Source organism: Pleurodeles waltl, chromosome 11 (genome assembly GCF_031143425.1).
Source record: "Pleurodeles waltl isolate 20211129_DDA chromosome 11, aPleWal1.hap1.20221129, whole genome shotgun sequence".
Classification (NCBI taxonomy): domain Eukaryota; kingdom Metazoa; phylum Chordata; class Amphibia; order Caudata; family Salamandridae; genus Pleurodeles; species Pleurodeles waltl.
Window position 1 is genome coordinate 552,309,753 of NC_090450.1, and position 72,089 is coordinate 552,381,841.

Consider the following 72,089-nt stretch of genomic DNA (forward strand, 5'->3'; position numbering starts at 1 on the left):
ATTTTACCTGGGTAGCCAACGCCTTAATGTTGGGCGCCGAAATTCCAGGCACCTAGAAAGGTGCTGTGATCATTCCTATTTTCAAAAAAGGTCTCAAATCAGATCCTGTAAACTATCTTTCCATAGAACAAATTGAGTCTAATCAGAACATATTCAGTAAACTGGTCTTGGATCGTCTGCTCATCTTGATCCATGACAATGAGATCCTGTCACAGTTTCAGGCTGGATTCCATTCTAAAACTAGTAGTGTTGACCAGGTCTCTAGGCTCTAACTAATTAGGTGGAAAGAGGTTGTTTTAAATAGGGATAGCCTATACATCACCTTTGTTGACTTCAAGACTACATCTGAGATGGTCCCCAGAAATAAACTCTGGTCTACCCTTAGCAATTTAGAGTTACCTGGCCCCCTCTACAATATCACAGTAAGATTACATTGCAACAACTTTGCCAAAAGTCGTTGGGCGGGGGCACAGGGAGAGACCAGTCATCGCTTTGAGGTCAACATGGGAGTTTGGTAAGGTTGTGTACTTCCCTGTTGGAAATGGCTTTTTTGTGGGGTTATCCTGAAACACTTTTGCCTTCTTCCTCCTCCTATTTTTTCAGATCTGTTTCTGCTGGTTTATTGTCTCGGCCCACTTTACCACTGCAGATCAGTGCTAAAGTGCAAGTGCTCCCTGAGTAAATTGTATTGGAGATTAGTTTATCCATGATTGGCATATTTGATTAACCACTAAGTCCCTAGTAAACTGCACTAGAGGTGTCCAGGGCCTGTAAATCAAATGCTACTAGTAGGCCTGCAGCACTGATTGTGCCACCCACATGAGTAACCCTGTAAATATGTCTCGGACCTGCCACTGCAGTGTCTGTCTGTGCAGTTTTGCACTGCCAATTCAACCTGGCAAGTGTATCCACTTTGCAAGCCCAAACCTTCCCTTTTTGTACATGTAAGGTAGACCCTAGGTAGCCCCATCAGCAGGGTGCATTGTATGTTAAAGGTATGACATGTATAGATGTATTTTGTATATCCTGACAGTGAAATACTGCCAAATTCGGTTTTCACTGTTGCAAGGCCTATCTTTCTCATAGGTTAACATGGGTACTGCCTTTAAATATCTTTAAAGTGCAGTTTCCCATTGGAAGCAGATACAGCTATGGAGTTTGGGGTCCCTGAACTCACAATTTAAAAATACACCTTTTGGTAAAGTTGTTTTTTAGGGTGTCAGTTTGAAAATGCCACTCTTAGAAAGTGGGCATTTTCATGCTTAACCATTCTGTGCCTCTGGCTGCATGTGTATTCCACATCTGGGTCAGACTGACAATTGGGCTGGTGTGAATTCCCTCTAGACAGTGACACAAAGGGAGCTGGGGTATAGGTTGCATATCCTGATGAGCCTCCTGGGGTAGAGTGGGTAGGGAGGAGCTGAGACTTAACTTACACCAGAAAGGGCTGTGCCTGCCCTCACACAAGGTAGTCTCCAACCCCCTGCTGTGTGTTTGGGGCCAGGCCAGGGCAAGGCAGGATCTTGTGAACAACAGAGACTTTCCTTTGAAGTTTGCCTACTTCAAAGGCAGAAAGGGGTAAAAGTAGTGGACCCAAAACCCCAGACATTCAGGACACTTCTGGATCAAGATGAACCTCTGCCAAGAAGAAGAGGTGAAGAGCTGGAGAAGGGGTACTGCCCCGTTGCTGTATATGTTTTTCTGGGTTGGCCTGCAGTTGCTGCTTCTGTCTCAAAGAGGGCAAAGGCTGGACTTTGCTGCATATCTTGATTGTGAAGTTTCTCCAAGGGCTTGGAGTAGAGCTTGCCTCCTGTTGGAAGTCTCAGGGATATCAAAGACTTCAGTTTCATCTGCCTACAGCACTGGGAACTGTGTGTTTTGTAGTGTTGCAGATGAAAAACCACTGTGATGCCGTCAACGACGCTGCTGACTGCACCGTGACCTGACGACGCCACACGGAGCCATGCCCCACCTCGCACTGCAAACCTGGTCTCACCTCCGCCACCACCTGATGCCATCACCGAGCCGCTGCTGGCACTATGACCTGTGGGCCTTGCACTCTGCATCGCCTTGCTGACACCACAGCCTTGGCCTCCCCGACGACGCCACTCCACGCTGACACCATCGCCACTGCCTGCACCATGGCCTGTGGACACCACTTGTGAGGAACACAATGCACTGTCCTGTCCCACACCAGAGACCCAGCCCACCGACGCCAGTGCCATCAACTCCACCATCGTCAACAGACACCCCTGTCTGCACCATGACCCGTGGGTGCCGCACAGAGCCCACCCCACAGCATACCGCCGCCTTGGGCCTAGTGACGGCAGCACTTCAGCAATGAGGAAGCCACTGCATGCATCGTGACCTGGAGACACCGCACGTCACACTGCCCCACTTCACACCGCAGCCCTGGTCTCACCAACGCTGCAGGACACCGTCACCGAGCAGCAGCCTGCAACGTGACCTGTGGGCTCCACACGTTGCACCACCCTGCTTCGCACCACAGCCCCAACGCCATCAACACCAGCGCTCTTGACTTCGTCATCATCCCAGAATTCGATCTGCAATGCGAGTGACTTCAAGGGCCCGATGACCCCCGCACCGACGTCCAGAACCAATGCCAGCAAGGCCACGCTATGGATCTCATTGTGAGGATCACGATGCCCTGCATTGCCAAGGTTTTCTTTGTGAGTCTTCCTGACACTGTAGCTGGTCAGCAATATTGTTGGATTTGTTGTTCATGACGCTGTGATAACCCCAGACGGAGCTGCTCCCGCCGCCCGCCAAGCTGGAACCGCCAGAAGACCGTACCGCGGTCAAAAGACCGCAGCGGTCATTCTGGGTTTCCCACTGGGCTGGCGGGCGACCGCCAAAAGGCCGCCCGCCAGCCCAGCGGGAAACACCCTTCCCACGAGGGAGCCGGCTCAGAATGGAGCCGGCGGAGTGGGAAGGTGCGACGGGTGCAGTTGCACCCGTCCCGAATTTCAGTGTCTGCAAAGCAGACACTGAAATTCTTTGTGGGGCCCTCTTACGGGGGCCCCTGCAGTGCCCATGCCATTGGCATGGGCACTGCAGGGGCCCCCAGGGGCCCCACGACACCCCATACCGCCATCCTGTTCCTGGCGGGTGAACCGCCAGGAACAGGATGGCGGTATGGGCTGTCAGAATCCCCATGGCGGCGCAGCAAGCTGCGCCGCCATGGCGGATTCCCATGGGCAGCGGAAAGTCGGCGGTACACCACCGGCTTTCCGTTTCTGGCCGCGGCTGTGCCGCCGCGGTCAGAATGCCCGGCGGAGCACCGCCAGCCTGTTGGCGGTGCTACCGCCGACCCCGGCCCTGGCGGTATTTACCGCCAGGGTCAGAATGACCCCCTGTATGTTTTAGTTAATTCTTGCAAATTCATATCTTTATAACTGTATGTTGTTTTTTTCTTGTTTTGGCCTTGTTTTACACAAATAAATACTGGTTATTTTTCTAAAACTGGTGTGGTGTCCTTTACTGTATGTTATGTGCAAATGCTTTACACGTTGCTTCTGAGATAAGCCTGACTGCATATGCCAAGCTACCAAGGGGGTGAGCAGGGGTTATCTGAGCTGGGTATCTCCCTTATCTTGACTAGAGTGAGGGTCCCTACTTGGACAGAGTGTAAACAGACTGCCAACTAGAGACCCCATTTCTAACATTCCCCACATTGTTTCTCCTCTTTATCAATAGCTGTGTTAACTACCTTATGGACTACAACAACTCCCCGGTTCTCAGGGGTACAAACATCCATGCATTATTTTTTGCAGACAACATGCTGTTAATTTCTAAAACCCCAAAATATATTGAGTCCTCTTGAGGTTCAACCTATTATATTCCACCTCTGGCCTAACCATCAATGTCAATAAGACAAAGTGTATGGTAATACAGCCACATAGAGTATTCAGAGGGGTTATAAAAATGGAGGAGTCAGAGCTGGAAATAATCAATAACCTTGATTATCTTGGAATCTGGTTATCAAGCACTAACTCCTGTGCTAGCCAAGTTTTGAAAAGCATCCTTACCTTAAATCATAAGGCAGCTACTATCCTAAGATCTGTCATTAAGACCTCTTTCCATCCTTTCTCCCCAATGTTAGAAGTTTGGAGAGCAAAAGCTGTAGCAACAGCTGTCTACGCCACAGAACTTTGGGGATATTCCAAAAAAGATGCATTGGGGGTAGACGAAAACAAGTTTCTGAGGGTGGCTCTTACATTGCCTGAAAGTTCCCCCTTGATCTTTAAGCATGACCTAGGTATCTAGTCCATTTCCTCTTTAGTGCGCCTTTCACCTATTCTGTATTGGCTGTGAGTTTGGTCTACCCCCAAGCAGGCACACTATAGAGAGGGTCTCAGGACATATTGAAAAGTCAATGTAGAGGAACAGTTCTACCATTGTTGGAAACTTAAAGCAGATTCTCTATTTTCTGGGCTTCTTTAAATACTGGCTACATCCTTCTTCTGTCACCTCAATCATCTGCCAAAAAATTGAAGCACCACTATTGGGAATGGGAGGAGATGAAGATGATGAGCCACCAAGGTACGGGACATTTAAATGATGTTTATTACAGTTTAAGCCCTTTTCTGCTTTTGAGGCTTTCATGGACAAAATTGATCCACCATTCACGAAAGCCCTTTATATAAGGTTTAGGCTGGGCACTCTTTCATGGCCTCATTTACAGATAAATAGAGGGCTAAAATAGGAGGTAGTAACCTTTGTCCAGCATGCAAAGGGTATAATGAAACTGATGATCACTTGCTGATCTTCTGCCCTAACTATTCTAAATAGCGTAGGCGTTGGAGCGTCCCTTTGTGTCCCTTATTACGAGTTTGCCAGTACAGAGTTGCTTTGAGAATTTGTAGGGCTGATACCATCCTATTTGTTGTCTTTTTGATTTCAAAGTTTCTAGAGAGCATCTGGCCAATTTGGCTCAAAATTCTCCCATCCCCTTGCTCCTAACAGTCAAGTTCGATTCTGATTTGTTCATTCCCTAGATTGAGCTCGCCAGATGTTACCTGAAAACAGTGGCGGCAGGTACCCCAAATATTTGGCAACCAACCACTGACCAGCATGCTTTTAAGGTCAATGCCAAAGCTGTCAGTCATGGCATGTTATGAATAGTGTTTATAGCGAACCACAACTGAGAGTATTTTTTTGTAATAATGAAGAGCCAGGGCCAAAATATTTTTTAAAGATTGGACTAAGTAACTGCTTTCAGCTGGAAGAACAGATCTGTTGAATGTGATATGAGACTAATTCATTCCCGACGTTCACCTTTAAGCAACATTGTGTGCTCCTGGGAACACCAGAGTGAACATGCCCTGCAGTTTGTAGAAAGGATCCTTTCAACTCCTTAAAACCGGACTTAGGGCCAGATGTAGGTAGCCGTTTGCATGGTGCAAACTGCGAAAATTGCAGTTTGCGCCATGCAAACAGCCTAACGCGATGCTCATTCCCAAAATGCGAGTCGGTACCGACTCGCAATTTGGGAATGCAACTCGCAAATAGGAAGGGGTGTTCACTTCCTATTTGCAACTCACATCGCAATTCCGAATTGCTTAGTGACCGCGAATGCGGTCGCAAAGCAACTCGCAGTTAAAACCAGTGTCACACTGGTGGTAACTCATTCGCAAAAGGGAAGGGGTCCCCATGGGACCCCTTCTCCTTTGTGATTGTCAACAAAAATATTTTTTCAGAGCAGGCAGTGGTCCTCTGGACCACTGCCTACTCTGAAAAAAACGAAACCATATGGTTTCGGTATTTTTTTCATTTTGCAACTTGTTTTCCTTTAAGGAAAACGGGCTGCAAAATGGAAAAAAAAAACTTCTTTATTTAAAAAGCAGTCACAGACATGGAGGTCTGCTGACTTCAGCAGGCCACCATCCCTGTGAGTGCAGGGACTCGCTATGGGGTCGCAAAATGCGACCCACCTCATTAATATTGACGAGGTGGGTCTTTGCGACCCCATAGCGAGTCGCTGACGGTGTCTGAGACACCGTTCTGCATCCGAGATTGCGACTCGGAAATTGCGAGTCGGACCTACCTACATCTGACCCTTATTTATTATGGACAATGGCATTGGTTACTTAGGGAATGTGCTTTTTCCAATGTCCAAGGGTCTGCAGTTTTGTGTCCCTTTCCTGCACCAGTTAATATATGCCTGAGGACGAAAGGATTTTAAACAATAAATTAATTTTTACAGTTTGCATCGATGATGATGTGGTGTGTTGTGCAACGAGAGAGAGTCTCCACTACAGTGACGAGGGTTGACTTCATTCTAAGCGCACAACCAAATGCTGCAGTGTGTGTACTACCATCCTTTGGTGATTGTAAACATGCTTTTTGTTGTTCGGTGTCGGTGTTGGAGACTCAATAATGTGCATGAGCGCCCGCTGGTTTGTTGTATTGGACAAGCCAATCAATCTAAGGGCACAAAACCATATTATGTACTTGCGTGTATTTATTCAGGATAGATGCACTGTTTCATTAGGCTTTTTTCTGCCTAGGACGTTTGAAAAGACTGCGTTTCTGAACTGATTCTCTCGCATATGGGCTCATCAGGTCTCCGATGTAAATTCTATGCCTACTCCCTCTTGGTGGAGTAAGATAGCAGTGCGTATGCCAGTCGCTGTCCCATGCACATCCACACTAGCAACAAAGCGTTTATGTTATTCTACAGCATAACACTTCCTATGTGTGCAAAACGCACATGAACCAAACAGAAGCAGAAGAGTATGCATGCAATGCTAGTATGAAGGGCTCTTGCAGAGAAATGTCTGAGTTGGCATGCAATATGCAGACATATGCATCGGCCAAGGTTCTTCAGACTCGTGACACCACTTCATATCCCCGTGCTACTGCTCCCTCACCGGACAAAAATAGCAGTGCTTACAAAACAGCCGGAAGAAAAGCGTGTCCTAAGGAATCGAAAATATCCCAGACATCCTTGTGGAAAATCTCGGACATTTTTCCCCATCCAACACCCCTGATTGAGAATGAATCTCTCATACCCTGATCTTGGAGGGGCCTCTCATTAGACGAAAGGGTGCATTTACTGCTGTTAGATGCATAACCCCCGCACTTGGATCACTCCAGTCCCATTACCCATATACCCAGGAAATTTGTCCCTTAGCACATTTGCCTCAAATAATCAAACTTTACTGCAAGTCATTGCCCCCCAGGTGTATGATCAGAATTTCCGGTTGCTTCTGGGCAATTGTTTGCAAATCGTGGAGTGTCGCTGAGAGCTGTCTCCATCTCATGCCTGGGTAACCCCACGATTTGATACATGTAGCCTTTGGGCCACCTCTTCTTTTGCTGCCAATGTAGTTCCACCATGATTGCATTCTACTAATAAATGAGTGCCCAACCACCCACACACCGTTCTGGGCTGAGATCCTGTCAAAAGCAGCGAAGAAAAACTGTTGTCAATTGTCAAAGGAGTTGGACGAGCCTGGCTCATAGAAAATGTGGCCATATATAGCTTTTGAAAGTGTTGGAGTGCCTCCTGCCTACTGCTTTGATGGCATCCTCCTGCAACCCATGCTTTGCCGCTGTTGTAGCTGTCCCTATCCTAAATTAATGTGATCCAAATGCTGCTGGTGTGAGTCTCCTGTAAGATTTCCTCATGACTGCAGAGAATTGGTACTTGCTCAGTAATTCGCCATTACTGTGAATGAAGAAAAGGCCCGGCCTGTTAGGACACACTGTCATGTACTACTTCAAACAGCATACTGGTCAGTACCTTGTGTCCTCTATGCAACTGAGTTGAACCCATGTGCCCTTGTCTCGCTGGTCTGTCTTAGATCTCCTGAGAAATAGCTGACCTCCTGCACCCTCCAGCTGGATGTCTGCTGCTTGTAAGCAAGGTGTCCCTGCCTCTCTTTTCACTGGTGCCACCAGTTTGCGTATTCTAAAAGCCCCAAAAAATGCTACTATGAAGGCTGCCCTGAATAGCGAGTACCTGTATGAGTTGTCCGCTACCGCTTTTAGGGCATTAATTAGCTGTACCAGCTTTTTGAAGTCTATGGGGTGCCTTTTATCCTGTCTCTTCCCCACAACACACTTCCAACCCTTCATGGCAGCTCTGATGTAGTGAGAGGCTGTGGGGTCCTCACCTGTCTGTATCTTCGAGAAATGCACCACCGCTGCTAGGTGGGCTTGTGCCCAGGACCTTTTTTTCTTCTGCTGATAAGCTTATTTGATGGAGCGTTCTACTGCCTGCGTCATGGCCTCGGGATCCCCCAAAGACCTCAAACCTCCTATCTACATCATAACTTGATGTATTTGCTGTAGTGCCTGTAGGTCTAAGGTGTGAGTGCATTATCTACTAGTAATGACAGGTCCACTCCGCCAGCTCCCAAAGCTCTTTTGGAAAAGGTGTCATGGTCCGCTGGGCCTCTGAGGCTAGCGTCCTGAATTTGTCCATCTAGGAACGAGGGAGTGCATCTGCCAGTGAGTTCTTTATGCCTTGGACGTATCATGCCCTAACATCAAGGTTTCCCTCAAGCTGCAGACTGACCAAATGCCTCATGAGTCTCAATGTGTCCAGGCATGATGCTGTTCCCCTGTTAATGGCCATAACTACCCCCTGATTATCAGACCACAGTGTTTTATTCATGTAACGTAGACTTTTGCTCCACACTGTCAGGGCAACTACTATGAGGAATAGCTAAAGAAATGTGATATTGCATGTAATCCCCAACTCATGCCACCTGTCTGGCCATCTCCCAGTGCGCCACTCCTTGCCCAGTATCGCCCCAAACTCGCAGCTGCCTGCAGCATCTATGAATAGGGCTATCTCTTTGGCCGTGACCCATACTTCTCTCCAGATAAGGAGACCATTGAAATGTGCCAGAAAGGCGTCCCACATGGCTCCAGCCCCTAGCCTGAGGTGAAGGTGTTCCTCATGCATGCCTGCTGTCAATCTGCTCAAACGCCTTGCAAATACCCTTCCAGCTGGTATGATCCTTGCTGCAAAGTTCAGTTTGGTAATCATACTCTGCAGCTCTCTAAGGGTTGCCTTGTATTTTCTGTATAGGGCCCTGATTTCTTTCCTGAGTTCTGAGACCTTGCCTTCCGGTAATCTGGATGTCCCCGCTATTGAGTCTAATTCAATGCCCAGGAACACTAGGGATGTGGCCAGACCCACGCTAGATCTTAAAAAGTCCTCAGGGAGCTTGCTCATTCCCCTGTCTCTGCTTTACCTACTAATAAGAAATCGTCCAGGTAGTGCATCTTTCCCCCCTGAGGGTGTCGCCTGTGCAGTGCCCATTCCAAGAACGTGCTGAAATGTTCAAAATATATGCAAGATATGGAACAGCCCATTGGCATGGCCTTGTCAACGTATACTTCCCCCTTGAGTTGAAAAACAAGCATGTGGAAGCTGCCTGGATGCACCAGTAGGAGGTGAAAAGTCAACTCAATGTCTGGTTTAGTCATTAATGCTTCCTTGCATGTTGCCTTTATCATGTCAATGGTGTCCTCTACCATGGCATACCCCACTGAACATGATTCCAGAGGAATGCCATCATTAACTGACGCCCCATTGGGAATGATAGGTAGTGTATGAGTGTGCCTTGGCCTGCCTCTTTTTTAGGGGCTATGACTAAGGGAGAGATCATTAAGCCCTTGTGGGGGTAAAGGAAGTGGGCCCTCTATGCACCCCAGTTTTCTTTCCTTCTCTATTTTTTGCTGAACCACCCCTGGGTGTTCCTCTGCAGACTTAAGGTTCCTGTCTCCCCACTCCCACCACTTGCTCTGTAAATGGTATCACAAAACCTTCTTCAAAACCTTGAACCAGTAACCTTTAATCCTCCTTATTGTAGTAACCGTTGCCTTACCTCCTGAGCATTCGTGTATTAATGGGGGATTTGGCTAGCCAAAAACCTTCCCACTTCTTGCGCTCCCCCCATAGTGCCCCTCTCCTGCTAATGTTTTTTCTTTCTCTCCTACTGATCTGATCAGTGCTTACTCCTTTTGCAACTTGCATCTGGGTTATCACCACCACAGGTGGAACAGATGTGTCTAAACTTGCATCCCGCACCCCAATTGCAAAAACTTGTCCTGCTTTTTCCAATAGTATACCTTCCAAATGGGCTGCTCAGCTTTTCCAGGCCACTTTCGAAGTAATGCGGATTCGAGGCTACAGCACACTTTATAACCACCTGTTTAGATCCCACTCACTGTGAACCCCCTGTCCTCTTATTGAGGGGTTTGACTAACTCTCAGACTCCATTGGTCCTGCGCCTCGCCTCACCTGGTGTGCTTTGCCACCTTCGGGCCAATGTCCGAGGGGGAGCACTACCTTTGATGTGGCCGCCATCCCGCCACCAACCGTTCAGACCAGTCCTTGCGGGTCCAAGACTGCCGTTATGGTGCTGGCCCTCTATGCCCCCTTCGGGGATGGCCTTTGCAAAAGCAAAGGTGCACTGGTGCAGAGAGCGGGCATGCGGCCTCTTCCAGGTAACTGGCCTCTGCTAATGGTCCAGGGTGCTGGGCCTTAAAGCACATGCTGTGTTAATGACTGTGACGGAGCCAAGGCTTTTAGTTCTATTGAGGGTAATCTGCTGTGCTCCTTGTCCGAAGGAGGACAGTAAGTTCTTGCAGGGACTGTCTGTCAAAGAGCAACGCCGGAGCTGGGAAAGTGCTGAACGGGGAACTTGTGCAGCTTCATTTCATACTGTCTGTCCTTAGGTCAAGGGAGAGGCAGCCAGATGCTTGTGAGCGCACCACAGGTTACTTCTGCTCCTGATGTGCATTTGGTGGAACCACGACGTGCGGGACAAAGAAGTGAGGGGAGGGGAAGAGTGTGCTGTCAGTGGAAAATACTTTAAAAAACATAAAGATGTAATTACCCACTCCTCTGGCTCGCCTCATCTCGTCCTCTGCTTTCGTTGCATCCCACAGCACTCTGCAGCAGTTGAATTCTCCACATAATCCAGATGCAGCTCTCATGCTGCTGATATAATTTAGCAGCAGAAGAGCAGTGCCATGATTGGCTACAGCAGGCTTCCTCAATCATCTTGCGGGCACTGGGGGCATGTGATCTCTCCACCTGGTGGTCTAAGAGAGCTGGGTGGAGAGGTTTAAAGTGCGCATGTCAAGCTAGCAGTCACAAGACAGGAAGCCAAGATGGCATGGACACTCTAAACTGGTGGAGTGAGCACCGCTACCCTGCTGCAAGTCAGCAGCATTGGCCTCGCCGCCAATCACCAACTTGGGCTGAGGAAAGGGAAAAATAAAATGGCAATAAATTCAATTATTACCATTTTATTTATCAGATTTGCAGCCCTGGCAGCAGGGGAACCAACACTCCTCTGCCCTAATGGATGGACCGCTGAAGCATGAATACAAGCCTTATGAGAGACATATTGACAATAGTAATACCAACTGAAGTATTTTTCTTAAATGTATAGCACAGCTCTGTTAGCATGGACGTTTTTTTATTGCGTGCCATTACAAGCTGTGATTGCTCACCAGATTGTGTATCAATCCCAAGTGCCATTTGGAAGGATGTATTTTTGTATTTCCATTGGATTGTTTTATTAATATCTTCATTATGGTTCACTGATATTTATGTGAGCTGCTATGTACTTTTGATGTGTGTTTCTTACTAATAATATATTTATTTCTGGGGTTAAGCATTGTATTATTTATTTGTAACTATTATGGTTTATGAACAAAATAAAGTATTTAAAGAAAGAAAGAAAAGAACCATTCCTCTGTGAGTGACCTGATCACTGAATCATTCATTATCTGAGCACTGCCAAGCCAGGATGTGGAAGCACCACGGCGGGGCTTACTGAGCAAGTGTGTTGGGTCCACAGCTTATCTGTCCCATCCCATCTCAGACTCAGCCATCCCAATTACATAAACTAAAGAATTGATGGCCAGCCATAGCAGAGAGTTGGATGAAACAAGGCAAAGATGATGGTGATGACTGATTGATAAAGCTTACACCTGGGAGTCGTGGGACTAGTCAGAGGCGGCACAGTTGGTGGGTCAGTGGGGCACTCACTCTCACTGTCATGTGATGAGGTCACATTAGCGAAGGACCCACAAAGTGACAATGGTACCATAAATGAGAAGGCCAGGACTGGGTGGGCTTGCAAACAGAATTGTTTGAACAGCCTATGTGGCATCACCTATGATAAGAACACGAAGATGCACAGTACCCACCAATTAGTGAACGTGGTGGCCACAACTAGGATAAATTTGAACCTGGGACCATTGGAAGTGAAATAAAATTCCACACATCCCAAACGATTGGCACACAAGGAAAGTAAAGCAAAGAAGTGAAATGTCAGGTATTACATTTGGGGATGAAGTAGTAGCCAAGGGCTGCATCATGAATAACATGCACTTATGCAATAATTGGACAGCACACATTCCTTTTCACAGACACAGCTGCATTTTCTGTCACGTATTTGCCTAATCACCATGAAATAGTTTTCTTGCAATATTCTCTTGGGGTCACAGTATCAAGGAATGTACACTATGTGATTGCAAATGTATGCTCATCTGCCCTAATGTCAACAGAGGGTATGTGAAAATAAATGTCAGAATCATAGCTGCACCAATGCTAACGGAGGTACGCACACTAATTGCTACACAGTGCACATTGTTCAAAACACAGCCCTAGGCTTTAAATCTAAGACTCCGCATTTGAAACCACAAGCCTGATACCCCACGTTTCTTCTTTTCGATGCCAGACAATTATTTTGCAAACTGACCTATGTACTAATAGAGCAGTTCACAAAATGTGGGTTTGGAGTTGGTCACAGTCCGCTCTATATAATTATTACTGCAAATTGCAAATTATTCTAATTGGTGACAATCACTGAGTTGGAGGCCTGCTAAGACCAGCAGACCACCATGTCTGTGATTGTTTCTAAATAAATAAATAAAAAATTTAAAGCCGCCCGACTTCGTCAAAGGAAGAGGTCTATTCTTAAAAAAAAAATTATTTAAAAAAAAATCCGTGATTATTAAGACTGGTTCATTGGACCACCTTCTCCTCCCCATGAAACGTTTACACCCGTTCACAAAGGGGAAGGGATTCAAAGGGGACCACTTTTCTTTTAAAAATAAGTTACCAACAGGACTTAGGAGTCAGTAACTTTTCAGTGGTTTGCAACAGGACTTCAGGTTGCAAGCCATTGATACATATTAGTCCTGATTGGGTATTTGGAACTAGCGGCCAAAACATGCCTTTCAAAATACTGAATCAATATTAATTTCCAAAGTTTTACTGACTTCTAAAATGGGTTTAGAAATAGGCTTAATAAATTGAAAATATATTTTTTGCAAACTCCGAATCAGATTGCTTCCAACCACAATAAGCATTTGCAATGCAATGGGTCCCGCGTTTGCTCGAATTAGAGCTGTTATTATTGTAAATTCCTAACTGTACTTTTCTTTCCACTTAAATCGAAAATGAAAAGTAAAGCAGTTGACAAAAGGAAAAACAAGTTCACTTACAGTCAAACGTATTGGCAGAAGTGCAATTATCCATGTAACACCGTCGATGTCCAAGGAGGTAACCAAATGGGCCCAAGGAGGGGCAAATGTAAAACATTTACCAATGCTAACAGCGGATTTTTGAAAGGCAAGCCCACGAACAAGTGATAGTGATGGGTGTGCGGTGGGCATGGTTAAAAGCCCACCAATAGATTATAACAAGTCAGAGCGCTTGCACGCTTAACCTAAAAATGTTTCTTACATCTGTTCCTATGTAACTTTGCCAGCATTCCAAGAACTCTTCCCAGTGAATCACTAACTCACAGCCTTCAACAGTTAGGCAAGTTTTACAAATAAACAGAATGACAGCCAAAAAAAGGTGAATCTGGAATTTTTTATTTGCAAGCGTTTCCCAATTAATATTCACGTTTCATAAAATGCATGGAAATTGCAAAATGGGGACTTGTTAATACTCCCAAAAGAAGTCTACATCCTTCAATAGCAAATGTCCAAACTGCAGATGGCATTTTTAAACCTGGAATTATTTTTATGTGCAGCTATGCAAGCAGCTTCTTTGGTAAATGTTACCTGCCATCTTCAACTTGGTTTTGTTGTGTAGCCATTTTAGCTATATGCACGTTATTTTAAGACACTAGGCCATGCCGCTGTGAACTCTAACCTAGATATATTTAATTCAGCTTTATTTTACTATTGTTACAATAGCCACTTTTACGGTGTTGTTTTATTTTCCTGTTTATCTAACTGTTTTGCCTAGCCAGCACTATGTTCTCAAACAAGACATTCTTGATCACTCTGTGCTTCTTCCAAGGCTACAGCAAGATAGGTTGCCGATGAACGTGGTATAATTTTAGTCCTCAATATTCATAGAAGACACTTATCTTCACACAGGGACATTTTCTTAGAACATCAGCTGTTTTATTATAACAACACTTTCTTGTCCCTTGCACGTCAGAGGGAGATTCCAGCCAGAGAACCACAAATGTATGCTGATTGCCAAATCCTTCGCTACAGTTGTTTTGTAGACTTCAGGCCTTTGCTCAGGTATGGGGGATGATGTATTCCCACGGGATGCTGAAGAGCAGAATTAGAGCCTAACACACTGTGCTGTATCATAGCCTAGGTAGGAATTAGTTTATTGACTATAGTGAGAATATGGTAGCATCTTTCCTATGCTTCACTCTCCTTGTCAGAATGTTAATTTTGTCATGCTGTTTCATCCTGTTTTTTGCAGCTCACGCTTTGCTTTTTAGGATGCAGTTGCTTCATTAAAATCATTATTGAAACATATACTGCTTCCGTGAGTCATTGTGTTTATGAGACTAATGTAATTGAGAGAAACGGATGAGACCTGAGTGACCACGGCTTCCCTGAGAAACCAATTATGTCATGCATTCGGGTAGAGGTGAGGCACTGCTAGTTAGCCGGAGCAAAACCCAGATTTGAGCGACAGGTGTCACCTGCAGTAGGTAAGACTTAGGCCCTCATTACAACCCTGGCGGTCGGTGTTAAAGCGGCGGTAACACCGCCAACAGGCCGGCGGTAAAAAAAAAAGGGATTTCGACCACGGCGGAAACCGCCAATATAGCCAGCCACTTTAACACTCCGACCGCCATGGTGGCAGCAACAAACACTGCGGCTGTCACCGCCAATAGACAGGCGGAGGACAATGTACTGCCCACCCTATTATGAGAGGCCAATCTGCCAGCTATTCCGGGGCGGTACCAACGACATCAAAACCATGGCGGAAACATTACAGCAAAGGGGAACCACTCACCTTTTGTCACTCAACGAAGAACCAGGATGCCATGGAGCCCGAATTGCAGATCCTCCCCATGTTGGTGTATCTTCTCATACACCAGGAAGTAGAAAGAAGTCGGCGGCGGCGACGACGGTGAGTACTGCACCTAGCACACAGGGGAGGGGGGAGGGAAAAGAGAGTGACACAAACACACGGCATGCAACACCCCCACCCGCCACCCTCACCCACAACAACATATACATTAACACATCCAACAACATTACTGATACACCCCGTCACCCCCTGGAAGAACGCAAGGACAAAAGGAAATGAGTCTAACCAGTGTTATATTGGAACATTCAGATATAGCAATATAATTTTAAATAATCAGTCTATACAAACTTTTACATTACATACACAAGGCCATACACTGTCCCTTGTAAATGTCCGTGGACCAGTGGTCCCAAAAAGCATGGGCGAAGCCCACACATGACACCTGCCTCAAAACGGAGAGAACACTGCAGGGGCATCAGGTGGAAAAAACACAGGTACATCAAGGGGAGGTGGAGGGGGGCACCTCAGCCAGAAGATGATACGACGCCACTGCCCCTTGAGGGGGCTCCATGCCCACTGCCTGGTCCTGGGGAGTGCAAAGCCACAGTCTCTCAAGTGGGTGGGTTGCCCACTGCCTGGTCCTGGGAGTGCAAAGCCACAGTCTCTCAAGTGGGTAGGTTGCCACTGCCTGGTCCTGGGGAGTGCAAAGCCACAGTCTCTCAAGTCTCTCAAGTGGGTGGTTTGCCCACTGCTGGGTCCTGGGGAGTTCAAAGCCACAGTCTCTCAAGTGGGTTTTTTGTCCACTGCCTGGTCCTGGGGAGTGCAAAGCCACAGTCTCTGAAGTCTCTCAAGTGGGTGGTCTGCCCACTGCTTGGTCCTGGGGAGTTCAAAGCCACAGTCTCTCAAGTGGGTGGCGTCTTCCACTGGTTCTGGAGGGGGCATTGTGCCCAGAGAGCTTGATCCTGCCAAGGACAGAGGGAGTAGATGCATCTCTCCACTGGTTCTGGAGGGGGCATTGTGCCCAGAGTGCTGGATCCTGCCAAGGATAGGGGGAGTGGATGCATCTCTCCACTGGTTCTGGAGGAGGCGTTGTGCCCAGTGATGCAGCACTTGGGGTGTGGCAGTTAACATCCTCTCACCTGGGTGTCTGAGCCACGAGATGTACATGAAACAGGTAGCATGATACTCCATGGAGGCAGAGCCACACTCCATCCTGCGGTGACTCAGGCTGCAAACTGCTGGTAGTGCCAGTGCTGGTTTTGGTGCCTCAAGTGGCGTGTCCAGGGTCAAGGATGTCACCAGCAGCCTCGGACAGCTGCCCACTCGGGAAGTTGCTGACGTCCGATATAGTGGCACCGGTTGGGCACGTGGCGGTGCAGATGGTGGTGCAGGTGGCGATGGCGGTGGCTGTGACGGTGGCTGCGGCAGAGATGCTGCCGGTGCTGCCCATGGTGCAGGTGTCTGTAGTGGTGGAGGGAGACACCAGACCATCTCTGGCAGCCTCGGACGGCTGATCCTTGGGGAGAATGCTGCAGACTGACGCAGTGGCAGCGGCAGTGCAGGTGGCGGTGCAGGTGGCGGTGCAGGTGGTGGTCATTACGACAGTGGTGACCGTGGTACAGGTCGCTGCCATCTCTGAAGAAATGGTGGTCACCAGCCCCTCACCAGGAGGCATCGTGCCCTGATGTGATTTGCCCTTTGTCTTATGTCCCTTCCTCACCTTGGCAGTCGCTGCTGGGACCTTGGCACTGTCATCTTTGTTTTTGGATGAGGCCTTGTTGGGTGGGTGGTGCGACTTTCCCCTGCTGGATGCCGGCCCCTTCTTGACCTTGGCAGGAGGCGGAATCAGGTGGTCCTTCACATCTGGAGGTGGCACACTGGCAGCTCTGATGGGTGCCCCCTTCGATCCACCCAGACTTGCAGGGATCACAGCAGACGCAGATTTGGTGGTTGATGTGCTGGACTGGGACCTAGACATCCTGGCCCTAGGGGAAGGACAGGGGGAGGTGTAGGGAAGAGGTTAATGTTAGCTAGGAAAAGTTTTGTAGACACACTGGGACGGGAAGATGGAGGGTGTGTGGGAGTGGAGGAAGAGGTAGTGGTTGAAGGAGGTGTACGTCTGCTAAGTTTGGGTGAAGGTGCATGGGCTGGAGGCTGTTGTGAGGTGGATGGCTGTTGAGTGGGTGTGTGCCTGCATTTGTGTACTTTGGGAGGAGGGCTCAAAGACACACTGGGAGAGGACACTGGGGACGTGTGAATGGTTGTAGGGGTTGTGATTACTCAGGAGTGGTGTGTTGTGATGGGGTGATGGAGAAAGTGGCTGATGATGTAGTGCACGCAGGTGTGACTGGAGATGAGACTGGGAGGGAGGTGGAGGACGTGGAGGATGTGGAGGAGGGGGACACAGTGGAGGAAGTGGATGTTGGTATGTGTGCATAGGTATGGTGCTTGTGTGAGTGCTTGTGTGATGATGTGTGGTGCTTATGTTTTCCTGAGCCACTTTTGTGTGTTATGTGTGCATGCTGGTCTGAAGGTGTGATTGGGATAGGCTGTGGTAGAAGGAATTGGGTCGGGGTAGTGGAAGTTGGAGGGGGGAGGGTTGACACAGGGACAATGGCTGCATTCAGTGCTGAGGCCAGAGCCTGAAATGCTCTCTGTTGGGCCGCCATGCCAGAATGAATGCCCTCCAGGTATGCATTTGTTTGCTGCAAATGCCTCTCGACACCCTGGATGGCAGTCAGAATGGTTGACTGCCCAACAGTGAGGGATCTCAGGAGGTCAATAGCCTCCTCACTAAGGGCTGACAGGGGCAAAGGAGATGCCCACCCTCCTAAGTGAGCGGGCACGGGAAACACGCCAAGGGGCTGCTGGGAGGGCAGTGTTGGTCGGGGGTGGCAGCTGTACCTGTTGTTGGGGTGGGCACAGAGGTGTCCGCCACCACCAGGGAGCTTCCATCAGAGGAGGAGTCGCTGTTACTGGTATCCCCTCTTGTCCCTGTCGTGGAGCTCCCCTCGCTCTCCGTCCCACTGGTGCCTCAAGCCTCTTTGGATTCACCCTCATGGGCCATGTTGGATGCAGCTCCCTCGGTCGCTGGTGCCCCAGCTCCTCCGCCAGATGATGCTAATGCACACAAGGACAGGGTGACAAAACAAGAAGGGGGGGTGACAGAGGACACACATGGTCAATGCCAGCAACACCACTACCGTTGGCGGACACAACACACACTGAGCTGCCCTATGCACTAGGCCTTGCCCAACCAGACACTATGCTAGTCACCGGCCCGTGGAGTACAATGGCTAACGCCAGCACATGCACACCTGACACCCACAGGACCCTGCACACTAGTAGCTGCAAAATTGTACCATTGGGATGGGGGTGCTTCAGAGCCTGCAAACAAGGGACCTACCCTGGCATGATCGCCCTGGCCTAGGGGCACCCACAGCCCACACCCCCCACCCAGCTAGTTCCTAAACCGCACAGAGTCAGCTTTCTGAAACTGTACCCACTCCCTTGTGGCTGCTGTGATACCCTCAAGCGTCCATTCAACTCCGGATAGGCCACCGCCAGGATGCTGAACATCAGGGGGGTCATGGCGCGACGGGCACCCCTTCCACGTTGGGAGGCCAGCCCCAGCTGTGCATCCGCCGTCTTCTTGCTCCAGCGGCGCAGGTCCTCCCAGCTCTTGTGGCAGTGGGTGCTCCGTCTGTGATAGACCCTCAGGGTCCGCACCTCCTAGAGGGTAAACAGAGCAAACAAATTTAATTACTCACCCGTCGGGACCGTCATACTCATTGCCCCCCAGTTCCCACCCATGCCTTGATGCACATACACTGACCACCTCACATGCAGCACTCAGGCCACCCCCCAACATGTGGCTTTACATCCACACCACTCCAAGCAGGCATTGCCCACGCATCATGCTCAGAGTGTACTCACCTGTTTGTCTGGAGGACCGTAGAGTAGCGTGTACTGGGTAGGACCCCATCCACCTGTTTGTCCAACTCCTCTGTAGTGAAGGCAGGGGCCCTTTCCCCAGACACTGTAGCCATTGTCGCTTCCAGACTCAGGTCACAGCAGCACTTGGAGTGTAGGTCCTCTCCTGTTGATGGTCAGGTATCAAGTGAGTGAAGAGATAGAAAATGGCAGTCACGTCCGCGGCAGTGTGTACCGTCACCGCAGGCATACATCGCCATTGGCTCCTCGGACCCATAGGGCCCAATGATAACCAATGTGGAGTTGCGCAGCGGTCTTCAACCGCCTACCGCGATGCTACGGAATGCCAGCACAGTTACCTCATTTCCCCTGGTCCCACCTCACAAGTCAGGCAGCCGCCATTTCAGGGGAGCACATGGCATGGCACATAACTGCGTCACAGCACATATTGGCACATATACGGACTCACAATTTCACACATGGATTCTGTAACATTAGTTCAGACACAGTTGTGCTATCTATGTGGTAAATGACCTTCTGCTCACGTTCTCCTTCATAGGCTACAACCGCTGAGGCAGTATATGAGATGGCGGCATCCTCCTGTGTACAGACCCCTGGTGGACCTGTCGACAATGGAAGACAGACACATCATAATCACATACAGACTTGATCGTGCCACAATCCAAGAACTGTGTGCCCAATTGGAGCCAGACCTGATGTCAGCTATCCGCCAACCCACAGGTATACCCCCTCTTGTGCAGGTCCTGTCAGTGCTCCATTTCCTGGCAAGTGGTTCCTTCCAAACTAAAGTGGCATGGCATCAGGGATGTCTCAGCCAATGTTCTCAAACGTGTTGAGCAGGGTGTTGTCTGCCCTGCTGAAACACATGCGCAGCTACATCATGTTTCCCCAGGTGGAGGATTTGGCCACAGTGAAAGCTGACTTCTATGCCCTATGACATATCTTCAACATCATTGGTGCCATTGATGGGACACATGTGGCATTTGTCCCCTCACAGAAATAGAAATAGAAAAGCTACCATTCGATGAATGTGCAGATGGTGTGTTTGTCGGACCAGTACATCTCCCATGTGAATGCCAAATATCCTGGCTCTGTGCATGACGCCTATATCGTGAGGAATAGCAGCATCCCTTATATGATGGGCCAACTCCAGGGGTACCTGGTGAGGCTAATAGGTGAGCCCAAGGTCCCCACACAGTATGAGTAGGTGTCTGGGTATGGGGTAGTCCGTAAGGGTTAGTGTGTGTCTAACAGGTATCCCTCGATATTTGCAGGTGACTCTGGTTACCCCAACCTCTCATGGCTACTGACCACAGTGAGGAATGCCAGGACAAGGGCAGAGGAACGCTACAATGAGGCACATGGGTGAACTAGGCGTATTATTGAAAGGACATTCGGCCTCCTGAAGGCCAGATTCCAGTGCCTCCATCTGACAGGTGGCTCCCTGTACTACTCACCCAAGAAGGTATGCCAGATCATCGTGGCATGCTGTATGCTGCACAACCTGGCATTGAGACGCCAGGTGCCTTTTCTGCAGGAGGATGAGCCTGGTGATGGTCTTGTGGCAGCGGTGGAGCCTGTGGAAACTGAGGAAGAGGAGGCAGAGGAAGAAGATGTTGACAACAGAACAAACATCATCCTGCAGTACTTCCTGTGACAAACAGGTAAGACACTGTAACTCCTCTTCACATATCAGTTTACTTTAGGACATTGTACATGGCAGCCTCTTAACCTCTGTCTGTGGACACTGACTGTTTCCTTTGGATTTACTTTTTTCAGATCTTTGTACCCCATTCTGCCTTCTGCTATGTGTACTGCTGCCCAACAACTGTCATACATCGGTATGAGTAAATGAACATATATATCTTGCAATTTTTTGCTAATGTTGTTGTAATACATTTGTGAATTATCAGACTGACTCCAGATTGGTATTTGATAAAAGGGTGTTTATTTAGGTGCTAATGGGTATAGGGGTATGTGCAAGGGGCTGGGGTGATGGTGGAGGAAGGTCCATGGTAGAGTCCAGTCTCTTGGTCTCACAGGTGCATTGTCCTACGGGGCATAGGAAGGGGAGCAACGGCAGTTCAAGGTGGACAGGGTGACATAGTGGAACAGAAGGGTGACAATCAGGAGAGTCCTATTTCCTGGCGGAGGTCTTGGCAATGTTCTCTGTTGTCTGCCTGGATCGCAGGGACCGTTTGCGGGGTGGTTCTCCTTCTGCAGGGGGTGGGGTGCTGGTGCCCTGTTGCTCTGTGGTGGCGCCTCCTTTCCTCTAGCGCCGGCAGAGGTGGAAGGCTGTTCCTCGGTTGGCTGGTGTCAGGGGCCCTTTGTTGAGCCATTGCCTCCCTCATGGTCTTGCCCATATCAGCCAGCACCCCTGCTATGGTGACCAGGATGGTGTCGATTTTTGTGAGGTCATCCCTGATCCCCATGTACTGTCTCTTCTGCAGCAGCTTGTCCCCTGAAACTTAGCCGGTACTGTGCACATGGTCTCCTGGGAATGGTGGTATGCTCCCATGATGTTGGAGAGTGCCTCGTGGAGAGTGGGTTCACTGGGCCTGTCCCCCCCATCGCACAGCAGTCCTCCCAGCTTCCCTGTTGTCCTGTGCCTCTGTCCCCTGAACTGTGTGCCCACTGCCACTGACCCCAGGTCCCTGATTGTCCTGGGTTAGTGGGGTTGCCTGGGGTCCCTGTAGTAGTGGACACACTGCTGATTGACGTATCCTGGACACAGTGGCATGGGCCCCCTGGGTGGGTGCTGTGCTGATGTTTCCTGAGGGGGGAGGCTCTGTGGTGGTTTGGGACTGTGGCAGGGGAACCGACTGTCCAGTGGTCCCTGATGGGCCAGGCTGGTCATCCTGATCCAGGCGTGCAGAGCTGCTGTCATCACTGTGGGCCTCTTCTGTGGGGGGACTGGGTGTAGCTGGCACTTCCTGTCCAGTGACATTGGGTAGGGGTCCTGTTGGGATGCAAATGCATTGTTATTGTATCGGTATGTGCCATCTTGTGCAATGGGTGTGTTTCCATAATGGAATTGTGCTTTCCCTGTCGCATTGGCCTTGTGTGATTGCTGATTGTGTGGGTGTGGGTGAGTCTCTCTAGTGTGCATGCTGTGATGATGGGTGCCCATGCAGGTCTGTGATGGTTGTCCATGCATTGGTGTTGCATGCAGGGCTTGGTACTGGGATGGGTGGGTTGTGCTAGTGGGGCAAATGTGAGGTGGTTGAGTGATGGGGTGAGGGTAGGGTTGGGAGATAGTGAGGGCATGCAGGTAGGGTGGGGCGGAATATAGTAGTAAAGATTTGACTTACCAGAGTCCAGTCCTCCTGCTACTCCTGCCAGGCCCTCAGGATGCATGATCGCCAAGACTTGCACCTCCCATGTTGTTAGTTGTAGGGGAGGAGGTGGGGGTCCACCGCCAGTCCTCTGTGCTGCTATCTGGTGTCTTGATACCACGGAACGCACCTTCCCCCGTAGGTCGTTTCACCTTTTCCTGATGTCATCCCTGGTTCTTGGATGCTGTCCCACAGCGTTGACCCTGTCCACGATCCTCTACCATAGCTCCATCTTCCTTGCAGTGGAGGTCTGCTGCACCTGTGATCCAAATAGCTGTGGCTCTACCCAGATGATTTCATCCACCATGACCCTTAGTTCCTCCTCGGAAAACCTGGGGTGTCTTTGAGGTGCCATGATGTGGTGTGAGTGATATGTGTGAGGTGATGTGTGGGGTGCTGTGTTGTGATGTATTATGTGATGTGCGTGGATGGAGTTTGAGTGATGGTGTTCTGTGCCTCTGGATGAAGGTGTGCTCTTTGCTTTTCTCTCTCTGCTTGTTCTAATTTGTTCGTTAAAAGAGTTCTGGGTAATGTGGGTGTGTATTTTATAGTGGTATGAGTGTGAGGGTGTGGTGTGTATATGTTCGGGCTGGACTGTTCCCATGAGGAACAGGGTCAAGACTGATTTGCATATGGCTGGGTCCAAACTGGGGTGGCATGGTGAGCAAAGGAACGATGGATTAAACCCAGATCTGTGACTGGGGGTGAGTGTTTGCATTGTTCAGTACTCCGTCCATCATCCTTTTGTGTTGCTAAAGTTGCCCTAGGTGGGAAGGGTATGCCCAGACGTAGGTCCCTTGCTCACTGTGCCACTGGATTCAAGCTAGCCTGGCTGATGAAGGGTGAAACCCTGAACCCGGTCGCAGGATGCTTGTTTCAGATCCAGTGAAGACCTGGCTTGGCAGATTGGGCTGGACTATTCCCATGAGGAACAGGGTTAAGACTGATTTGCATATGGCTGGGTCCAAACTGGGGCGGCATGGTGAGCAAAAGAACGCTGGATTAAACACAGATCTGTGACTGGGGGTGAGTGTTTGCATTGTTCAGCACTCTGTCCATCATCCTTTTGTGTTGCTCAAGTTGCCTTAAGTGGGAAGGGTATGCCCAGATGTGGGTCCCTTGCTCACTGTGCTGCTGGATTCAAGCTAGCCTGGCTGATGAACGGTGAAACCCTGAAACCAGTCCCAGGATGCTTGTTTCCAGTCCAGTGAGGACCTGGCTTGGCAGTTCGGGCTGGACTGTTCCCATGAGGAACAGGGTCAAGACTGATTTGCATATGGCTGGGTCCAAACTGGGGTGGCATGGTGAGCAAAAGAACAATGTATTAAACCCAGATCTGTGACTGGGGGTGAGTGTTTGCACTGTTCAGCACTCCGTCCATCATCCTTTTGTGTTGCTAAAGTTGACAGTTGCCCTAAGTGGGAAGGGTATGCCCAGACGTGGGTCCCTTGCTCACTGTGCCACTGGATTCAAGCTAGCCTGGCTGATGAAGGGTGAAACCCTGAAACCGGTCCCAGGATGCTTGTTTCCGGTCCAGTGAGGACCTGGCTTGGCAGTTCGGGCTGGACTGTTCTCATGAGGAACAGGGTCAAGACTGATTTGCATATGGCTGGGTCCAAACTGGGGAGGCATGGTGAGCAAAAGAACGATGGATTAAACCCAGATCTGTGACTGGGGGTGAGTGTTTGCATTGTTCAGCACTCCGTCCATCATCCTTTTATGTTGCTCAAGTTGCCTTAAGTGGGAAGGGTATGCCCAGACGTGGGTCCCTTGCTCACTGTGCTGCTGGATTCAAGCTAGCCTGGCTGATGAAGGGTGAAACCCTGAAACCGGTCCCAGGATGCTTGTTTCCAGTCCAGTGAGGACCTGGCTTGGCAGTTCGGGCTGGACTGTTCCCATGAGGAACAGGGTCAAGACTGATTTGCATATGGCTGGGTCCAAACTGGGGTGGCATGGTGAGCAAAAGAATGATGGATTAAACCCAGATCTGTGACTGGGGTTGAGTGTTTGCATTGCTCAGCACTCCGTCCATCATCCTTTTGTGTTACGTGTGTATATGTGTGCCAGGTGTGTGTAGTTTGAATTGTCCAATGTGGTGTAGTTTTGTAAGTGTGTGTGTATTTTGAGCGCGGCGGTGTGTACCGCCAATGGTTTACCGCGGTTGAAAGATCGCCATGTAGATTTGTGGGTCGTGATACTGTGGGCGTATTCCTGTTGGCGTGGACGTGTGGGTTTTTCTATCGTCAGTTTATCACTGACCTTTGGTGTGGCAGACTTGTGTGGGTGTCTGTATTGTGGTGGTATTCTCTGTGTGGGTCATAATACCTGTAGCGGAATACCGCCGCGGTCATGGTATGTTGGCGGCCGTTGGCACGGCGGTAAGCAGGATTTACCGTCTGGGTTGTAATGAGGGCCTTAGTCTCCCACACTGCAGGCGATTCTGCTGCTCAAAATCCAGTAGTCTCATTAGAATAATGAGAGCCTACAGAACAGTTTCTCTAGTATTCACACCAAAAAAGGCCTTACAAGTCTAAAGCCTTCATTCAGAAAAATGAAAACCTGGAAAGAAAATGCAAAACTAATCTTCTAATTGAATGCACCTTGTTATTTTACAAAAATGTAAAACATTACCTTCACCTTGAACTAACAACCCACCATTTGTGGTAGGAGGCAAGCTTTTGTTTAACCTACTCAATGCACTAATCAGGTCAAAGCAACCTGTTAGTCCTAGCCTGGATTTTGATTCAGTAACAAGGGTGATGCGTCAGGGTTGGAGCGAAAGTAGGGGTTGGAGGAGAGGCTAGAAGACAGGTTGATTAAGTTAGTCCCTTTACCACCCTCCATAATGACCTTGTACACTTGAAGTTGCCACTACAAGGGTGCCCCCTGCAGAATAGTGTGTTCATGGCAGCTTTAATAGCTTCTTTGAGGGAGGTAGGTGCTTCCTCTGTGTCCTCGGTGAGCTTGGGAGCTTCAAGAACCCACTGCAGCATTTCCAGAACAACTGCATATGTATCTCTCACAAGATGCTGCAAATATAGCAATGAAAATACTTTTCACGTACTCTGGAAACGGTCATAGTTAGTTTAACTGCTTAGTTGTGCCGAAGTGTCAACAGGCAAGACAGGGCAATTGGCCTACACCCAGAGAAGCACGTGAGCATTTACCGATGGAAACTGATGTCAACAACTTTTTATATTGTATAATTTTACTTCTTTTTACAATCATTTTCACAGATCTGGTACTTTTTCTAGGTATACCTCGTTCCATTCTACAATTATGCTCAAACCTAATCAATACTCCTCGTTAGAAGAAAGATACATTAATAATGTTCTATAGCCAAAAATAAGGGAGTAATCTGATCTCTGAGCAGAGCACTGGTGTTTTATATAATAGAATGTGAGCAAAGCTACTTTCATAGGCCAGTGGTGTGACTTGGTCTGTCCATCTGCATGGGTACCTCCTGCAACGGGCTGTGTAAGTGGCAGTATGTGGTGGAAGTAGTGTTTTTAAAGGTTCGTGGAGGAAGGAATCTTGAATGTACCCCTACATAATCACCCCCTACAGCTGAAATTGATTACATGACAGTTAGAAATGGGGTTTCTGGTTGGATAGGGTATGCACCTAAGCCAGGCAGAACCCACCAACTCACTCAGTCAGGGCGAGGAAGTTACACACCCAAGATAACCCCTGCTCACCCCGTTGGTAGCTTGGTACAAGCAGTCAGGCCTATCCCAGAGACAATGTGTAAAGTGTTTGCACAACACGCACAACACATGTGATGTACTATACCCACCACAAAGGAAACACAACACCAAGTTATAAAAACATAAACTTCATAGTATACATTATTAGACCAAAATGTAACATCTGGCCCTTATGGGGGCAGGGAAACCCAAAAGGACAAAAAAGGACAAAGCTCAGAGCTCCCGCTTCTCTCGCAGCGACTGGGGTGAGAGGAGACTCATCCTCGCCTCCCCCGCCTCCTGCTCTCTGCGTAGCCCTGGGATCCCGAGGGACCTCCGATGAGGTTTCTCTCCCTCCTAGGACCGCCGACTTTCATTTGCCTCACCCTAGCTCGTGCATGAGTGTTTTTTTCCTCTTTGTGGGCTGCAGCGGTGATTGGGCCAGAGTTGGGGCTGGCTGATGTCCCCGGGGCACTCCTTGCAGCATGCTTCACCCCGGGGGCACCGTTAGGAGTGTGCTTGCTCCATTCTACACTTTGTGGTGCCCCAGAGACACGAAACACGATTTCCAACCGCCCGGGTCGTGGCAGTGATTTTCTTCATTCAGCAATGCAGGAACGAGCTTCCCAAGGCACGAGGTTGATAAAAAGAAATCGCTCTCCAGGTGCTTTAGCAAATAAAGGAAGGTGCTCACAAGGAGCTTTAGGCCAACTAAGTGGAGTGGTCACGATGCACTGCAAGCAGGCAATTGCAGGGGCCACAGCACCCAGCCCCTGGGTACACAAAAGTGGAGCACAGTACGGCAGGACCCAGCAACAGGCCAGCACAAAGGGGATGCAGACAGTGGCCGTTCCTCCTAGTATCCTAGCAGCTCCCAGGTCAGCACAGCAGCAGCAGTCCAAGATGGTTCATGGTGAGTCCTTCCAGCAGCATTTGTACTGAGTTCCAAGTATGTTAAAAGTATCTTAAGTTTCTCTGTTATGTGGGGAAAATCCCCTGTACTCATACTCAGTTTTGCACAGTGTTAACAAAGAGGGGGAGAGGAGGTTCCAACCAGTTACAAATGGTTCCAGGAGTGTCCCCTCATTCCTCCAGCACAGGCACCAATCATCAGTTGGGGGTAAACAAGGCCTTTGTGTGAGGCCAAGGCACAGCCTTTACAAATGCAGGTGTGCCCCTCCTCCCCGTCTCTCAGCCCAGGAAGACCATTCAAAATGTAGATGCACATTTGTGATACCTCCACCCTTCCTGTGAACAGGCTGTCTGAAAAGTATGCAGAAAGCCCAACTGTCACTCTGCCCAGTGTACAGGCTGCTTGAAAAGTATGCAGAAAGCCCAACTGTCACCCTGCCTAGATGTGGGTTGGAGTCAAGCTGCAAAACACCAGAGTCATAAAACCAGAGAAATGCACACTTTCTAGAAGTGGTCTTTCTAGAATGATAATAAAAAATCCACCTACACCAGTAAGCAGCATTTCTCACTACCATTACAACCATACCAAACATGCCTATGCTACCTCTGATAAATCAGACAATACCTCCTAGTCATAAGGCAGGGCATTTTCAATCGAATCCTATGAGCAAGGCAGCCCTCACAGCAGTGAGAAACCAAACAGGCTGTTACCAGGAGAGGTCATGCAACAAGGCACATGTCCTGCCTTCTACATACATAGCACCCTATCCATAGGACTAGCTAGGGCCTACCTTAGGGGTGACTTTCATGTAGTAAAAGGGGAGGTCTGGGCCTGGCAAGTAAATTTAGATGCCAGGTCCCTGTGGCAGTAAACTGCGCACGCAGGCCCTGCACCAGCAGGCCTAAGACAGGTTTGAACGGCTACTAGTGTGGATGGCGCAAGCAGCGCTGCAGGCCCTCTAGTAGCATTTAATAATTTACAGGCCCTGGGTATAGAGATACAACTGTACAAGGGACATACAGGTCAATTAAATAGGTCAATTAGGTGTAATCATTCCAACTTTAGAAAGGAGAGCACTTGCACTTTAGCACTGATCAGCAGTGATAAAGTGTTCAGAGTCCTCCAGCCAACAACAAGAGGTCAGAACAAATAGGAGGAAGGAGTCAAAAAGTTTAAGGATGACCCAGCAAAAAGTGCAGAGTCCAACAATGACCAATCCGGAACAAGTCATATTCTTAATTTGCGCAATGCAATTTTCATGCTTCAAGTACGGGAGTGACTGGACCTGCAAATCAGCAAAGTGAATCAACAGCACACTTTATTCCAAGTTTGTCCTACAGAGGAGATCAAAGGGCCAGGGTAATAGTAGGGTTCTGTGGAAAACCATATCCCATACAGAATCCAGCAAGTGTGCTAGGGCTGCCTCATGCTAGGGAAGGACTTGTGCTAGAACGCTTCAAAGATTGTTTTTTACTTCCCAGGCTACCCTTGGGGGTATTTAAGTTCTCACTACCATCAAGAAAAGACAGGAAGTGAAAGCAACCAACAAACTGTAGCACTTACTTTTCCTAAGAAACAAATGTGATCTTCTCTATTGTGTTGCATATGGAACCCCAGTTTAAGGGTACCAATGCTAACTGAATGCATTTTGCTATTTCTAAAGAGAGAATTGGTGAATACAACCTCATAAGTGGCCTTGGGGATGAGTTTTGGCAAGGTTGATACTTCAACCACTTGTGGAGGAGAGTGAAGAAAGCAAGCTGTTTCAACGGTGCGGACTTCAATTTGCCAGATGGTGGTGTTGTATCAAGTATGAGAGAATATGACTTATACCAGGTGAAAGACCACTCTTGCTGCCTAGGTTGCTTGTTTGCATTGAAGCTGTTGTTTTTCACCTTTCTTCACCAAGAAACAATCATTATTGCCAAAAGGAGCACCAAATCTCAGACACAGGTAAGAAACTTGAGCACAACATAATGATTATCTGTGCTTGATCAGTGTAGGTGGTTCCACATGACTGGCACCAGCACTCATTTTGGGGATTTATTTTACATCATTAGGCTTTGACCCAGAGAATCATGGAAAAAGACAGGAAAAGGAACAAGAAGGGGACAGACAACAATAGAGAAATGGAAAACTCCCAAATAGAAAACAACCTGTAAGAATAGGATATAGAGACAGGCAATATAGGATGGGGGTGGTACGAGGCAAGAGTTGGAATCAAAACTAGTCAGCTTTGTTGTTTGAAAATCATGGCCTTAAGCATCTCTGGTGGCAGGCTCTTAAGAAGATCTTTGGGTTCCTCCACTTATTTTTTAATTTTTATCATTTTTATTATTTTTAGAAATTATGCACTGATGGTCTTGTGAGTAGGTGTTAGTATTTAAATATAAACAACACAAACCCAGTTGAGAACCAATGGAATTATTGGACCTGGCCCGTTTGCAGGGTTATCCTGTAAGGTTTTGCCTACTTCTTCCTATTTTTCTGACCAGTGCTTATTGGATTTAGGACTTTGGCCACTTTAACCACTGCCAACCAGTGCTAAAGTCCATGTGATGTCTGTCTAAATTGTGTTGGTGTTTGGTTTATCCATGATTGGCATATCTGATTTGCTAATGAGTCCCTAGTAAAGTGCACTATGTGTGCCCAGGACCTGTAAATCAAATGTAACCAGTGGGCCTGCAGCACTAATTGTGCCACCAACATGAGTAGCCCTGTAAACATGTATCAGACCTGCCACTTCAATGTCTGTGTGTGCAGGTTTACACTGTAATGTGAACCTGGCAAATGCACCCACTTGCCAGGCTTAAACCTTCCGCTTTACTACATGTAAGTCAACCGTAAAGTAGGACCAAGGCAGCCCCATGGGCAGAGTGTTGTGTATGTAAAAGGTAGGACATGTACTGGTGAGTTCTATATGTCATGATAGTGAAAGACTGCTAAGTTTATTTTTCACTATTGCAAGGACTATCTCTCCCATTGGGTACCATGGGGATAGCCATCAAATAGCTTTTAAGTGTAATTTCCCTTTGGGAGCAGGTAATAGATATGGAGTTATAGGTCTCTGAACTCATAATTTAAAAACACATTTTTGTAAAGTTGGTTTTTGAGTTGTAAGTTTGAAAATGCCACTTGTAGAAAGTGGGCATTTTCTTGCTTAACCATATGTGCATCTGCCTGACTGGGTACTACACTTCTAGGACAGGATGGCAGTTGAGCTGTTTGTGAATTCACTATAGACACCCTCACAAAGGGAACTCAGGTGTGCCCTGCATTTCCTAATGAGTATTCCTGAGCTAGAGTGGTAGAAGAAGCTAACAATTGCATCTTAATAGGGCTGTGTCTGTCTGCACTCAAAGTAGTCTCCAACCCCATGGAGTGTGTCTGGGGCCAGGGCAGGGAAAGGCAGGGTCTTGTGCACTACAAAGACTCTCTTTGAAGTTTGCCTACTTCAAAGGCAAAAATGGTTATTAGTACTGGACCTGTGACCCCACAAAGTGAAACCACTTCTGGACTGAGGATATTCTGCCAGGAAGAAGAGCTAGATGCTGTAGGAGGGACTGCCACTCTGCCTGTTGCTTTGTTGTGCTGGCCTGCTGCTGTGAAAGGACTGGACTTTGCTTTCTACATCCTACTTTCAAAGGTTCTCCAAGGGCTTGGACTGAGCTTGCCTCCGTTAAGAAGTCTCAGGGACATCAAAGACTTCATCTGCCACCACCTGGGCTCCCTTGCTGAGAGTCCTTTCTTGCCAAGTGGTGCCTGTTAGAAATGGGGTTTTTGGTTGGCAGTTAGGTTGCCCTCTGTCCAAGCAAGAACCCTCACTCTAGTCAGGGTAAGTCACACACAATCCAAAATCAGCCTGTGCTCACCCTCCGGTAGCTTGGCACGAGCAGTCAGGCTTAACTTAGAAGGCAATGTGTAAAGCATTTGTGCAATAAATCATACAACACCATAGTATAACACCACAAAAATACACCACACAGTGTTTAGAAAAATATAGAATATTTATCTGGGTAATTGTAGGTCAAAACGATCAAAGTTGCAATACGAATTTGTAAAGATATCACTGAAAAGTGATATTAAGAGTCTTTAAGTCTTTAAAAAGCAATAAAGTGTCTTTCAAGCACAGAGTACCTGGTTTCTGGTGGGAAATCTCCTCAGAGGGCCACAGGAGAAGAGATGCGTGGAAAAAGGGGTGTGTGCGTCGATTTCTCCTCAGCACACACAGACTTGCGTCGTTCTTTTCCACGCGGGGAAGTCGGGCGTCGTTTTCCGGCGCGCAGACAGTCTCTTTTTGTGGATCGCGGGGATTACCAGATGCCCCGGGTCTGTGCGTGGATTCTCCTGCTTATTTTCCGGCTGCGCGTCGTTCTGCGGGGCTGCGCGTCGAAGTTTCGATCTCACGGTAGGCGTCGCGTCGATTTCTCTTTGGAAGTCGGGCGGCGTTGTCCTTGCGAGGCCGTGCGTCGAAATTTTGGTCTCACGGCAGGCGTCGCGTCGATTTCTCCTTGGAAGTCGGGCGGCGTTGTCCTTGCGAGGCCGTGCGTCAAAGTTTCGCACTCACGGTAGGCGTCGCGTCGATTTCTCCTTGGAAGTCGGGCGGCTTTGTCCTTGCGAGGTTGTGCGTCGAAGTCTCGATCGTCCCGAGGGCGTCGCGTTGATCAGCGTCGGTGGGCGGCGTTTTTCTCGCCGCGAAACAAGCTGTGCGTCGAAATTTTCAGCGCACGGAGCGTCCACGTGAAAGGAAGAAGTCTTTTTGGTCCTGAGACTTCAAGGAACAGGAGGCAAGCTCTATCCAAGCCCTTGGAGAGCACTTTCACAGCCAGACAAGAGTTCAGCAAGGCAGCAGGGCAACAGCAAGACAGCAGTCCTTTGGAGAAAGCAGACAGGTGAGTCCTTTGAGCAGCCAGGCAGTTCTTCTTGGCAGGATGTAGTTTCTGGTTCAGGTTTCTTCTCCAGCAAGTGTCTGATGAGGTAGGGCAGAGGCCCTGTTTTATACTAAGTTGTGCCTTTGAAGTGGGGGTGATTTCAAAGAGTCTCTAAGAAATGCAACAAGTTCCCTTTCAGCTCAATCCTGTCTGCCAGAGTCCCAGTAGGGGGTGTGGCAGTCCTTTGTGTGAGGGCAGGCCCTCCACCCTCCCAGCCCAGGAAGACCCATTCAAAATGCAGATGTATGCAAGTGAGGCTGAGTACCCTGTGTTTGGGGTGTGTCTGAGTGAATGCACAAGGAGCTGTCAACTAAACCTAGCCAGACGTGGATTGAAGGGCACAACAAGTTTTTAGTGCAAAGAAATGCTCACTTTCTAAAAGTGGCATTTCTAGAATAGTAATATTAAATCCGACTTCACCAGTCAGCAGGACTTTAGATTACCATTCTGGCCATACTAAATATGACCTTCCTGCTCCTTTCAGATCAGCAGCTGCCACTTCAACAGTGTATGAGGGCAGCCCCAATGTTAGCCTATGAAGGGAGCAGGCCTCACAGTAGTGTAAAAACGAATTTAGGAGTTTTACACTACCAGGACATATAACTACACAGGTACATGTCCTGCCTTTTACCTACACAGCACCCTGCTCTAGGGGTTACCTAGGGCACACATTAGGGATGACTTATATGTAGAAAAAGGGGAGTTCTAGGCTTGGCAAGTACTTTTAAATGCCAAGTCGAAGTGGCAGTGAAACTGCACACACAGGCCTTGCAATGGCAGGCCTGAGACAAGGTTAAGGGGCTACTGAGGTGGGTGGCACAACCAGTGCTGCAGGCCCACTAGTAGCATTTAATCTACATGCCCTAGGCACATGTAGTGCACTCTAATAGGGACTTACAGGTAAATTAAATAGTCAATCCTGGATAAACCAATGAATAGTACAATTTACACAGAGAGCATATGCACTTTAGCACTGGTTAGCAGTGGTAAAGTGCTCAGAGGTCAAAAGCCAACAACAACAGGTCAGAAAAAATAGGAGGAAGGAGGCAAAAAGTTTGGGGATGTCCCTGTCAAAAAGCCAGGTCCAACATGACCCCCCACCAGCCTAAAGCCAGGGGAGAACAATCACTATCCTGATGTACTTCCCTGTTTGAGGCGACAGAACAAGGACCCAGGCCCACAACAGCAGGGGCATGCTCCAGTTCTTCGCCTTCCTGACTCCCATTGGGTCCCTCTGTCCATACTCTCAGGGCCCACTAAGCCCATCCATGGGGAACCTTTATCCTTTCCTGCGGATCCCATCTGTGCAGCACCTAACCTTACTTTGCTCACAGATGTATCCCAGGAGCAGGATAGTACCCCCATGACCAACATAGTGGTGTTGCCCACTCTACCCCTGGGGTGTGACACTTGTCCCCTCCCCAGGGATAACTCTGTCCACCCGGACAGCAAGCCACAGTGATTACTGACAGCTGCCAGGGATGAGAGCCAGGCCCCAGGCCTCTCAAAGCTCTCCAACCACTGTGGCTGTGGAGAGTGGGGGGCGGTAGCCCCAGGTGCTGGGCACCCTTTAACCACTCTCCCTTCCACCAGGTCAGGGATGACAGCCTGAACCTGGTCCTCCCCTCTGGGGCTTTGTACCCTCCCTCCTGGAGCGGTACCCCCAGAGTCCAACATGGCCAGGGGGCTTACAGAAGTCGCCCTGTACCATTCCTCCACCAGGGCAGGGCTGTTAACCTGCCACTGGCCCTCCAACCTGGGGTCTGTACCTTCAGGTTGGACTAGGGCCCGGGGTGAGGCTTCCCTCCCCCTGCCCTCCCTTCTGGGGTCCAGCACCCTCCAACTAGGAGTGGCCTCCTCAGAAGACAACATGGTAGGGGCACTGTTATCAGTAGCCCCTCCCTCCAGGTCCGGGGGGACACCCTGAACCTGGTCTTCCAGCCCAGGGTCTGTACCCTCAGACTGGATCACCGCCTGGCAAACCAGGACTTCCTGGGAGGCACACCTACCCCCCACCAGGTCAGAGTTTAACCTCTGCACCTGCCCATTCAACTCAGAGTCACCACCCTGAAGTTGAACAATTGCCTGGCACGCCAGGACTTCCTGGAGGGCACACTGACCCTCCACCAGGTCAGAGCTTAACCTCTGCACCTGACCATTCAACTCAGAGTCACCACCCTGAAGTTGAACAATTGCCTGGCACACCAGGACTTCCTGGAGGGCACACTGACCCTCCACCAGGTCAGAGTTTAACCTCTGCACCTGACCATTCAACTCAGAGTCACCACCCTGAAGTTGAACAATTGCCTGGCGCACCAGGACTTTCTGGGAGGCACACCTACCTCCCACCAGGTCAGAGTTTAACCTCTGCGCCTGGTTCCCCAACCCAGGGTCACCACCCTGAGGTTGGGCAATTGCCTGGCACGCCAGGACTTTCTGGGGGGCACACCTACCCCCCACCAGGTCAGAGTTTAACCTCTGAACCTGGTCATCCAACCCAGAGTCAACACCCTGAGGTTGGACAATTGCCTGGCACAGCAGGGCTTCTTGGGAGGCACACCTACCTCCCACCAGGTCAGAGTTTAACCTCTGAACCTGGGTATCCAACCCAGAGTCAGCACTCTGAGGTTGAACAATTGCCTGGCACGCCAGGACTTTCTGGAGGGCACACTGACCCTCCAACAGGTCAGAGTTTAACCTCTGAACTGGGCCATTCAACTCAGAGTTACCACCCTGAAGTAGAACAATCGCCTGGCACGCCAGGACTTCCTGGAGGGCACACTGACCCTCCACCAGGTCAGAGTTTAACCTCTGAACCTGGTTCTCCAACCTAGGGTCACCATCCTGAGGTTGGACAACTGCCTGGTACACCAGGGCTTTCTGGGGGGCACACCTACCCCCCACCAGGTCAGAGGTTAACCTCTGAACCTGGATATCCAACCCAGAGTCACCACCCTGAGGTTGAACCATTGCCTGGCAGGCCAGGACTTTCAGGGAGGCACACCTACCTCCCACCAGGTCAGAGTTTAACCTCTGAGCCTGGTTCTCCAACCCAGGGTCACCACCCTGAGGTTGAACCATTGCCTGGTATACCAGGACTTTCTGGGGGGCACACCTACCCCCCACCAGGTCAGAGTTTGACCTCTGAACCGGGTTAGCCAACCCAGAGTCACCACCCTGAGGTTGGGCAATTGCCTGGCACTCCAGGACTTTCGGGGAGGCACACCTACCTCCCACCAGGTCAGAGTTTAACCTCTGAACCTGGCCATCCAACCCAGAGTCGACACCCTGAGGTTGGACAACTGCCCGGCACGCCAGGACTTTCTGGGGGGCACACCTACCCCCCACCAGGTCAGAGTTTGACCTCTTCACCTGGTAAGCCAACCCAGAGTCACCACCCTGAGGTTGAGCCATTGCCTGGCATTCCAGGACTTTCTGGGGGGCACATCTACCCCCCACCAGGTCAAAGTTTAACCTCTGAACCCGGTTATCCAACCCAGAGTCACCACCCTGAGGTTGAATCTTTGCCTGGCATGCCAGGACTTCCTGGGGGGCACTCTCACCCCCCACAAGGGACACGCCGTCCCCAAGGGCCACACAAGAGTCTGGTTGGCGCAGGTCTCCCGACCTCTGCCCATCCGGCAGAGTCTGGGTTTCCCCCAAACCAGAAACGGTCTCACCTGGGTCATTCCTGGGGGGCTCTGCTCTCAGAGCTGACCCCTGACTTTCAAGATCCTCCACTGGGGTCTGCCACCCCCTCTCAACCCTATGTCTGGACTTCTGCACCCCCTCACTAGGAGTGGTACTGCCAGACACCAGAACTGTTGGGATGCTGTCTACAGTCATCCCCCCAAGTTCTTCTGACACTGCGGGGCTTCCCTCAAAAGGTGGCCCTACGGTACAGGTTAGGCTCTGAGACCTACCTGGGACACTACAATCCTCTCCCACCTCACTTGGTCGGGAACCACCTAGACCACTCCCTTCAGGAGCACCCCCAAATGCCTCTTCAGACTCTCTGGTACTCACCCAAAAGTCTGCCTCCACTGTAAGTTCCCTGGGGTCAGAGAACTCACACTCCACCTGGTGTTGGCGTAGCTCTGGAAAATAAGGACCAGACATATGCTCTCCAGCAATTACATCACTCTGCCCTTCACATGTATTAACCACAGTACCCTTCACCCAACCACCTAGTAACTCAGCCTTGGAAAAGCACTCTTCATCACCCTCTTGAGACTGGTGAGACAGTTTCTGTCTGTCCCTGACACTCAACCCAAACTCTTCTGGGATGTCTCTACACTCTATATCCAGGACGTCCACCAGGGGGGAACCCTTTTCTCTGTCACTCTCTGCTAGAGTCAGTAAAGTGTCCCTCCCCCCAGTAGGAATATGACTCCCTGTGCCAGTTCCCCAATCCTTCTCAGGGACCCTGTGCATAACGGGAACTACCTCATACCCTTGAACCGCCTGGGGTGTGTCAACTCTCTTCTTCAAGTTGGGTACCACATCTCTGGGCTTGTGCCCTTCTTCAGCAGTACTAGATGCAAGATTTTTGCTGCCACCATCTGAACTGGACTCAGCCCTTCCGGCCTCCAGTTTCAGCTCTTTACAGCTCAGCTCTTGAGCTGCAATCTTTTCTTCTTCCAGGGCTAAGAGACTTGCTGCCTCAGCCCTTTCAAGCTGCTCATCTAGCTCTTCAAAACACCGCTCTAGAGCCATGAGCCATTCTTTTTTCACTGGGTCTCTTTCCTCATCTGAGTCGTCCTCCTCCTCCTCTGAGGGGTACTTAGTCATTTGGTTTCTTGCTGCCTCTCTCTCTGCCCATCTGTCTTCCTCCCAGACTATGTAGGCATGTAGCATCTCTGCTTTAGTAGATCTCTTTGCTACAGGAAGGCCACATTCTCTGCAAAGCTTCCTTAGGTCAGCCTTAGTGAGGTGGTCAGTAGGCAAAAAGAAGTAGGTAAGCGATCCCATTCTGATAGGATCTTACCAGCAAAAACCAAAATCCAAAGTCCAAAATATCAATAGTATATCCAGGAGGACATCAGAGACCAAAAGTCAAAAAAAGATAAAAAAATCAAGTTGACCTTCAACTGTGGGTAGGTAGTGAAATACTTAGCTACTGTATGTCACTGCACAAACACAAGTCCTATCCTCACCGCTGATCACCAATGTTAGAAATTGGGTTTTTGGTTGGCAGTTAGGTTGCCCTCTGTCCAAGCAAGAACCCTCACTCTAGTCAGGGTAAGTCACACACAATCCAAAATCAGCCTGTGCTCACCCTCCGGTAGCTTGGCACGAGCAGTCAGGCTTAACTTAGAAGGCAATGTGTAAAGCATTTGTGCAATAAATCATACAACACCATAGTATAACACCACAAAAATACACCACACAGTGTTTAGAAAAATATAGAATATTTATCTGGGTAATTGTAGGTCAAAACGATCAAAGTTGCAATACGAATTTGTAAAGATATCACTGAAAAGTGATATTAAGAGTCTTTAAGTCTTTAAAAAGCAATAAAGTGTCTTTCAAGCACAGAGTACCTGGTTTCTGGTGGGAAATCTCCTCAGAGGGCCACAGGAGAAGAGATGCGTGGAAAAAGGGGTGTGTGCGTCGATTTCTCCTCAGCACACACAGACTTGCGTCGTTCTTTTCCACGCGGGGAAGTCGGGCGTCGTTTTCCGGCGCGCAGACAGTCTCTTTTTGTGGATCGCGGGGATTACCAGATGCCCCGGGTCTGTGCGTGGATTCTCCTGCTTATTTTCCGGCTGCGCGTCGTTCTGCGGGGCTGCGCGTCGAAGTTTCGATCTCACGGTAGGCGTCGCGTCGATTTCTCCTTGGAAGTCGGGCGGCGTTGTCCTTGCGAGGCCGTGCGTCGAAATTTTGGTCTCACGGCAGGCGTCGCGTCGATTTCTCCTTGGAAGTCGGGCGGCGTTGTCCTTGCGAGGCCGTGCGTCAAAGTTTCGCACTCACGGTAGGCGTCGCGTCGATTTCTCCTTGGAAGTCGGGCGGCTTTGTCCTTGCGAGGTTGTGCGTCGAAGTCTCGATCGTCCCGAGGGCGTCGCGTTGATCAGCGTCAGTGGGCGGCGTTTTTCTCGCCGCGAAACAAGCTGTGCGTCGAAATTTTCGGCGCACGGAGCGTCCACGTGAAAGGAAGAAGTCTTTTTGGTCCTGAGACTTCAAGGAACAGGAGGCAAGCTCTATCCAAGCCCTTGGAGAGCACTTTCACAGCCAGACAAGAGTTCAGCAAGGCAGCAGGGCAACAGCAAGACAGCAGTCCTTTGGAGAAAGCAGACAGGTGAGTCCTTTGAGCAGCCAGGCAGTTCTTCTTGGCAGGATGTAGTTTCTGGTTCAGGTTTCTTCTCCAGCAAGTGTCTGATGAGGTAGGGCAGAGGCCCTGTTTTATACTAAGTTGTGCCTTTGAAGTGGGGGTGATTTCAAAGAGTCTCTAAGAAATGCAACAAGTTCCCTTTCAGCTCAATCCTGTCTGCCAGAGTCCCAGTAGGGGGTGTGGCAGTCCTTTGTGTGAGGGCAGGCCCTCCACCCTCCCAGCCCAGGAAGACCCATTCAAAATGCAGATGTATGCAAGTGAGGCTGAGTACCCTGTGTTTGGGGTGTGTCTGAGTGAATGCACAAGGAGCTGTCAACTAAACCTAGCCAGACGTGGATTGAAGGGCACAACAAGTTTTTAGTGCAAAGAAATGCTCACTTTCTAAAAGTGGCATTTCTAGAATAGTAATATTAAATCCGACTTCACCAGTCAGCAGGACTTTAGATTACCATTCTGGCCATACTAAATATGACCTTCCTGCTCCTTTCAGATCAGCAGCTGCCACTTCAACAGTGTATGAGGGCAGCCCCAATGTTAGCCTATGAAGGGAGCAGGCCTCACAGTAGTGTAAAAACGAATTTAGGAGTTTTACACTACCAGGACATATAACTACACAGGTACATGTCCTGCCTTTTACCTACACAGCACCCTGCTCTAGGGGTTACCTAGGGCACACATTAGGGATGACTTATATGTAGAAAAAGGGGAGTTCTAGGCTTGGCAAGTACTTTTAAATGCCAAGTCGAAGTGGCAGTGAAACTGCACACACAGGCCTTGCAATGGCAGGCCTGAGACAAGGTTAAGGGGCTACTGAGGTGGGTGGCACAACCAGTGCTGCAGGCCCACTAGTAGCATTTAATCTACATGCCCTAGGCACATGTAGTGCACTCTAATAGGGACTTACAGGTAAATTAAATAGTCAATCCTGGATAAACCAATGAATAGTACAATTTACACAGAGAGCATATGCACTTTAGCACTGGTTAGCAGTGGTAAAGTGCTCAGAGGTCAAAAGCCAACAACAACAGGTCAGAAAAAATAGGAGGAAGGAGGCAAAAAGTTTGGGGATGTCCCTGTCAAAAAGCCAGGTCCAACAGTGCCAAATCCAGATCCTGGTACCTGGGGAGTGAGTTCTGGTGCACCCAAGAAGAAAGCAAGCACATCGACTCCATAGCGACTTCGGAAATGGTGTCGCTGTCTGACTGTGCTGCTGACTGCACTGGAGCCCTTGTCCCCACTGAGTACAATGACTGCAACAGACGCCGCTGGCCCTACACTGCCACAGTGCCTCCGAAGTCTCAACACAGTGTGAGTCCAGGGGACCGTGTCACTCATGTCGTGGCACCTGGCTCCGACTCCACCACAGCACTGTTGCCCCGTGGTGTGACCGGGACACCGCGAAGTCGATGCCTCACTTCATGACCTGCTGGATACATCCACCCCACCATGTCGTAAGGAACCAAGCCTTGTCGCCAGCGCTGCACCACCTCCCCTGCAACCGTAAGGAACCAATGCCTCACTTCCCCTGCCTAGCAGTATGAAACCAATGCCTCAACTCCCCAGTGGCAGTAAGGAACTGACAACGCACCAGCAACAGCGACACCTCGCCTCCCCGATTCCATGCAACATCTTTGCATCCTCCTCCTCTTCCAAGGTACTGTACCAGGGGTCCATATGACCCCATGAGCGTCCCGCACTCCCTCACGAGTTTGCGTCTGACTGTTGGGTTTGACTTGTCCAGATGCTGTGATAGCCCCAGTTGGAGCTATTGTGTTTCTAAGCACTACACTAATATTTAATCTTTGAAAATGTGTCTCTTCAGTTGTGTATGTTGGGATTTTGTCATTTTGGTCTTGTTTTACTGAGATAAACACTGGCTATTTTTCTAAGCTGGTGTGGAGTACGTTTGTGGTGTTTTCATTGTGTTACTGTGTTCCTGTCTGTGTGTGTATGTACAAATACTTTATACATTGCCTCTGAGATAAGCCTGAATGCTAGTGCCAAGCTACCAAGGGGGTGAGCAGAGATTATTTTAGCTGTGTGGCTCCCTGGAGTGAGGGTCCCTACTTGGACAGGGTGCAAACCACTATCAATTAGAGACCCCCTTTCTAACAGGAATGTTGTACAAAAACCAGAACAAGGACATATACAAGAGCATAAGGTTCAGTGGAGCAAAATATTTCACACATTTGCCTTCGCCTAAGGCGCTTGGAAAAATATCCATAAATAATTAGTAAATTTCTACCTGCACATATATGAGCTTGCATGATAATAGATGTATTCATTTTGAGAATTCCCAAAGACTTTCGTTAACCCTAAAACTTGCAACATTATCGGAAGTCCAGAGGTAATCTTGAAAACTTTTGTGAATTTCAAACTGCAATTATACAAAGGTAATTTCACATATGTAATTGCACATTGTGCAAAATTGCACCATGAGAACTGTCATCACATTCAATCAATGGTGTTGTTTTCAATGTTTTTAAGAGGAAAACACGTTTTCCCGTGGAATAATCTAATCTTTTAAACCTCTCTTACTGTTTTGTCTTGTTCCATTCCCATTCACACTTTGAGTGGAATAGACTCTCGCAAAAACCAAAAGCTGGTTTATTAGAACCCAGCTCGCCACATTGACCTCAGTGAGAAGGAACTAGCAGCCTCTTTGCCACCAACAACTTCATCTTCAAATAACACCCACAAACAGATATCACCCAAAACCCACAGGGGCAACCAAAAACCTTAGGGAGATTTTTCAGCAAATAATTTCTTGGAAATGGCCCCTGAGGCTGGTGTCGGATGAATGAAAGGCCGTATTTAGATTTTGGGGGACTGGTAACTCCGTCACAAACGTGATGGATTTCCCATCCACTGGATTAAGGTTTCCATAGGACATAGGGTAATCATGATACGGCAGACGGGATATCCGTTGTGTTTGTGAAGGTGTAACCCCATCCAAAAAACTCTAAATCAGGCCTTAGGTTTTCTGGTCTCATCTAGAATACAGTTAGGGCTTGCAATGTGTAAGTAAGGACTATGGGCCTGCCTGACGTGGAGTTTACTGTGTCTCAAACCTGACTGTCTCTTTCATAGGCATTAGCCTTGTATGAAATTTCAAAATGCCCTATGGCCAGTGACCTCTGGAATAGACCATAATTTAAATCAGCACCCTGTTTGCATTGGATGAGGTCCTGCAATTCCTCTCACAGCCTCAGTGCCCCTGAATAAAATAAACATTCAGAAAAGTATTATGCATAGCATCGTGATCCATTAGCAGCAGCTATCGAAAACAAAGGTGACAAAAGTAGTGACTGATGGCTCCCGAGCTGAATGTTTCCAACAGAACCCAATTTCTAATGCAGGCTGAGTCGTCAACACACAAGCCCAGGGTTCCATTCACTATTTTACTCTATTTAAAACATTAAAATAAATTACATTCTTCTTCCCAATAGATTCATTAATTCTCTTTGCAGGAGATTTGTCAAAGTAGGTAGTGCAGTGATTGAATAGCAAAGTAATCCGTACCACTTGAATGGATAACATGTCAAACTAGAGAAGGTATCCCGGGCGATGTGAGGCCGGCCATCTTGAATGTCAACGACCAAGTGCCGTGAGCAGAGATGTGTGACCAAAGTTGACAAACACAAGCCAGTGGGAGTAAAATTAGCGTTCTTTGCTTTTACTTATGCTAATATTGCTTTTGAATTGTTACTGGAAGAATCAACAAATTAAGTCAGGGAGTGAAGATCCGATTCCTTCTCACAAACTGAGCACTGGATTTGGAGAGATCTATGATTTTTTTTTTATAGTTTGCTTAACTTACATAATGTCGTTATATGTATTTCATAATAATGAAATGAATTGATTGCAGGCTTGGATATCAATGGTTATTTTTAAGTCTAGAATCCGGTATACGTGTCTTTCAGGCCACATGTTCCTATAAAAAAATATAATAAAAAATATACATATTGGCACACTCAGGCCCGATTCACAACGGGACTTAGAGCTCGTAAAGTTAAGAGTGCGGATTCTCCGCACTTGGGTCGGAATCTCTGCATTGAGCATCGCAGTGGTGAGATTCCGGCCGAGTGCGGAGATACCCCCCTCGAGACTTTCTTTGCACGCGTAACTTTACAAGTCAAAAATCCCTTTGTGAATCGCGCCCTTAGAGACGTAAATGGATCACCCCACTTCAGCAATTGGCCCTCTTGTACTATGAGTGACAATTACATATATCTAAGGCCTTTCTTCCTACACCTCACTACAATTCCCATTCCTGCAGTCACATATATTGTTAAACAGGTGTTCTACCTTAACTTCTCTATTGTATTCCTGAGGTTTAATATCCATAGAAATCTGTTCACTCAATGAAACATCTAGGCCCAGATTTATGTTAAAGTGGCGCAGTGCTGTGCTGCGCCAAAAATAGAAGCACCTCCTTGCGCCACTTTAGAAACGCAGAGGTGCAAAACGCAGTGCATATAGAAGTACCAAAGCGTAATTTTGAATGATTGTTTATGTGCAGGAAGGTGTCCCTTCCTGCACATAAACAATCGTTCATGGCATTTTGCATCTTATATGTGTGCTGCAGAATGCAGCACATATAGAAAAAGCAAAAAATGAGGGGGAATAAAAGCATTCCTCCCCGTTTTGCCATGCTAATGCCACCCTTAGGGAGGCATTAGTTTTTTGTGCTACCTCAGATTCACGACAACTCGTAACTCTGAGGCAGCATCAAAAGCAATGGGTGTTGTGGTGGAACACCCACAGCAAACACCCATTACATGCCTTAGAACTTCCCCAAGGTGAGGAAGGGGAGGAGATCAGCAGTGCTGGCTAGCACTCTGAAAACATGCACTACCTCCGGCGGGACAGATCAGTTGCTGCTGCGAGGCCCCAGGACTTCTGTGCCCAGAATTCCCCCGGATGAGAAGGGAGAGGAGACCAGCAACATCAGCGGGCACTCTATTAACGTGCACTTTCTCCTGTGGCATGGGAAGCACGCGGGGCATGCCTGGGCGAAGACTGGGCCAAGAACAGGTGAAGACTGGGCCCATCTGTGCTCATCCACGCCCGGTCAGGACCATACCGGGCCTCCCCTCTTGGTTTTCTGATCCTTACTGGTATACAGCTTTTCCCTTTGACCTCTGGAGATGAATAAGCGTTAAATAGCTTCAGTCACTGGCACTGTTAAATGCCCATATAGTTGGAGCAAAATTATGCCACTGTTTACCTCAGCTGTAGGGGCATTATCTAGAGAAATCCCTGCTCTGGAGGAGGAGCTTAGGCTGGGGCCCAGGACCCTGCACAGGTATTAGCATCGGCTCAAGCTGAGGCAGAAGTTGATGGAGAGCCCAGTTTGAGTCTACAGGTAAATACCACTACACCCACTATAGAGAGATTTTTGCCTTCTTTAAGTGCCACTGGACTACATTCAGATAACAGACTGAGGGCCTCTAAATCCATCAATGGTTGTTCCCCTTTGTGTGGGACTAGGCCCCCTTCTTCACAAAACTAAAAAGAACAAATCCTCCAAGGTGCCAATGCCTAAGGTTGTTAATCAACTATCTTTATGTGATCATTTATTGTGCCCATTATCTGCATCTTCATAGCTGAAAGGTGTAAGGATTCACTGGCAGCAAAACTGGAATCCCTGGTTGCTTCTACTTTTACCTCCAGAGAGCTTATACTTGCTAAGATCAAGGAAGCCATTTATAATTTGAAGAACCAACTTGAGGTTTCGCCTTACAATGGTTCAGAGATGTGTGGTCCATCAGTTGTATGCCCCACTCTTAGGGGTCTGATTCTAATACTCCACCCACCCCAGTAGGGAGGGTGGTACTTTCTTTCAAACCAAAGATTTCTCGGACACGAGGCCTGCACAATCACCATGCACCTTTGGTCATACAACAAGTATGTTCTGCCACTAAAGGCCCTATTTATGTTTCGACGGAAGACCCTTATTTGCAAAACCCAGTTTTTGGGTGTTCTACTGCAGCAAACCTTACAAAACCTACTTCTTTACCAGCTAATAATTCTTAATGCAAATATTGCACCATGTAACTTGGATCTCTCTCCAAATGTTACACCTTATGTTATTGTATTGGTAAATGTCCCTTTGCTGGTGTCAAATGATGTTGAAAAATATGGGCAGCTCAAAAACAAAGTGGTCCATTGGTTGCAAAACGGGTGGGACATATCTTTATTTAAGGAAATTATTATGGCCAGGAGAGTTTCATGAATTGGCTCACAAACTACGATTTTGGATGGTGACTTTGTAGTAGTCAACCTTAATAACCTATATATTGCTGGGTACTTATCCTTGTTATCTAGCACCATGAATACAGTAGGTATCTGTGTTTTCCATAGTTTTTTTTTAATAAACTCCTTTTTCTTTGTTCTAAGCGGTCCAATGCTCATACAGTTCTCCCCACTGGCCTCCCAGCTTTTATTCCAGTGCATTTGCTGGAGGTTAACGTCTCCACTTTCAATCATTTTACTTGACTAAGTTCATTATGCAACAATGACTGACTGACAGTCCAATGTCAGTGGCTCCCTGTTTCAGTGGCTCTAAGGACAATCATTTAAATTCTGACACTATTTCAATTTTATTACTTGAACTTTGGAGGCTCCGACAACAAGAAAGACAACAGGGCCTTTTATGACTTTGTAACCAATTTGAACATTGTGTGTTTTCAAGAGACATGTGACACTACAACAGACGTTTCTGCAGTTTCATCTATTCACAGTAGGGCTAAAGTTGGTCTTCTTATCTTAGTTTCATTTAGCCGTGCATGTACTCTGTCTGTGATCAATACTGGTTCGCCTAATCTGGAGGCTGTTTTCTTGAAATTTTCTAATTTCCCTAGTTTGTTAACAGTTACAAAAATTATAATGCTCCCTCTATGCCCGGAACCCCTAGCTAGGTAAAGTCTTTGACAGGCTTATTTGATTCTATGACCAAATCTTGTTAGGGGAAAAAATGTGTTATCCTAGTTGGTAATGTTAACTAACACCCTTGTTTGAATAGATGTTTTAACCAGTTAAGCACCACGGCCAAACCTTTTTGTAGATTCTTACCACTTTTCAAATACTCCTCCAGGGGATCTTACGAATTCCTTCTTGGCTGAGTATAATTTAGTATCTACTCTGGACCTGATTTTGCTTCTTCTCAGGAAGGATATATTCCTACTTTTAACAGCAGAGGTGCAAATAGTGATATTGACTTCTTTTTTGTTTCATTTGTCTCAAGTGTCACCCCTTGTAGTTGTGATAAGATATCATCTGAGGACATATTTTACTTTATAATGTTGTGTACTTTCTACCAAAGATCACACAACTCTTTTATTGTACCCTTATTTGCTGATAAGTATTTTGCATAAGTTCAACCTCCTCTATTTTATCAAATGTTATTGTCAAATGTGTCTACGTGTCTCAACATGGCTCATTTTCTGTCAGGAGCTGTTTGTCTACGTAAGACTTTATTTAATATTTGAGGTGGTTTTTGTCTTTTATTGGTATTGCTGTTATTGTAAAATTCTTTCTTGATTATGATGTTTGTAATTCTATGTATTGATGTGTTCTTTTATGGTTTCTATGTGTAAAAACCACATAAAGGTTTTGTCTGACTGATTGACACTAGAAAGGTGGTCCAACGCTTTTATACCAAACATAAATCATAACACTATCATCATAAAATCAGTAAAACAGCTCACACCACTCTGTACTATTTTGTGTTTTTGAACATTCTGAAAGATTTGGTGATGGATTACATTTGTTATTTGTGCTTGATTATAGGAAATGTACTTATTCTCCCGGGTATTCTATGCAAACTACATGGCTGTTTTGAATACAGCAGTAGGAAAGTTAGGATGTGGCATCTTCTCTGTTCACCAAACCTGAAAACATTTTAATACAGATCTATAATATGATTCCTATAAAATAATCAAATGATTTGAACTCTAAACAAATACTCAAAAATCCAAAAGTAAAAAAGTGTGTGTCAGAACCTCTTTTAGAGGGCCATGGGACATACAGGGGTTACTGGCCCAACTGTGGTGGTTGACGCCTTTTGCTTCTGCTGTTCCAGAGCCTAACTTACTATGGATCCCACTCAACTGCTCCAAGTACACAACCTGCACTTGACTATCAGTGATAGCTGTGGTTGAGCACTCAAAGCTCCATGGGGCGGGTAGGGGGAGTGTAGATACAGGTCAGTGAACATATTTCAAAATGCAAAGTGCAAACCACACAACTAAAAAACCAGTGTCCAGCCCAAAAACTTGCTTTTATAAGAAAAAAGTTATATTTGATTTCTAACTCCACACATGCGAGGAACAACTAGGCATATTAAAGTTTTTGGGGACTTAGGGGGTCATTCTGACCCTGGCGGTCATGGACCGCCAGGGCCAACGACCGCGGAAGCACCGCCAACAGGCTGGCGGTGCTTCCGGGGGCTTTCTGACCGCGGCGGTCAGAAAAGGGAAGCCGGCGTTTTCCCCCGGCTTCCCGCTGCCCCAGGGAATCCTCCACGGCTGCGCTGCAAGCAGCGCCGCCATGGGGATTCCGACCCCCTTCCCGCCAGCCTGGTTCTGGTGGTTCTCACCGCCAGAACCTGGCTGGCGGGAACGGGTGTCGTGGGGCCCCTGGGGGCCCCTGCAGTGCCCATGCCACTGGCATGGGCACTGCAGGGGCCCCCTAACAGGGCCCCACATTGATTTTCAGTGTCTGCGTGGCAGACACTGAAAATCGCGACGGGTGCCACTGCACCCGTCGCACACCAGCAACTCCGCCGGCTCCATTCGGAGCCGGCTTCCTCGTTGCTGGTGCTTTCCCGCTGGGCGGGCGGGCAGCCTTTTGGCGGTCGCACGCCAGCCCAGCGGAAAAGTCAGAATGACCGCCGCGGTCTTTTGACCGTGGTACGGTCTTCTGGCGGTTCCCGCCAGGCCGGCGGCTTCCGCCGCCGGTGGGGGTTAGAATGACCCCCTTAATCTCCTGTTCTTATTGTCCTTTTCCAGATCCCACTAATATTGGGTCTGAGTTTTTCAAGTTTTTTCTTTCCTCTGTCTGTCACAGGTGGCAAGTCTCCTAGGCTGATTGTTCCACAACACAATCAATGGGAGTGACCAGAATTCACACCTGAATGTCAGCCACTGTAATATGTTCATCTAAAGGTTAATCCCATATACTATTTATGATTCCCTTATCTGCCCCATCTCCCATCCTGGGATGTCTGCAGGACCCTTCCTTGTGATCAATCACTGAATCAAAGATTAGTCTTTTGAAGTGTTAAGGGATTGTCTTCTTTTTCATGCAAGTGTTTGTGTCCCATGCAGCTCACAGGAATGCACAATACACAAATCTGTTTGAAGACGTTCCTCTCCTCCCATTGTCTTTACCAAGCAGGTCTGGGCTTCCCAAAATTTATCCCAGGGTCCTCCATGCAATGGACCATTGTAGGCACATTTACTTAGTGTGCATTCACAGCACACATACTGTCCAATATTGGTACCTACCTGCATTGTACACTTACATGTACACATGCGTTCAGAACACACACTCTGCGCGCATTCTTCAGCACTGAAGCTTTTCTATCTTTAACCAGGATCTGCCGTTTACAAACACACTCTCTGCAAGCACACACACTCACCATGTGGAAGCTGCACAACACTTCACCCTTCATCTATTGTACTTCACGCCAGTACATACAGACCCACCACATGCTCTCATTGAACACACGCTGCAAAACAATACATCTCTCATGTCATGTACTCCCTCCATGCATACATACACTCAGCACATGTACTAATCTTACATGCACTACACAGTACTGCTATATTTCTGTAATATACCTTTCTCCAGCACACATACAACCAACCCAGATTCACTACTCCTGAACTGCACAGCATTCCACATCTATCTGATGTAGGTCAAGAGTGAGTTAAGCCCACAGCAACAGAACTTTTAAAAAGGTGAGTGAGCCTCAATCCAGTGACACGGGGGGAAAAAGGTCCTGTTCATTACAAATGATTACTACACGGTATGCTGTCAACACTGTGCTTGTGCTGCTTAACTCATTGTGAAGGAGATAGCCTTCCACCACTAAGAGCATAGTGCTTTGGGCTCCACTTCTGGGCCAACAAGACCATGTTCTGTGAGACAGGCCTATGGTATGGCACATAAGCATGATCTTTGTTCGACTATGACATAAAATCAGCATTAGGGATCCAGACAATAGTACAGATGGACACTCAGGACAGGGGTACACATATTTAGCATGCAGAGGACTTTATCGTCCCAACAGTATAACTCCAAGAGAGAAAATGGAGATTTTCCGAAAGGAAACAAATTTACAAAAAAACTTGTCTCTGATAATCACTTCCTAATGAAACACCTTTGAAGTTCTGTTACTTTCTCCCTTTCTATCTCACTCCTCATTAATGCATTTTGTTTTCTAAATAAATGATGCCTGTGAATGCCTAATTGAACAGGTTAGCAGGGTAAACAATTCCATGTATAAGGAAACTTGCTTTTACACCATTGTAGGTGCTTTCAGGTCTAGATACACATGAAAGATCTTATTTGGTAAAAAGTAGATATTTTCAGATCAATTATAAAGGGTTGTACACATTTAATTTTACTATTCAGCCTAAGGTCTTGAAATAAGCTGAATCCATCACAAACATTTTTGCAAAGAACAAATAATTATGCTGATCATATCTCTATATTCTAGTATTGTATCATGAAAATGTAACCTTACCAAACTAACCTTGCCTTGTGCACATCACGACTTTCAGGCAGACCTCTGAAAGCCCACACTCCATATAGAAAACACAATTAATGTATATCATTGAATTTCATTCCTACAGCTTAAAATGCAGATTTTTAATCCATTTATTGACCATTAATATTGGGCAGTGTCTAATGTGATTCCCAAGGAAAAGTTCTACTTCCATAGTGGAGAAACATTGGCCACTGGTCAGCAGGGCATGAAAAACAGCCATGTTGATTGAAGCCTCTGTTGAATTTGGAATGCAGAAGTGAGCTACTTAGGAGTTATCAGGGCTTTACTGCACAGCTCAGCAGAACCAATCCAACAAATACTTGCAGAACCATATCTTCAATGATCTGCATAGTATTTTACAATACAAAGATAAGTGTGTGTTGAGACTAAGAGTGTGGTGAGTCCAAATATTGCCCTTCCAGAAAGAAAGGAATATAATGAACATCTTCTTCACCATATGGCCTGAGGCAGTGTCCTAGTGACTCTCATCTGTCGATTCCAGAACTATTGGAGTAATTGTTCTACCCCTTGGAGCTGTGTGGTTATAATGTATTGAAATTACAATTGGTCCAAAACCCTAATTTCCAGTACGTCCGGCCCAACAGCTAATTTTGTTGGTCCACTGAGTTCCACCAGCCTTGTGTAGGCTCCCACAAATATAAATTATATCTCTACACTCCTCAGAAGACAAATCTCTCTTGAAAACAACAAGATGGAAGAACTTGCAAGCAAGGGCCCAGTTAGAACAGTGGAGAGAATCCCACAGAAGCATGGGAAAAGTGTGAGCACTTCATCCTGTTCATCCAAAAAACAATAAGAAAGAGATGGAAGCAAAAACGCTGTTAACACTGCTCTACACAGAGAGGAGGAAATGTTTATTTTTTCCTCTGGGAGAATAAAACTCTGAAATCACCACAACCATAGCTGGCTACCGTAACAAAGCATAGATAATACAGAGGAAGGAAGTCTAATGCAACAAAGATGTGAAGAGCAGGACTATAGACTCCCTTGCTGCTCATAATGGGACAAAAAAGAAGTCAAACCCCTGTGCAGGGTTTACCTGGTGCCAAGGCCGACACAAATATTAGGGAGGTTTGTGTTCCCACCAGAGCCACATTTTCCATCTTTTCAGTAAAGTACCTTTTCTGGCAGACTGTCATACATATAAAATTTCCAATTGTGACATCATTGTGTAATTGTTTTTAAAATTATTCATTAAAAACATTAATGTAATAATTTAATAGAATAAAAGCTTTTAGGCAAAAACATTTTAAAGTTTTTTAATGAAAATGAATTGGAATTAATTTGACTTTCAAGGGCTTGCCAACTGATGAACAAGACAAAAATTTGGTGGATCCATCCACAAGACATTAAGGGCCTGATTATGAGTTTGGTGGACGGTATGACCGTAGCAACCAGTGGAGGTACAGAGAGACAAATACTTTATGTAGAAAATGTTTTTTATTAAGAAAAGGACATTAGCGCTAAAACTGTATATGGGCTCAATGTCTTATTGACTTCTAGGGGCATAAATACAAAGAACTGGAGCATCGGCTTCAATGCACCAGTTTACTTACGTCGCCCTGCGTCCCCCTAATGACACCATGGTAGCACTGTATTTACAATACAGTGCACCATGGCGCACATTAGCACAATAACATCAAAAATGTTTACACAATTGTGGCTCTTTGATGGACTACTGCCAAAAATGTTGACGCTAGTCCAGCAAAGTTCGCGGAGGCCCAGAGGAAATAGCTTTGGATCACTTTAACACCTGTTCTGAGCAGGTGTTAAAGAATTATGCTAGAACGGCTTAGTGAAATCTTGTAAAATTCACTGCACCATTTTTTGGGCTTCCCTGCAGCGGGACGCCCTCCTTGCATACATTATACCTGGCACAGGTATAATGGGGCGCAAGGGTTTATAAAGTGGTGCAATGCTAGCACTGCACCACTTTGTAAATATGGCGCTGGGTGGGGGACTGGTTAGTGCCACCGTAGCCAGAAAAATAAATTACACTATGGCAGCGTTAAGGGGCACACGGGGCTTGTAAATATGCCCCCTAGTGTTTGTGAAGATGTGTTGGGTTATATCACAAGGTGTTGTGCTCAGAGTGCTGACAAGGAGATGCACACTCTTGTATCAAGTATGTCGCTTGGGGTCCTTACCTGTTGCAGTTCATGTCATTAGGTTTTTCATTGAGCCATTCTGCCCTTGGGTGATGTTTGCTCTCTTCTATTAAAAAAGGTCTTAAAAAAGATAAAGAGTTCACTAGAAACAAAGAGCACAACATATGCAACCATATGTAAATATCTCAGTTGAGAAAGTTTATATGTGACAGCAGGGGCTGTCTAAAATCTGTCTGCTTTTGCAATAGAAGCATCCTGTTATTACATTATCAGCAAGCAGGTTGTACTTGATGTTGATCCATTGCTGATGGTGCTGAACTTGAGCAAAACAAACTGCAAAAGATAGAGACATGTTTATTAGAGACATGTGAAACTCAGAAGAATCAGCCTTTCCTAATATTAAGTGCAGGAAATTGTATCTGTGAGTTTCAAAGGGCTCAAGCAACAGCAGAAGTGGGCTACCCAAAAAAAGCACCACGCCACAACATCTACATGAAACGCCCTGTGCACATCACTATCTTCACAGATGTACACCTGCACTTTATCTGCTCCACGTGTTCATTGTGCCAGCTTTCCATAACTTGATTTGATCAACAAGCCTCATTTGCAGCAATGCTTCAGGCTGCTTTATGCCACCACTGTACCGTAGCAAGCAACTGTTGTTCGAGACCCTTGCTGGGTGTATGTAGGCTAAAGCATTAACATTGTTATGAGCATAGCTGCCTTGAATCCTCAATGGAGTGAGAAGAATTGAAACCCTAGTGACTCTGGCTACCAGCCGACATGCATGACCTATCCCCTCTCAGATGGGTTTAGGTATATGGCTTATGTCATAGATCTTTTGGGAGGATGTATTTGGAAAACATAGGATTGAGACGTTTTTCTTATTGTTATATGTATTTGTATATATAAAGTATTTGACCCATACCCTGTTTCTGGATTTCTTTGGATATGTTAACCAGTCGACCTGTCGCTTGCAGGTGGAGCACTTAGAATATATTAAGATATCTATTCACCCCCTCCTGGTTAAGCATATACAATAGTTGAAGCCAAAACACATATAATGCCTTTAGAGTCATTTTGGTAATTGTATGCCTCAAACCATCCCCTGCAAGGCAAGTTGCCCTCTTTATTCAATGACCCGGCTCCTGTTACTGGAGGTCAGCACTCTAAATCTAGCTTCTGCTGCCAGACATCATCCGGTATGTCAACGAACCGACCTATCTCTTGCTGCAGGATGGCCTTAGATACATGACGCTCATGTCCAATTCGCTATAGTCAGGAGACTTCAATAGTCCTTATCTTTTTTTTCACTGTGCCATAAAACCCGCTAAGGTGTTAAGGAGGTCTACAAATAAAATTTAGTGTAACGTAGGCCACAATTCCATTTCCTGTTATTTTTGTGGTTGATAATCTTTGGAGATTCGTTGTAAGTATCTGAACATGTTAAGCCCAATACAGTTGCTAGTGGATGGGGTTGGATATTGGGAGCTCCGTTCACATCTTCTGCTAATATAAGCAGATTTATCATGCTGGGAACCGACGCTTGTTGACGTGGATGAAGAGCTATCTTAAACCTCAGACCTATTTCCAGCTGCAGAACAATGTGGGCATGCTATTATTCCTCGAATAATATCTTACAACGGGACATATTGGATTATTAGATGACCCAGAACCATCTCCTGATATGCTAAATGCAACATTGTTTAGTTGTATTATATTATATATGGTACCATGCAAAGAAGGAGGCATTTCCTTTGGTCCGGGTTTAGGAGAAGAAGCGGTCTCCTCACCTCTCTTTTTTTTAAATAATAATAAAAGGGATAAGTAAGAAATCAGCTTATGTTAGTATGAGTACTCAGGCCCTCGTTTGGAACACCCCTGAACTCAGCTTAGTTCCTTCTGGAGTTGTATCATGCCTGCCAAACTGGCCATGAAAATGAGGTTTCAGTGCGAGTTGTGGACAAAATCCATTTTTCAAGTCAGACACTGGATGACGGATGTGTTTGATTCTGTCGCCGAATCCATTTTTCAATGACAAATTTTATTAAAAAGAGCAGTCCGGATGGTACAATGCGGGATTAATCTCCAGCACTGTTAAAGGGCGAATTTATCTACAGAAGCAGCGTGAGCCGTGAGATCTGCTCTTCGTCGGTCGTCAATTCAGTCCCGAGTCCACGATTCCCCTGTGGACGGACGCCCGTCCGTTTCTGTAATGGGATTAACCTGTCCTGGTGATAAGGCATTCCCATGGGCGCTGACCCTGCAAGATTCGTTAGAACTCCATGACCAGCGACCCTCTTCTCGCAAACAACTGCTCTATTTAAGATTTGATTTCCACTCAGTGACACATTTGTTGTTTTCAATGAACGTTTTATCATGAAACTCACCATGCATGGAAGACACAAAGGCCCTCATGCTAATTAGCAAATCATTCCTCTGAATGGTTGCTAGGCACGGTGCTAGGTGCTTCTTTAGTAAAATAACTAACATTCATGTCACACACTCGATTGTCTAACATTCAATTATTTACAAACTGATATAACGTGCTTTTAAGGAACATTGGAAGATTTTGCTGGTTACTCTCCTTTCTTTTGGAGAGCCTTATCTGCCAGGGAGAAAGTCTGGGCTATTGGTCACTTAAGGTATAAGGTATATTTGCCAGCGTTTTCGTGAAAAAGAAACTGAGAACATTTACTAAAATGTTCCCAGTGTCCAGTTGTTGAGTGCAAATCGAGGTAATAGTGTACCATTATTCTGAAAAATTCAGTAATTCTGCGATTGGGCACAACCGCTCATTTGCACACGATTCCAGATTCTGAAGTGTGTGCAAATTTTGCACTGCCTCGTGGATTTCCCTTGTTCAAATCCCTCTAGCAATTATTTGGAGGAATTTTTACAGGGAAAATACCCCGAGGGAAAACTGGCATTTTCGACGCCTTGGACAATTCGTAACACCTCCCTACCTTCTAACCTTGCACACAATTACATTTCATACTTACGGGCATATTTAAGAGCCCCTAGCGCCACCGGAGCGTAATTTTTCGTTCCGTTCCAGGGGGGGCAGTGCCCTGAGCCGTATTTACAAGGTGGTGTGAAACCACTTTTTGCCTCTTAACGCCACCTTGTAAATATGGCCCCTTCACACGCAGCCCTTTGCGTGGAAGGGGCGTGCAATGGGTGTTGCTGTGGGTGTGCCACAGCAACACCCATAGCATTTTGATGCTGCCTCAGATTTACAAGTTTTCATAAACTAGAGCAGCGCCAACATCTAATGCCATCTAGGGGCGGCGTTAGCAAGGTGCAATGAGGAGGAATACTTTTATTCCTCCTCGTTTTTTGCTTTTCTATGTGTGCTGAATTTTGAAGGACGCATAGAAAGAGCAAAATGCCAGTGATGATTCTTTATGTGCGGGAAGGTCTCCCTTCCTGCACATAAACAATCATTTCAAAATTATGCTTTGGCACTTCTGTGTGTGCTGCATTCTGACAAATTGCCATTAGTGATTGTTGTTGTGCAGCAAGGGACACCGTCCCTCACATAAACAATCAAACCCCTCAACGCAGACATTCTTGCACAATGGTGCGTGCGTTGGCACTAGGCAGCTCAATTTAGCGCCAGCGCAAAGGGAAACGCAGGGGTATGTTGTATTCTAATAAATACGGTGCATCCCTGCATTTCCAAAGTGACGCAGTGCGATGCTGCCAATTTTGGTGCAGCACCGCGCTGCACCACTTTTTAGTAAATCTGTCCTTTAGTGCTTAGTTTGAGCAGGTGGTTGACAGTAGGGCCTCACAGCACTTTTTTTGGGTACCAATACAGGGGTGGCTTTCAACCACTGAGTGTGGTGGGGCATGCAAATAAGTGGGGGTGGGTACATGCTTGCGCCCTAGGTGAAAGGAGGAGAGGGCATAAAATAAATAAACTTTTTTTTAAACGTACCTTGTTTGAAGTTGGTGACGGACACGTCTCCCTCGCTCCAGTTTCTTTCTTCACTCCAGCCTCCATCTCAGGCCCCAACCAACTATCTTAACCAATCCTGATGCTGCTCTCATGCTGGTAACCAGCATGAAAGCAATACCAGGATTGCAGGGAGCAGACTCTCTCTACATTCCCGAGGGCACTGGAGGCCTGGGCTTTCTCTAACCCAGGTGTCTTAAACTGGATTATAGAAGTTTAAAGTGCATTTGTCTAGCTGGCCGTCGCAAGACGGCTTGCCAAAGGGACATGAACACTTTAAACAAGTGTACAAGCAGCCCACCCTCCTCCCTGCTGTTGGCACTTTGGTAGCCCCCCTGACACTCGGTTCAGGATGGAGGACGAAAAATAAAATGATGATAAATTAACTTTATTACCATTTTATTTTTGATCTCTGGGCAGTGCCTGGGGGCATTTTTCTCAGCGGGCGACGCTCCACCACTCTGATGGAGAGGCCACCCCAGGACCAGTAGTTATTTTTCCTCATCCGACTTTGACTGAGAGCAAGAGATGGAAAACGCAAACAGGAGGGAAAGAAGGAAGAAGAGAAAGGTACCTGGAATAGTGAGATATAGAGTCAGGGAGGATCAAGTAGTTGATTAAGAAGTATGAGGTTCAATCAAGACCATGGAGACTTGTTATTTGGCACACTGACATTAAATAGCGCCCACCAAGGGCTTCTGAGCAAAATTTTGAGCACCAGCAATTATTATTTTACAAATTAAGTACTGTTCATACTCATCACTATTGCTGTCTTTACTAGTAAAATCTTATATACTGCAGTATACATATATGTGCTACTTTGTCTTTCGAGCCAAAAGGAACACCTTAGAATAACATACATCTCTACAGCTACTATCGTTCACTCCTCAGTCCAAGTACATAAAATGCTGAACTACCATTAGCAGCCTGTTCACTCCACCAGCCACCATTTTCTCTATTCCCTTCTTATTCCTAACATGAACATGCCCTATAATCTCACTAACACTATAAGTGATTCCACTTAATGTAACCCTGGTTTTAGTCAAACCACTACATTTAAAAAAAAATAGTAATCTTTATTAGATTTTCAAAAATATCTTTACAAATGTTGACTAAGCCCTACTGCTTTCCACTCTCTGGCAACAGAAACGCTAATCCAATCCTCACAGCACCACTTTTTTCACATCAATAACACTAACCTTTGCCTTTGATAAGTTACAGACTACACTCTTACTAAACCACAAGCATGCCTTCACAATTTAGCTCCTCCTTCTCAGTTGCAACCTTTTACCCTAAATACCACTTCCATTATTTAGCTTTTTGCAGGTGACTTGCATTTACTATGAATTCTTGCACTATTATGTCTGGTTAATATTATAAACTCAGAGTATTTTGTGAAATGTGTTAAAAAAAAACATACATTGTGCAAGATGTGTTATGGTATCGCTCTCACCTGGATGCTCAAATACACCCTGCTTTTTATGGCTTTCCTCTCCTGTGGCTTAACAAGAATGAGGCTCAATTTAAACTAAGCAAAATTAATGCTTAGTGGCTCACCCTATAGCCTGGATTTCGAATTGCATGGTCCCAGCGGGGTACTAAATCCATACCCTAATCCTTGCCAATACTGTACAATTACGAGATTACCCCTGTGGAATAGGGAATAACCATGCAGATTGGGTTTTATCAGGTGGAATTTCGCAAGACAGTCCCTTTTCCATGGGGATGATCTCTCATGTTAACCACTTGCTCTAAGCAGGTAGTTAATGTGACAGGATGTGCTGTAGTGGAGCATGGGGAAGAAGGGAGCATAGTGGAGAGGGTGGAATTGGCAGGGGAGATGCAGTGCAACCTGTTCCCAAAGTGATTTTATCAGGCAGATTTTCTGGCCACTAAACCCAAATCAGTTGTTTATGTACCCAGTAAATCCAAGCTCAGGAACAACAGCCCATTCCTAATCAGCTGAGTGGCATTCCATATGGGAATTCTGCAACACTTCGCTCATAATCGGCCCTGTGTCAGAATAGCCTTGTAAAACGATTAGTATTTCCAAGGAGGAGTTGATAGAGATCAAATTTTACTAATATACTAGTGGCATAGAAGTGAGCCTATGGTGACTTACGAGTTTTATTTAAAAGCCGAATTGAGAAATTAACATGAGATGTTAAAATGTGCATGTTTGAATCATGGTGAACCTTGTGACCTCCACTTGTTTTCAACATCACGTTTGCCATGGAAAGATGTTGTGCATTAATAATTTAGTAAACTACTGACATGACTTAATATTAAAAGCATTAATTTTAGAGAAATGATAGAGAGGAAAGGTATATAATGAGTGTAAAATGAACATGAAATAATCATACTTATATTGATTAAAATGACTTTATTAATGTGAATTATGTGTGCAGGAAAAATAAATGCATGTTTAAACTGTTTAATGAAATGCATAACAATAACTGCAATTAAATAATTTGTTTTGCATATTTGATTTTAAATTTTAAGGTGCACAATAGGATTTAAATGTATTAATTTTCACTAATATGTATTTAGTCTATCTTAGCTAGACTAGGCCTGAAAATTCACTTTGCAGCAGTAATGAAAATGTGCTAACTCATTCTGTTTCCTTTTGTCTAAATTATTTTCCTAGGTTGCTGATGTGTTAGTGAATGTCCTTTTGTATTGAAGACAGAAGTTTTCTAAAAATTAATAACAAAAGTAACAGTATTTGTTCTAGCTGTGGAACATGGCAAGTACTGTTGTAGTAATATGAGAACTGTTAGAATCATCCCGTAGATGCTTGGGAAAGATGTCCCGTGTTTTAAAACCTTAAAATGTTATATTTTGACTGAATTGTATGAGCTCACCAAGACAACATTGCACCATCACTGAGAAAATCTGGAATAGTTGCAAACCTGAGGGGGGTCTACAATTCTAATTGGATATCGATCCATTTGCGCAAGATGAGTCGACCCTGAGGTCCCATCAAGATGTTCCGAACATTTCTAGTTAGAGAGAGACTTTTGAAACTAGTAGTCGTGTGTGAGTGTGAGTGAGAGAATGAAAGAGACTCTTCTCTGGTGTTCGTGCTGTCATCGTCTATTTCTCACTAAGCTATCTTTTAGTTCTATATGCCACATTTGCTTATGCTGTTCAGTAATAATATGCCCAACACATTTTGAACTGCTGCCTTGCCCTATGCGCAGCTCGTGTTCTGCACTGTCCCTGATGTTGCGGTCTACTGATGCTGCGAAGCTGTGAGTGCTCCGACTGACAAATCCTTCCTGTCTGCTGTCTTATGAGGAGAGGTATAGTTTGCAATGTTGTTTTTCCTTGTTTCCTTCTCAGCTTAGATAATTTCACCAGTGTATTTTTATAGTTAGTTACCCTAGGTAGATGATTTTTCAAATTATTTTTGTCACTTCTTTTGTTTTGCGTGCATGTGCTAGTCTGTCCCCACACATGCAAGTCCAAATTCATATTAGGGGTAAGGATGTCCCAGCCCAATTATTGAATGCTATTTATTGAGTTTGATGATTATTGATGTCACCATTATCTGCTTTGAAATCTGATTTTGAAGTGCATATTAATGTTCTGTTGGTTTGTGTTATCCTTTTGGAGTGTTTAATAGTATTGATGTTTAGTAGGCTTAATCTCTTTGGACAGACTTAGGGCCTGATTACGACCTTTGTGGAGGGGATTACTCCATCCCAAATGTGATGGATACCCCGTCCGCCGTGTTACAAGTTCCATAGGATATAATGGAACTTGTAATATGGCGGGCAGGATGTCCGTCACATTTGGGATGGGGTAATCCCCTCTGCCAAGGTCGTAATCAGGCCCTTAATCTCTTTAGACGTTTTGGTCAGTCTATGATTGTCATGTATGTATATAACTTAGTCTTGGTCATCATTTATGTTATATTGGCTTTGAGTTTGTAATAAAGCTTTGAAACTTTGTTTAGTTTGTAACCTTGTTTCTGTAGCCAAATTGGTCATGGTGTATAAGGTTGTTTGTGTTTTCAATGTCATTGGTTTATGCTGAATGAATCTGATTACCACTCTCCTCACTGAGTCCAAAGATATGGTTGACCTCCATATAGGTGGGATGAATTGCTGTGTGTCACCTGAGCATGTGCAGTTTCTGAACCCGGGGCAGAAAGAAGACCTCCTCGTGCGCACCAGCAGTTTTGGTAGCAGAATTATGGTTTTGCCTCATGAGGTGGGGAGTCAGGTTTTGCCCACATTGTGAGTGTATCCATACAGCTTTCAAAGCATTTGAATCCTACCCGTAGCAAGCAGACAGGTTTGTTTTTGTGCTTGCAATATTGGCATTTAGGGTGTATGTGTGAGAGGTGTATGAGATGGCTCTGAAGTGAGTCACAGTTGCAGAGTGAAGTGAGTGCGACGTCAATTGGTCTGCATTGTGATTGGTCGGTTAGTGAGAAGAGCCATGCATGAACTTGTGGACAAGAGTGCGCTGCTACAGGCTGAGGACAGCTTGCTTCATAGAATGTGTGTTTGTGAATTGAATTTGTGTTAAAATGCAGTTCTTCAAAGCTTTAAGGAGTGTGTTGAGATGAGATGCATTTATTACAGTTAGTGAGGGTGAACCTACTCCACCTGAGGGTACACCAGCTTTCGAGGTAATGGAGGAAAGAGGAGTTTCAGCATGTCTTTGGGTAAAACAGTGGTGCAAAATCACTGAGAAGGAAGGTAACTTAGCTTTTCCTAGTTATAGAACTTTCAATTTAAGAATATTATAGAATCTGAGCAGGGTGTTGTATGAGTCAAAACCTCTTCTACACCTGCATAATTCAAAGCAATTGCCATTTGGGAATTAGTAGCAAGACAGAAAGAAGCTCAGAAATGTAAGTGGAGAATAAGGAAAGCAGAAAAGGCATTAGCAAAAGCTAAATGGGATGAGGTACAGAAAATGGGGAAAGCAGAAACTTTACAAGGAGGGAAATTATTCCCAGCAATAACACAGGAGGGTGATGGAAGCCTTAGACCTCAAGCCAAAAAGGAGCCTGCAGATGACTTAGAGAAGAAGTCAAGTGAAGATAAAAAAACAACAGTTACCAAAAGTGATTCAGATGATGAATATATAACTCATCTTTTGCAAAATCGTCCCTCACCATATAATGCAGTTGAATCTGTAAATCAGAATGTAGCCTCGAGTATAGCCACAGCTCCAGTTGCACAAAGCCAGGTTCAAGGAGCACCTAATGTGCCTACTACTAATATAGCCAGGTGCCAGCAGTTTATCTGACAGTTCCAGTTGTTAATACAGCCCAGAATGTCACAGTTCGAGTTATGCCACAGCCAATTCAGAATTCAGGCACTGATCAAATACAGTCTACGCCTAATGTAATGACACCTGCACAAATAGTGAACAATGCCTATGCCTATGTATTCCCTAGTAGCAATACCACAGAGTGTTGCCCCAAATCAGTCAAGTCAGACTTTTGGTACAGTATTAACTGGTCAAGGTACAGGACTGATATTCCCACCAAGTCAAACAAAGTTGTCAGGACCGGCTTCATTGACAGTTCCTGTGACAATAGGTTTAGTCATACCATAGTATGCCCAGGGTAATAATGGGAGTGGTCCACAGACTCTAAATTTGGAATCAGCAGTACATTCTCCTTTTGGAACTAATACAGAAATGGAAAGACTGAGCACTAATGTGCTAGCAGAGACCCCTATGAATTCTGCCGGTTTTAACCACATATGTGATAAAGTAAGTCCGCTGATTGATGTAACATGTCCCCCATGCTCGACAGGTTCATCTGTGTTGGGTCAGGAGCAAACTATGAGAGCATCACGTAATACTCCACAACCTTTGTCTCGAGGTAATAATATTATCTTACAGGGATTATCAGCATAACACCTATTGGAATGGTTAGACAGTTTGGGTGAAGTATCAGTTGCGAAAACACACCAGAGGGGAAAAGACACTGAACATGGCTAGACTAAAATTGGAATTGAATGAAATGATTGCTGGAACACTTGAATTGGAAAGATTGGATTCTTACAATGAAAATTAGTTATGCTTTATGTGCAAGGATGTCTTACATATTACAGGGGATATCTATGGGAAATTCGCTGATTTGGCAGAGAAATATGAAATTGAGACGAAAGGTAATGGTGTTGTGCAGATGATTGACAACAGTCAATTTCAAACTTAACCCCTTCGTCGCCACGGACGTAATGGTAACGTCCATGGCTGCGCCCGTGGGGCGCCATGGACGTAACCATTATGTCCTGGGACGGGCCCTCGGGGGAAGCGCTAGCGCTCCCCCCGAGGAAAGCCCCCCCCACCAACCCAGGCCAGGGCTGAATGGGGAATATTATTAGGCCGATCTGCCCCCAGGGGGGGCAGAAACCTCTAGGCACCAGGGATAAAAAAAAATTGTTTTGTTTTGTTTTTGCTTAGTTTTTTGTTTTAGAGGTGGGGAGCGACCCCTTAGGCAAGGGTCGTTCCCCTAGGGGGCAAATTTATTTTAGGCCATTTCTGCCCCACAGGGGGGCAGATCAGCCTATTTTAATTAGGCCATCTCCCCCGAAGGGGGGCAGAAACCACTAGGCACCGGGGATTTTTGTTGTTGTTTTACTGATGGGGAGCGTCCCGTTAGGCAAGGGTCGCTCCCCTGGAGGGGCAAATTATATTTAGGCCATTTCTGCCCGCTTTGGGGCCAGATCGGACGATTTTAGGTGAATCTGCCCCCAAGGGGGGCAGAAACCACTAGGCACCAGGGATCTTTTTCTTTTGTGCCGTCACGCAAGGGGAGCGACCTTGTAGGCAAGGGTCGCTCCCCAGGGGGGGTGGGGGGCAAATTTATTTTAGGCCATTTTAGCCCCCCTGGGGGCAGAAACCTCTAGGTGCCAGGGCAAAAAAAAAATGTGTGTTTTTTTTTTGTTTGTTTGTTTCTTTAGAGATGGGGAGAGACCCCTTAGGCAAGGGTCGCTCCCCTGGTGGGGCAAATTATATTTAGACCATTTCTGCCCCCCTTGGGGGCAAAGCGGCCGATTTTAGGTGAATCTGCCCCCAAGGGGGCAGAAACCACTAGGCACCAGGGATCATTTTTTTTGCACCGTCACGCAAGGGGAGAGACCCCGTAGGCAAGGGTCGCTCCCGGTGGGGATGGGGGGGCAAATTTATTTTAGGCCATTTCTGCCCCCCCTGGGGCTGGCTGAGCTAGAGGCCAAAATCCACAGGTAGGCACTTTGCAAAAAACATCTCTGTTTTCTGTGAAAAAATGTGATGTGTCCACGTTGTGTTTTGGGCCATTTCCTTTCGTGGGCGCTAGGCCTACCCACACACGTGAGGTACCATTTTTATCGGGAGACTTGGGGGAACGCTGGGTGGAAGGAAATTTGTGGCTCCTCTCAGATTCCAGAACTTTCTCTCACTAAAATGTGAGGAAAATGTGTTTTTTTAGCCAAATTTTGAGGTTTCAAAGGATTCTGGGTAACAGAACCTGGTCAGAGCCCCACAAGTCACCCCATCTTAGATTCCCCTGGGTCTCTAGTTTTCAAAAATGCACAGGTTTGGTAGGTTTCCCAGGGTGCCAGCTGAGCTTGGGGCCAAAATCTACAGGTAGGCACTTTGCAAAAAACACCTCTGTTTTCTGTAAAAAAAAAATGGGAAGTGTCCACGTTGTGTTTTGGGCCATTTCCTTTCGTGGGCGCTAGGCCTACCCACACAAGTGAGGTACCATTTTTATCGGGAGACGTGGGGGAACGCTGGGTGGAAGGAAATTTGTGGCTCCTCTCAGATTCCAGAACTTTCTCTCACCGAAATTTGAGGAAAATTTGTTTTTTTAGCCAAATCTTGAGGTTTGCAAAGGATTCTGGGTAACAGAACCTGGTCAGAGCCCCACAAGTCACCCCATCTTGGATTCCCCTGGAACTCTATTTTTCAAAAATGCACAGGTTTGGTAGGTTTACCTAGGTGCCGGCTGAGCTAGGGGCCAAAATCTACAGGTAGGCACTTTGCAAAAAACACCTCTGTTGTCTATAAAAAAAAATGGGATGTGTCCACCTTGTGTTTTGGGCCATTTCCTTTCGTGGGCGCTAGGCCTACCCACACAAGTGAGGTACCATTTTTATCGGGAGACGTGGGGGAACGCTGGGTGGAAGGAAATTTGTGGCTCCTCTCAGTTTCGAGAACTTTCTGTCACCGAGATGTGAGGAAAATGTGTTTTTTTAGCCAAATTCTAGGTTTGCAAAGGATTCTGGGAAACAGAACTTGGTCAGAGCCCCAAAAGTCACCCCATCTTGGATTCCCCTGGGTCTCTAGTTTTCAAAAATGCACAGGTTTGGTAGGTTTCCCTGGGTGCCGGATGAGCTAGGGGCCAAAATCTACAGGTAAGCACTTTGCAAAAAACACCTCTGTTTTCTGTAAAAAAATGGGATGTGCCCACGTTGTGTTTTGTGCCATTTCCTTTCGTGGGTGCTAGGCCTACCCACACAAGTGAGGTACCATTTTTATCGGGAGACTTGGGGGAACACTGGGTGGAAGGAAATTTGTGGCTCCTCTCAGATTCCAGAACTTTCTGTCACCGAAATTTGAGGAAAATGTGTTTTTTTAGCCAAATCTTGAGGTTTGCAAAGGATTCTGGGTAACAGAACCTGGTCAGAGCCCCACAAGTCACCCCATCTTGGATTCCCCTGGACCTCTAGTTTTAAATAATGCACAGGTTTGGTAGGTTTCCCTAGGTGCCGGCTGAGCTAGGGGCCAAAATCTACAGGTAGGCACTTTCCAAATAACACCTCTGTTGTCTGTAAAAAAAATGGGATGTGTCCACCTTGTGTTTTGGGCCATTTCCTTTCGTGGGCGCTAGGCCTACCCACACAAGTGAGGTACCATTTTTATCGGGAGACGTGGGGGAACGCTGGGTGGAAGGAAATTTGTGGCTCCTCTCAGATTCCAGAACTTTCTGTCACCGAGATGTGAGGAAAATGTGTTTTTTTAGGCAAATTCTGAGGTTTGCAAAGGATTCTGGGTAACAGAATTGGTCAGAGCCCCACAAGTCACCCCATCTTGGATTCCCCTGGGTCTCTAGTTTTAAAAAATGCACAGGTTTGGTAGGTTTCCCTGGGTGCCGGCTGAGCTAGGGGCCAAAATGTACAGGTAGGCACTTTGCAAAAAACACCTGTTTTCTGTAAAAAACAAATGGTATGTGTCCACGTTGTGTTTTGGCCCATTTCCTTTCGTGGGCGCTATGCCTACCCACACAAGTGAGGTACCATTTATATCGGGAGACTTGGGGGAACGCTGGGTGGAAGGTAATTTGTGGCTCCTCTCAGAATCCAGAACTTTCTGTCACCAAAATGTGAGGAAAATGTGTTTTTTTAGCCACATTTTGAGGTTCGCAAAGGATTCTGGGTAACAGAACCTGGTCAGTGCCCCACATGTCACCCCATCTTAGATTCCCCTGGGTCTTTAGTTTTCAAAAATGCACTGGTTTGGTAGGTTTCCCTGGGTGCCAGCTGAGCTAGGGGCCAAAATCTACAGGTAGGCACTTTGCAAAAAACCCCTCTGTTTTCTGTAAAAAAATGGGATGTGTCCATGTTGTGTTGTGGGCCATTTCCTTTTGTGAGCACTAGGCCTACCCACAGAAGTGAGGTACCACTTTCATCGGGAGACTTGGGGGAACGCTGGGTGGAAGGTAATTTGTGGATCCTCTCAGATTCCAGAACTTTCTGTCACCGAAATTTGAGGAAAATGTGTTTTTTTAGCCAAATCTTGAGGTTTGCAAAGGATTCTGGGTAACAGAACCTGGTCATTGCCCCACAATTCACCCCATCTTGGATTCCCCTGGGTCTCTAGTTTTCAAAAATGCACAGGTTTGGTAGGTTTCCCTAGGTGCCGGGTGAGCTAGGGGCCAAAATCATGTGTCCACGTTGTGTTTTGGGCCATTTCCTTTCATTGGCGCTAGGCCTACCCACACAAGTGAGGTACCATTTTTATCAGGAGACTTGGGGGAACACTGGGTGGAAGGAAATTTGTGGCTCCTCTCAGATTCCAGAACTTTCTGTCACCAAAATGTGAGGAAAATGTGTTTTTTTAGCCAAATTTTAAGGTTCGCAAAGGATTCTGGGTAACAGAACCTGGTCAGAGCCCCATAAGTCACCCCATCTTGGATTCCCTTAGGTCTCTAGTTTTCAAAAATGCAAAGGTTTGGTTGGTTTCCCTGGGTGCCGACTGAGCTAGGGGCCAAAATCTACAGGTAAGCACTTTGAAAAAACACCTCTGTTTTCTGTAAAAAAATGGGATGTGTCCACGTTGTGTTTTGGGCCATTTCCTTTCGTGGGCGCTAGGCCTACCCACACAAGTGAGGTACCATTTTTATCAGGAGACTTGGGGAAAAGCTCGGTGGAAGGTAATTTGTGCCTCCTCTCAGATCCCAGAACTTTCTGTCACTAAAATGTGAGGAAAATGAGTTTTTTTAGCCAAATTTTGAGGTTTCAAAGGATTCTGGGTAACAGAACCTGGTCAGTGCCCCACATGTCACCCCATCTTAGATTCCCCTGGGTCTTTAGTTTTCAGTCATGCACAGGTTTGGTAGGTTTCCCTGGGTGCCAGCTGAGCTAGGGGCCAAAATCTACAGGTAGGCACTTTCCAAAAAACACCTCTGTTTTCTGTAAAAAAATGGGATGTGTCCACGTTGTGTTGTGGGCCATTTCCTTTTGTGGGCGCTAGGCCTACCCACAGAAGTGAGGTACCATTTTGATCGGGAGACTTGGGGGAACGCTGGGTGGAAGGTAATTTGTGGCTCCTCTCAGATTCCAGAACTTTCTGTCACCGAAATTTGAGGAAAATGTGTTTTTTTAGCCAAATCTTGAGGTTTGCAAAGGATTCTGGGTAACAGAACCTGGTCATTGCCCCACAAGTCACCCCATCTTGGATTCCCCTGGGTCTCTAGTTTTAAAAAATGCACAGGTTTGGTAGGTTTCCCTAGGTGCCGGGTGAGCTAGTGGCCAAAATCTACAGGTAGGCACTTTCCAAAAAACACCTCTGTTGTCTGCAAAAAAAATGGGATGTGTCCACCTTGTGTTTTGGGCCATTTCCTTTCGTGGGCGCTAGGCCTACCCACACAAGTGAGGTACCATTTTTATCGGGAGACGTGGGGGAACGCCCGGTGGAAGGAAATTTGTGGCTCCTCTCAGATTCCAGAACTTTCTGTCACCGAGATGTGAGGAAAATGTGTTTTTTTAGCCAAATTCCGAGGTTTGCAAAGGATTCTGGGTAACAGAATTGGTCAGAGCCCCACAAGTCACCCCATCTTGGATTCCCCTGGGTCTCTAGTTTTAAAAAATGCACAGGTTTGGTAGGTTTCCCTGGGTGCCGGCTGAGCTAGGGGCCAAAATGTACAGGTAGGCACTTTGCAAAAAACACCTGTTTTCTGTAAAAAAAACAAATGGTATGTGTCCACGTTGTGTTTTGGCCCATTTCCTTTCGTGGGCGCTAGGCCTACCCACACAAGTGAGGTACCATTTTTATCGGGAGACTTGGGGGAACGCTGGGTGGAAGGAAATTTGTGGCACCTCTCAGATTCCAGAACTTTCTGTCACCGAAATGTGAGGAAAATGTGTTTTTTTAGCCAAATTTTGAGGTTCGCAAAGGATTCTGGGTAACAGAACCTGGTCAGAGCCCCATAAGTCACCCCATCTTGGATTCCCTTAGGTCTCTAGTTTTCAAAAATGCACAGGTTTGGTAGGTTTCCCTGGGTGCCGACTGAGCTAGGGGCCAAAATCTACAGGTATCTTTGCAAAAAACACCTCTGTTTTCTGTAAAAAAATGGGATGTGTCCACGTTGTGTTTTGGGCCATTTCCTTTCGTGGGCGCTAGGCCTACCCACACAAGTGAGGTACCATTTTTATCGGGAGACTTGGGGAAAAGCTCGGTGGAAGGTAATTTGTGGCTCCTCTCAGATCCCAGAACTTTCTGTCACTAAAATGTGAGGAAAATGAGTTTTTTTAGCCAAATTTTGAGGTTTCAAAAGATTCTGGGTAACAGAACCTGGTCAGTGCCCCACATGTCACCCCATCTTAGATTCCCCTGGGTCTTTAGTTTTCAAAAATGCACAGGTTTGGTAGGTTTCCCTGGGTGCCAGCTAAGCTAAGGGCCAAAATCTACAGGTAGGCACTTTGCAAAAAACACCTCTGTTTTCTGTAAAAAAATGGGATGTGTCCACGTTGTGTTGTGGGCCATTTCCTTTTGTGGGCGCTAGGCCTACCCACAGTAGTGAGGTACCATTTTTATCGGGAGACTTGGGGGAACGCTGGGTGGAAGGTAATTTGTGGCTCCTCTCAGATTCCAGAACTTTCTGTCACCGAAATTTGAGGAGAATGTGTTTTTTTAGCCAAATCTTGAGGTTTGCAAAGGATTCTCGGTAACAGAACCTGGTCATTGCCCCACAAGTCACCCCATCTTGGATTCCCCTGGGTCTCTAGTTTTAAAAAATGCACAGGTTTGGTAGGTTTCCCTAGGTGCCGGGTGAGCTAGGGGCCAAAATCTACAGGTAGGCACTTTGCAAAAAACACCTCTGTTTTCTATAAAAAAAATGGGATGTGTCCACGTTGTGTTTTGGGCCATTTCCTTTCATGGGCGCTAGGCCTACCCACACAAGTGAGGTACCATTTTTATCAGGAGACTTCGGGGAAAACTGTGTGGAAGGTAATTTGTGGCTCCTCTCAGATTCCAGAACTTTCTGTCACCGAAATGTGAGGAAAATGTGTTTTTTTAGCCAAATTTTGAGGTTTGCAAAGGATTCTAGGTAACAGAACCTGGTCAGAGCCCCACAAGTCACACCATCTTGGATTCCCCATGGTCTCTAGTTTTCAAAAATGCACAGGTTTGGTAGGTTTCCCTAGGTGCCGGCTGAGCTAGGGGCCAAAATCTACAGGTAGGCACTTTGCAAAAAACACCTCTGTTTTCTGTAAAAAAATGGGATGTGTCCACGTTGTGTTTTGGGACATTTCCTTTCGTGGGCGCTAGGCCTACCCACACAAGTGAGGTACCATTTTTATCGGGAGACGTGGGGGAACGCTGGGTGGAAGGAAATTTGTGGCTCCTCTCAGATTCCAGAACTTTCTGTCACCGAGATGTGAGGAAAATGTGGTTTTTTAGCCAAATTCTGAGGTTTGCAAAGGATTCTGGGTAACAGAATTGGTCAGAGCCCCACAAGTCACCCCATCTTGGATTCCCCTGGGTCTCTAGTTTTCAAAAATGCACAGGTTTGGTAGGTTTCCCTGGGTGCCGGCTGAGCTAGGGGCCAAAATGTACAGGTAGGCACTTTGCAAAAAACACCTGTTTTCTGTAAAAAACAAATGGTATGTGTCCACGTTGTGTTTTGGCCCATTTCCTTTTGTGGGCGCTATGCCTACCCACACAAGTGAGGTACCATTTTTATCGGGAGACTTGGGGGAACGCTGGGTGGAAGGTAATTTGTGGCTCCTCTCAGATTCCAGAACTTTCTGTCACCAAAATGTGAGGAAAATGTGTTTTTTTAGCCAAATTTTGAGGTTCGCAAAGGATTCTGGGTGACAGAACCTGGTCAGAGCCCCATAAGTCACCCCATCTTGGATTCCCTTAGGTCTCTAGTTTTAAAAAATGCACAGGTTTGGTAGGTTTCCCTAGATGCCGACTGAGCTAGGGGCCAAAATCTACAGGTAAGCACTTTGCAAAAAACACCTCTGTTTTCTGTAAAAAAATGGGATGTGTCCACGTTGTGTTGTGGGCCATTTCCTTTAGTGGGCACTAGGCCTACCCACAGAAGTGAGGTACCATTTTTATCGGGAGACTTGGGGGAACGCTGGGTGGACGGTAATTTGTGGCTCCTCTCAGATTCCAGAACTTTCTGTCACCGAAATTTGAGGAAAATGTGTTTTTTTAGCCAAATCTTGAAGTTTGCAAAGGATTCTGGGTAACAGAACCTGGTCATTGCCCCACAAGTCACCCCATCTTGGATTCCCCTGGGTCTCTAGTTTTCAAAAATGCACAGGTTTGGTAGGTTTCCCTAGGTGCCGGGTGAGCTAGGGGCCAAAATCATGTGTCCACGTTGTGTTTTGGGCCATTTCCTTTCATGGGCGCTAGGCCTACCCACACAAGTGAGGTACCATTTTTATCAGGAGACTCGGGGGAACACTGGTTTGAAGGTAATTTGTGGCTCCTCTCAGATTCCAGAACTTTCTGTCACCAAAATGTGAGGAAAATGTGTTTTTTTAGCCAAATTTTGAGGTTCGCAAAGGATTCTGGGTAACAGAACCTGGTCAGAGCCCCATAAGTCACCCCATCTTGGATTCCCTTAGGTCTCTAGTTTTAAAAAATGCACAGGTTTGGTAGGTTTCCCTAGGTGCCGACTGAGCTAGGGGCCAAAATCTACAGGTAAGCACTTTGCAAAAAACACCTCTATTTTCTGTAAAAAAATGGGATGTGTCCACGTTGTGTTTTGGGCCATTTCCTTTTGTGGGCGCTAGGCCTACCCACACAAGTGAGGGACCATTTTTATCGGGAGACTTGGGGAAAAGCTGGGTGGAAGGAAATTTGTGGCTCCTCTCAGATCCCAGAACTTTCTGTCACCGAAATTTGAGGAAAATTAGTTTTTTAGCCAAATTTTGAGGTTTGCAAAGCATTCTGGGTAACACAACCTGGTCATGGCCCCACAAGTCAACCCATCTTGGATTCCCCTGGGTCTCTAGTTTTCAAAAATGCACAGGTTTGGTAGGTTTCCCTAGGTGCCGGATGAGCTAGGGGCCAAAATCATGTGTCCACGTTGTGTTTTGGGCCATTTCCTTTCATGGGCGCTAGGCCTACCCACACAAGTGAGGTACCATTTTTATCAGGAGACTTGGGGGAACACTGGGTGGAAGGTAATATGTGGCTCTTCTCAGATTCCAGAACTTTCTGTCACCAAAATGTGAGGAAAATTTGTTTTTTTAGCCAAATTTTGAGGTTTGCAAAGGATTCTGGGTAACAGAACTTAGTCAGAGCCCCACAAGTCACCCGATCTTGGATTCCCCTGGGTCTCTAGTTTTCAAAAATGCACAGGTTTGGCAGGTTTCCCTAGGTGCCGGCTGAGCTAGGGGCCAAAATCTACAGGTAGGCCCTTTGCAGAAAACACCTCTGTTTTCTGTGAAAAAAAAAATGGGATGTGTCCATGTTGTGTTTTGGGCCATTTCCTTTCATGGGCGCTAGGCCTACCCACACAAGTGAGGTACCATTTTTATCTGGAGACTTGGGGGAACGCTGGGTGGAAGGAAATTTGTGGCTCCTCTCAGATTCCAGAACTTTCTGTCACCGAAATGTGAGGAAAATGTGTTTTTTTAGCCAAATCTTGAGGTTTACAAAGGATTCTGGGTAACAGAACCTGGTCAGAGCCCCAAAAGTCACCCCATCTTGGATTCCCCTGGATCTCTAGTTTTCAAAAATGCACAGGTTTGGTAGGTTTCCCTAGGTGCCGGCTGAGCTATTGGCCAAAATCTACAGGTAGGCACTTTCCAAAAAAAACCTCTATTGTCTGTAAAAAAAAATGGGATGTGTCCACCTTGTGTTTTGGGCCATTTCCTTTTGTGGGCGCTAGGCCTACTCACACAAGTGAGGTACCATTTTTATCGGGAGACGTGGGGGAACGCTGGGTGGAAGGAAATTTGTGGCTCCTCTCAGATTCCAGAACTTTCTGTCACCGAGATGTGAGGAAAATGTGTTCTTTAAGCCAAATTCTGAGGTTTGCAAAGGATTCTGTGTAACAGAACCTGGTCATTGCCCCACAAGTCACCCCATCTTGGATTCCCCTGGGTCTCTAGTTTTAAAAAATGCACAGGTTTGGTAGGTTTTCCTAGGTGCCGGGTGAGCTAGGGGCCAAAATCATGTGTCCACGTTGTGTTTTGGGCCATTTCCTTTCATGGGCGCTAGGCCTACCCACACAAGTGAGGTACCATTTTTATCAGGAGACTTGGGGGAACACTGGTTGGAAGGTAATTTGTGGCTCCTCTCAGATTCCAGAACTTTCTGTCACCAAAATGTGAGGAAAATGTGTTTTTTTAGCCAAATTTTGAGGTTCGCAAAGGATTCTGGGTAACAGAACCTGGTCAGAGCCCCATAAGTCACCCCATCTTGGATTCCCTTAGGTCTCTAGTTTTAAAAAATGCACAGGTTTGGTAGGTTTCCCTAGGTGCCGACTGAGCTAGGGGCCAAAATCTACAGGTAAGCACTTTGCAAAAAACACCTCTATTTTCTGTAAAAAAATGGGATGTGTCCACGTTGTGTTTTGGGCCATTTCCTTTTGTGGGCGCTAGGCCTACCCACACAAGTGAGGTACAATTTTTATCGGGACACTTGGGGGAACCCTGGGTGGAAGGAAATTTGTGGCTCCTCTCAGATTCCAGAACTTTCTGTCACCGAAATTTGATGAAAATGTGTTTTTTTAGCCAAATCTTGAGGTTTTCAAAGGATTCTGGGTAACAGAACCTGGTCATTGCCCCACAAGTCACCCCATCTTGGATTCCCCTGGGTCTCTAGTTTTCAGAAATGCACAGGTTTGGTATGTTTCCCTAGGTGCCGGGTGAGCTAGGGGCCAAAATCTACAGGTAGGCACTTTGCAAAAAACACCTCTGTTTTCTGTAAAAAAAAATGGGATGTGTCCACGTTGTGTTTTGGGCCATTTCCTTTCGTGGGCGCTAGGCCTACCCAGACAAGTGAGGTACCATTTGTATCGGGAGACTTGGGGGAACGCTGGGTGGAAGGAAATTTGTGGCTCCTCTCA